At 34.5% G+C, this 72,089-nt stretch overlaps 1 protein-coding gene across 1 annotated transcript; it reads left to right on the plus strand.

The window, feature by feature from the left end:
* The first annotated feature begins 3,459 nt into the window (after window positions 1-3,459).
* On the plus strand, window positions 3,460-36,058 carry LOC147064309 (uncharacterized). Its single transcript, XM_085958561.1, has 3 exons — window positions 3,460-3,809; window positions 33,398-33,593; window positions 35,316-36,058. Exons 1-3 carry the CDS (start codon window positions 3,622-3,624, stop codon window positions 35,508-35,510), a joined length of 579 nt encoding a protein of 192 aa, XP_085814687.1. The 5' UTR covers window positions 3,460-3,621; the 3' UTR covers window positions 35,511-36,058.
* Window positions 36,059-72,089: the final 36,031 nt, after the last annotated feature.

Raw genomic sequence — 72,089 nt, forward strand, 5'->3', positions numbered from 1 at the left:
TTGGCCCCTTGAGTGCGGCTCTGCTACAGATGCTCTCTGCCATATTTGACATGGCTACAAAGAAGAAGCAAAGAAAATGGAAGAGGATAATCGTAAATGTAATGTTGAATAGACCGAGACTTTATTCAGCGTTTATTCAAAACTTAAATGGCTTACCGACCTTTATTTATGTGTCGGGAAAAATTGGCGCATTCAAATTTAGAGAGATATTACAACTAAAAACTCGTAATTTTGCGCTAAATATACCGTCGATGATGCAAGGAAGAAAGCAGCTGAGGAGAAGAGTCAAGAAAAATAAAGTTCTGTATTTAATTAGGTACTGAATAAAAACTTTCAACAATGTTAATATTGCAAGTTTTGTGGTTAGTAAAAAGATTTCCAAGAGAGGAAATGAATAGTAAATTGAGAAATCGATTTATTGATGAGAACCTGGAATCGTGCTTAAAATTAAATCAACAACATACGAACCTGACTTATCCAAACTTTACAAGGAGATGCAAGGCCATTATTCACATTGAGTTTGTCAGTCATTGTCATGATTCAATTATATGGATACCTGACTTACAATTTAATTTTTATAATAAATAAGATCATTATTACGTATGATATTCAGTTTTATTCAGTGTACCTACCTATAATTTAATTAGGACTTAAAACTTTAACTAAAGTTTATTAAGTAATTTAGCAGTGTACCTACTTACTACCTACGCATATAATTTCAGTTTAAGAAATTTGGCTCTCAAAAGAAATCTCAAACGTTGTACTGTTGATATTTGGCTCTATTGACTAATGAGTTTGCCGACTGGGCTAGGGTATTTGACGGGCCCCCTATCGGCACCCGTTCGGGTATATATTATATTTTATATTTACACGAATGTGTATAATATTGTTTCGGTGAATCGATAAAATACACAATCCACTAGCGAAATCATGGTTTATTTTACCAACGTAATAGGTGTGTATTTATGTCAATGTGTTTCTAATAAAAACAATTATAACCATAATAAATTCAAAGTTAAATTATTCGTGTATCATCGTTCAAGTATACCCTACCTAAAACTAATTTAAACAATACCCCTGTGTATTATCTCCGCGAACATAACCTCCATAGTTTTTGACACTTGCTCTGCCACGGACAATAACCCCCATATAGATTAAAGGCAGTGTGAAACACTACATTAACGTTTTTCAAATTGTGTTTTAGTTCAAATTGAGGGTACTTATACAGTGAATTATTGGCGATTTTCAATACATCTACTTTAATAATGGAGCTGTCGAGTATCGACACATAATAATCTGAAAATATATTGGACAATTATATATTTTAAAATGTTCATAGTCATGAAGTGTAATAGCGACTTTTTTTACTATTAAAGACAATTTATGATGTGTGTTTATCTCACTTATCTGGTCAACGCGACACGCCGGCCCCCCACAGCCCGGCCCCCCCGGCTAGAGCCCTGTCAACCCTCCCTAGCCACCACCTATACCACTCCAGAATTCGGGTAAACACCGAGAATTTCATTAGGGAACGTGTTTCTAAAAAAACCTGACATCAGTGTTTCGAAATTTTTGTGTTAGAAATTAAAATCTATGAAATTTTACTAAAAAGGGTGCTGGAGAATTACAAATCATTTTTTGCCGTGTTGTTTGTCTAAGACCAAGGTATAATTTATTGGCTTTCGATTTCAATGTGTAAAATCATTCTGATGATTTTCATATTTTGGGGGGGGTGCGCCACTGGTGTGATATCACTGTTTTACGGATATCTAGCAGTAACTTTAATTCAGGATCACCCCTGTGTTGTTGCCACTCGGGTGCCAACCCAAATTTACCGCCCATAATACTTTTTTAATGATAATTTGCCGCCCCATGAATCCCGCCGCCCGGGTATTCTGCACCCAAAAATCCCTCGCTTGGGGCGACTCTGCTTTTACTGCTATACGTCATTACTCATTAAGTCATTACGAAGCCATCGAACAAGATAGGTAGGTACCTAGGTATTCACTAATACGAGTACATTAGGTAATCGTACCTATGTAGGTAGGTACTAATTATAATTCACCGAAATTAATTGTTGTTAAGCATGAATGCATAATACATATTAGGTAGGTAACTATTTAGAATTTAGGCAATTATTATTGTATAGATAGGTACAATCATTATACCTATTAATGAACGTCAGCTATCGGAACAGAATCTAATCAGAAAATTACTGGCACCAGCCATACTGTACCTATCAGTTTATTACTCATTGATTCACTAAAATGTTAAAATTTCCTCGGTATCAAATACCTACCTACCTACTAGGAATTATCTATAAAACAAAGGACGGTGGCTATAATACCTGAAGTCATTGTTTTATTCTGTTACCCGCTATTTTAGTAAAGAAAATAGTAGATTAGGTAGGTACCTATGTACCTACATGTCCACACAAAAACAATACCTATGTACCTTAGTACCTACTATGGATTAGCGGTTACCTACTTGTTGCGTCTTCATTATTAATAAAATAATAATAAGAGACTAATAAATTATGAACTACATTCTACCTACTTGCTAATGTATATTAATAATTCAGTCATGGGTTTGTGTATCATGATCGAAGTACCTATTCTAATTTAAACAATATTATAGTAGGCATGGCCCCCACACCCTGAAGCGGGCCTCCAGGCCAGGATCTTTAGTAGCCCCCTAACTATCACTAATATTAAAGGCAGTATAGCGCTCTACACTCTACCTACAAAAACGTTTTCGAAATGGTGTTCGAGGTAAAATTAATAATAGTACCAACCTATTTAGTATATTTTTAGCGATTTTTAGTATTTTTTTATACGTACATCTACTTGAATTATTGAGTATCGACACACATCAAAAATTGCATCGCATAACTACCTAGATGTTTTAAAACCATAATCAACACTAACATTTTTCAAGTAAATTAGCACTGCAGGCGACCTTTTCACTATTAGGGTCAATTTGTGATGTGTGTTTATTTCACTTATCTGGTTGACCCACCACGCCGGGCCCCTCCTGAGCCCGGGCCCCCAGGCTAGACCCCTGTTAGCCCTCCCCCCCTTGTGGGGGCGGCCATGATAGTAGGTATGTAATAATATACAATTTGATTAGTAGAGAACACAAATTGAGAAGATTCTTCTGGAAGATTCACGCCAACTAATAAAATACCTACCAAGGTAAGTAGGTACCTACTAATTATTGTTTTGGAGCCAAAATTGTTTTTATTGCTTAGTAAATGAGAGGAGTAGATCATTCTGGACCAACAAATAATGATTCATTCGTAAGGAATGAAACATATTTTCTAATATAAGTATAAATACATTAATAAAATAATACATCCCTAACCTACCGCGACATCAATATGGCGTGGGTCGAAGCCCCCACATAAACGTTGGCCAATGTAAAAGCTATTTAAAAGTGTGCGCAAACTCTGTATAGAACGCCAGACAGCGGTGAGCTACACGAACACGATCGCGGTGTTGTATTTTATTTCTATTTCGTTAGTTCAGTTGGATATCTGACAGTGTCGAAGTGCCAGTTGTTGTGCATTCGCCGGCTTTCGTGAAATATTTTTACATTTTTTTTTGTGTTTGTGAATTAAACATGGCTGACGGTGGAATCAAAAGGAATGTCCCAATCAAATTGGGTGACTTTTCAGTTATCGATACGGAATTTTCGAGTATCAGAGAAAGGTTTGACGCTGAGATGAGAAAAATGGAGGACGAAATGAGCAAATTCCGCTCCGACCTTATGAACAGAGAGAGCAACAATTTCTTCAAAAGCACGACAAGGTAGGCGATACTTTCCACCTTAGACGATTAGTGGGCGTTTTGAGTTTTGTTTATTTGTGTGACGCATCGCCTTACTTGGTGTGATGTTATTCAAGAATATCTCTATAAAACAATGGGATGTGCCTTGATACATTTACAAGTTCCGCCGATGAAACGAAAGTCTATACATATTAGTATTTTCCCCACTTTAGTAGGTATTTCTTTTGGAAATGGACTTACTGTGTTTTGTGATAAGTTTCATTCATAACCACGGAACAGTTAGTTCCCTGTTCATAACCTATCTAGGTTGGTAGGTACTCATGTTTTTTTTTTTTTTTTAATTATTTTCGAAAGAAAATCATGAACATTCATTCCCCTCACGAAATAAAATTTTCGGTTTTTAGAATACCTAAGTACCTATATTTTATTTATCTACCTACATTGACTTGGAATAACAATCCTAATACAGGTACAAACAGATGAGTAAAATACAATCCATATTATATAATAATACACAATGCAGTTATAGGTACATAGTACTTACTTAATTAATGTTGTTGTATTGCTGTTTACTATTAGGTAGGTAGGTACCTACTTACTATCTAAATTTAATAACAACTTTGGCATAAAGTATAAAGCACGAGAATGTTCTTGGTAGGTATGTGTAAAAAAACCCAATGTAAGTACCCACTTCTTGACGTAGTCTACGACCTCTATGTGTTATTTATTTGGAAAACATTAATAATTAATAATACGCAAGTGCTCGAAAAACATTTAAAAAACCGGAGCTCGATAATTTTCTGAATAATGTCAATTTGTCGATGTCATGACTCTGACCCGTTCTTTCAAAGTCGCAAAGTATTGCACAAAAATAGCACAAAAGTTTATTATCACCGGTAGATTTATATTTTATATTGTTATTTGTTACATATATTATATTCAGAAATATATTTTCTTACCATACGCCAGACAAGATTCGTGGGGAAAAAATGTAAAGTAGGTAGGCACCTACTTAATCAAGTAAATTAATTAAATTATTGTTTCGATAATTCCCGAACCGGAACGCAATTATATTTTATACGAGGCGGAGCAATCGTCTCGTGAATTTCACGAACCGGAGATAAGCTCCGAGTCCATTTCGAGACCTGGGAATATGTATTCAATTATATAATTGATATGTATATAATTAATATGTACCTATCTGATTAAAATACTTAATAAGGTAGGTACCGAATCGATATAATATGTAATAATATTATTATTTTTTTGTATCCATGTGTAGGTACCTACTATTGTAATTTTGACATTGTCACTTATTAAGTATTATCTTATCACTTATCAGTAATATTATTATGCAGTTGATGTAAATACTTCATATTTACGTAACAGTAATGCGTTATAATTATTATAATGTAATGTCTACCTACATTATTCTAATTACTTGGGAGTAGTGTAGTAGATGATACTACAATAAATTTTAAATTGACCAGATAATAAGTAGAATATCTTTTAGAGAAGCTATCAATGATGCATACCAGTGTGCTAATTCGTACCGGTTTGTCCCACAGAAATTGTTTACGTTCTAGTTAACTACAATTTGTCAATTTGGACTGTTTCTGGCCCAATGCCACCACATGATTACGTCATGATCTGGTTGACAGATCAAGACCAACTGCATAACAAGATGTTCTGCCACTAATGCGCCTTTTGTCCTCTACGTCACGAAAATATTTAGGTAGGTATTATTTTAGAATTTTTATTGTTGTTAAAAACGCATATTACCGGAATTTGAATGGAAAGTAGGAGGATACAATGAATGTAATGAATAATAAGCATACTATCTCCATTTTATAATTAGTTATTGCTCAGGTGTTGAAGTTCGCCCGGTAAACACGACTGCTAGAATATGGATAGACCTAAGTGGCGGAGCACACTGCAAGAAGCCGTGCGATGCGCGCAAGTGGTTTTTATCACACGGCCACCGCCAGTATCCTTAGTCGCTAAGGCGTCGAGTCATTTAATGTTTTTTTAGCTCTTAGAAAAAATCAGCCGAGAATTTAAAAATAATCCGTTTAAAGCCAGACTTGTTGACTTGTAAGTCTTTTCGCCAACAATTTCATATTTAGGTACCAACCAAAACCTAAGGCAATTCCCCCTCCCTCCTAACTCTGTCGAATGTCGAATGTCGTAAAAGTCGGATGAAAACAAATGTAATAGGTATGATGCTATTGACTTTTCAAAACTTCTTCCGACTAGACTTCAAAGACTGCATTTCTTTTTGGCTTTTCAAAAAAAAAAATCGGACCATTCTATAATAATTATGATTACCTACCTACATGATTTTTTCGCGTGCTATAATATTATGTTCGTGACTGCTGACGTAGTGCACAAAGTTGTTAGAATCCAATTCTTTTTTTTTTAAATTATATATTTTATAGGTATGTGTAGGTTGTACTTAGGTAGACAGTTTTATTTTTCACCTATTTATATAAATCGAAAATGATGAATAGGTATGACGCAATGTTATTTAATTTATTGAGAGTGTAGCCACTTAATAGTTAGGTACTTGAGTGACAAGACAATATTCGTAATTAATGCCTACATATTAATAATAATATTATTATGCCATGACATCATCCAGCAGATTTGTATAGTTATTATTTATTATTATCAATTATCACGAACTATTATGATAATATTAATAATATTTAATTGAACCGGATCGCTCGATAATTTTCCAAAAATATTGAAAGTGTTGACCCGAAACTGTAGTATGTACATATTTCATTATTATTTTTAAAGTCGTAGGTAAATCAATGTTTGCTTTACAGAAACACATACACACAAACCGAAGCCAGTTCGCTAAATTATTATAAATTAAACAGCCTAAAAGAACCTTATTTAAAAAGGAAATTGGGGTTTACGGCATGTTATTTATATTTTTGTTTGAGTCCAAGTTTCTAATTAAGTTTTAAGAAGAAATAAGTGAATTTAAGAATGTAATACAAACCACGACGACAGACTCGAAGATTTGACGAACCGGAGCTGTGCTCCGCCCGCTTCCACACATTTCGACCCCTGCGGTGTTGCCAACCGTACTATAATTATAGTACAATACTATAATTTTGATTCGGTGAAAAATGTAAAATACTATAATTTTACGCCAAATATGCCAAAATACTATAATTTTAAGGGATTCAAGACGAAAAATATTCCTGTACTATATTTTTATTAGAAATACTAAAATTTTTACGCCTTTGTACTATAATCAGCATAGAAAAAGATGGCAACACTGCAGCCCTGCGACAATTTGTAAGGCTCGAATAATTTAATTAAATAACATGTTTTTAAAATAAAGAGACTACTACCTACCTACATACGTTTCACTTAGTATTGGAATTTAAAAATATGTACCTACCGTACAGATGGTTGCGTATCATAATACATATTGAAAACGATGCCTACGGTTTTGTTGTAAAGTGGTAACCCTAGAAGAGACACCTAAGATCGAAAGGTCATTTTAGTTTCATCGTAAATAATAATAAACTATCTGCCCGGAACTACTCCCCATGGGAGCAGATGTGGGGTGTGTTTAACTTTTCGCGCATCCCTTTGGAATACTCCGCGCCTCTCAGTTTGGAAATCGCTGATGTAGGTTATATCACTTCGATGTAGTAGCATAATATTATGCTGCTGTAGTGCATTTTAATTTCCATGGAACAGCTTCTTTAGCTTTCGCCCACTACATACCCATTTTTTTATATCAGCAATAGTTGTTATACCAGCTATCCAAACTGAAACTTGGATAAAATTGAATGAAAATATATCATAAGTAGGTAGACAGAGAAGATACACTTACTCAAGTTGTTCCGATAGGTTTTTAAATTCGTAGTAATCGGTAAATTAACATCTTAAAACTGACACGGTTAGGGAATAAACTGTCATACAAACGTAGATTGTGTGTAAGTGACGGTAAATGGGACATTTTAAAAATGCTTACTCTATCTTATCTTACTCTCTTACTTATTAATCTTAATTCTAATCTTACTCTAGTTAGTGGGTAACGTAAGAAGCGTCATTCGTTTGTTTGTTTTTTTAATCTTCAAAAATTAGTGAAAATCAAAATAGCTAATGCGTTTTGAATTTGGAATGGTTTCTTAAAAGGTTACATACATACCTACAAACTTATCTGGAGAATGAGATGGTGGAGCCACTGTCGAAAACTACCCAATCAAGACCAAAATCTGATAATTTGAATGACATTTTTCAATATGGCGTCGTATGATAGGTAGTTCGTAGTTCCATTTTTGGCCATTCTCCAGATAAGTTTGTAGGTCTGTAATACCTACACCGGAGAATTCCCCTTATGATAATGTTGCCGAGATATAATGGGCATAATAATATACCTATTCAAAATAAAATCATTCGTATGTATTTGGATAATAAAATAACTTTTGCAGGTATTACAAATTTAATGTGTGTTGACATAATAATGCACATTATGCTCAAGAAAATCGTGTGACGCGTCAGCGATTCCGTCACCCAAGGTCTTCCTCTTATTTCACATGCAATTTCGCTGTCATGTCATAAATTCCGCTGGCCATTTTATTCGGCGCGACCATATACGGAAACATGAACTAGCCTAGTGTATTGTACGTATACGATGTTGATAAATTATTATTCTTAATTCCAAGGGCTTCGGTGGTTATGGCCTTGTCAGTTTGTTGTCTGGCATGCTCTTATTTAGGTCATACTATACTACCCATATAGGTATTATCACTCCCCTCCATTTTTCGTATGTGAAAATTTCTCAACTGTCACTTTGTTTTGTTTTCTTTTTTTATCGTCTGGGTTCGGGATTTGGAGGTAGATAATTGACACACCGGAATTATGATGGAAAACGGCGAGTTTATTTAAACGTTTATTATACTATATGGTTACATTTTTTTATAATTTTATTCTACGGAGGGCGAAATGTACGCGTTCGCGATTTTGCTGCTTGTCGCGATCTGCCCGCCAAAAAAAAAAACCGTTGGACTCGCGAGCTGTGCACAATGCGACGTTGCCATACGTGTTTTTTTTGGACAATGTTGCCGGTCAGATATTATTTATTAGTGGTATTATACATTATTTAATTATTTTCGCAATCAGCCGTTATTATTTGTTGGCTTTGATACCGATTCGGGCGTCTCCAGGTACACAAAGACACACCCAAATGGGGACCATACGGGGGTGTCACAGTATGTAATACTTATGTACCTTAAACACACATAGGTAATTTATATTTCAATATCCAGTAACGCGGAGAACTCGGGAGTTGAAAAAGCAAACGTTTAATAAAAGCCACATTACTTATAGGTATACAATATACATGATCGAAGATCGATATAACAATATGAATCTGCAGTGCTGCGCCCCAACTGAGTTTGCGCCCGGGGCGGCCGCTTCTATTGCGCTCCCCTTACTCCGCCACTGTTAAAACTGAATAATTTATACCTGTCATGTCCAACTTTAAATAACCTCTGATTTACTTAATTGTACTTAATATAATAATTATTGTCAAAAAACAGGCAAAAGTATTTTATAATAATAGTTAAATCGTCCTAAAAATAATATATTATGTAGGTATTACAATTACCTACCTACCACGAATAAAAATAACATAATAAGGAAAACTGCAGTGCGGTTTAGTACCTAGTTCTGATACCGGTCGGTACTCGGTATTCGGTGTCTGGGGATATTATAAAAAATATACCTACTGAGATAGGAAGAGGAACCATACAATTTATTTAGTAAGTACATTTTTCTGATAAATTACATTTTAAAAGTTTTTTCATATTAATAAATACGTTGGTACCTACTTACTTACATAATATATTAAAAAAAACCATTAAAAAGAATAGTAAATAGGTATATTATTTTATATTCAAAGATAAACTTGCAACAAAAAACGAAGTAAAATACTCGTTTAGAGTAAGTTTCTTGTATCTGTCGAGTGTAATTTAGTATCCATAGTACCCAGTACCTACCTAATCTATATTTGAAAAAAAAATGGAAATGTGCACTTACTTATAATTTGAAATCTTTTTGAGTTTTTATCGAATCGACCTTCGGTATTCTAAACAATAACCAAAAGTTATATTGAAGACATTTATCGTTTTATTACAATTTGCGATACTGTACCTACCGTACCGGGCACCGGCCTATCGTGACTTATTCCGGTCCCCTCGGCTCTCGATTAGATGTCTCAAAACGTTCACTGCTCCGAAATCATCATTCATACAATATAATACACTACTGCCCCTACTTACTGCCTATGCCCTATATAATAATAATAATTATTAATAGATTACAAACGCATCATTAATCATTAATCATTATTAGGTATAGGTATTAAGTTGATAACGTAATACAAGATAAAACATTGAAACGCTATCGTAATTTCTAATGAATAAATAAATAGCTTATCCTTTGAGATTAGTATTTCCGATTTGATCGGACAAAAACAGTCGTTTCGCGAATCGTGAATCGTGAATCGAATCGCGACGTTGCTGTGCACTCTTCTACTCGAGTTACGTTCAGAAATACTCAACCGATTATAATTTACGAATATTACAATGATGCAAATTTGATTCAAGATGATAATTTATTTTATTGTTACGTTGCATGGCCCACAAGTGAACTTCGTATTACAGATCCGTTCAGCGACGATTTTATTTGACGCAGGAACAGTGTTGCCATTTTTTTCTATGCTTATTATAGTACGAAGGCGTAAAAATTATAGTATTTCTAAAAAATATATAGTACAGGAACATTTTTCGTCTTGAATCATTTAAAATTATAGTATTTTGGTATATTTGGCGTAAAATTATAGTATTTTACATTTTTCGCGGAATTAAAATTATAGTATTGTACTATAAGTAATTATAGTACGGTTGGCATCACTGCGCAGGAAGGTAATTGATTCGTCAGAAGATTTTTAAAAAGGGGCCTCGAAACATTTCAAACCAGTCATAATTGTTAAATTATATATATCTTAGAATATCATTTTAATGTGATCAGTTTGTGCAAACTCTAAACGCGCCACCGATTCCGTTTGAAGAGAAGGTTATATAAGTACTTGCTAATTCTATTATGAGTATTATGACATTAATTTGTTTGCCAATGGCCTCGATACTCCCTCGTCAATTATAATATGTAGACGGCCAATACCAATACATACTACTACTTAACCATGTTCGATCCTGACAGGATCATAATATGGGCCTCCACGGAGTGGAGTTTGTATTAACAGTTTTTTTTCCGAGAAATGGATGTTAGCCACTTGTAGGACATTATAAATCGACGCTTAAGCCGCTTATTCGGCCGTTGTGGGCCTCGATGGGAAATAAAATAAAGGCGTATTTTATGATTTATCTCAATCATATTATTATCAATAGGCGTACTTCCCATTATTGTATTAGATTTCTGATGATTTTACTTAATTATAGTTTCGGCCTTTGTTTCGTTGTATGTACTTACATATTCTGTTTTAAAAAACAATACACATAAACTACCTATTTATTTTATCCAACGAATATTCATAAGATTTGGGAATGGGACATTCTATATTATTTTTTGTGCCAAAGCACATTGGTGCGAATCCAGTCCGTTGGGCGCCGTATCTTTTCAAAAAAGTCTTTTGTATTAGGTACCTACCTATATATCTGAGGTACCTAGGTATATATCTGAGGTGTTTTCAAATTATGTATATTCAATAAAACACAATACCTAATAATTATGTATTTGTATTTAATTATTATAATATTGTTGTTATTTACCTCTGCACTAGACTCTACCAGCAAGATGACCAAACGATGAGGTCACGTATAGAAATAATCAACAGTTCTGTTCTAGAAGTCTGTGGAAACGTTGTGAATAGAATATTATTATTATTAGTATTTGTATTTGCTCGTACATTAATCGAATTCGAGTGGGTGGATTGGATGGATTATTTTCTCGTTCTCGCTACAATAGCCAAGCTCAAGCTCTACGAGTCGATTACTGCTGCAGCAATAATTAGGATTCTTTCAATTTATGTTCGATAATAACATTCATACCTATTCATAGAAAGGTAAGTTTCTGTAAGCAAATTAAGAACATACCGTTGTGACGTATTCGGCCATTTTCAGACTGTCAACGTTTACCTCAATATTCTATACAATATTGACAATAGTTACTTATTATAATTATGTTGATGGGTACAGTACAGTAGTTACAGTTTAAAAATCTCATATTTTTTTGAAAATAGACAGTGCTTGAAATAAAAAATTCTACGTACCGGAGCGCTTGATAATTTTCCGAAATATGAACATAGTTATCTAATTTTATATATTATATAAATACGTGTTAGATTTTTTATATGGTCTTAGCTAAGACGGTCAAATTAATTTTTCTACGAGATTGCGCTCGATACTTTTGCCGATTTCATGAACCGGAATGGCGCTCCGGTCCATTGCGAGCCATGAAAATAGGAGTGTACGACCTGTCTAGTTTCTGCAGTAAGGTAAAATTATTTTCATAATACTTCCCTAACCGGAACGCTATTTTTAGACGGAGATGGTAGCCCGAGGATTTCATCTGCGCCCGGATGCATTTCGAGCTCTGCCTCTTATATTTATTTTTTCTGCGAAGCAATTAAAACAAAATGTTGACGTGACGTAGTCGATTTACGTATTGTATTGTGACTAAAAATCTATTCATCGATCATAAATTACTTGGATACTGTGCCCACACGCCGGTGACGAAGCGATTCCGATTTACCATACCACATTTGAAGGTAGGTAGGTACCTACTACAACAATTTGGTCTCCGTCTCCATATAAAGAGTTTCTAGTGTACAAGGCAGTGTTGTAATTTCTGCTGCTTATGCAAAATACACAGTTTCACGCCTACCTTTTTATGTACCTACGTATGTATTATTCTGTATGCACGATTATATTATGGACAAGCTTCGCCGACAGAGACAATTAGTGCGTATTAATCATCATTGTTGACGCTGACTTCACTCCCAATGATAAAAATGACTCTTTCCTTCCGTCTCCATCAGCAATCAGCATGGAAATAAGTTTGCTTCACAACAGAAGCAGTGCCGTTATCTTTTTTTTTATATATAAACATTGCATCGTATCGTATTAATAAAATAAATTCGTGCCGTCATGGAAACACGGGATGGGATAGGTATTTACGTAGAAACATGGGAATGAGTTATGAAATGTTTATTAATAATATGGAATCAGTAGTATTTTTTTTTTATATCCAGTAAATTATTTTGTTGAATACCATAATAATACCTACATCTAACTAAATTTAACGTACATATTTGGGTCCTACCTCACAGAATTATAACAAATTTACTTTCGGCGTGTAGAGCTGAAGTCATACAGACTGTATTTAACTACAGGTGAAAATACAAGGAAGAAGCAGTCTATTTTTATAATAGCATCACGATGAATGTATAAACAATGTTGTGGGTACTTAAGTAAAATACGACAGTTCTGTAGTTATTTATCGAAGATCTTAACTCTATACAAAAATAATATTATAATGAAATACCAAGGTCGTCTATAATAAATAATCTGAAATGCTCTTAGGTGCCTACTTTTAAGAAGCGGTACCTACCTATAGGATTATTTATAGCAGTTTCGAAACATTTTTGGTAGGTACCTACCTATGTACTTATACTTCATAAAGACAACCTTTGATTAATCTATTTTTAAATATTACCACTCTCCTGTGATTCCGTGGAAATGAGAAAACTTTACCTGTGGGTCTATTCTATACTTACCGACCGTAAAGTGATAAAGTGATAAATATTATCAAAGTTAGGGTAGGAGCTTTGTATCACAGAGGTATTAACACGTATTGCAACAATTACAACCAACTTATTGTAATTGTTACAATAAGTGCTAGTCCTTGATACAAACCTACCCTAAGTTTGATAATATTTATCAATTTATCACTTTAGCGGTCGATAAGTATAGAATAGACCCACTGCGGTGCTGAACGACCGGGGTAATTCAGAATTTAAACATTTCTTTTGCATGTTATCCATTTAAGTTAACCACACAGAAACGGTAAAATGTAGTAGGTAATCAATTTATCTATATTTTCATAGTACCTCTCTATAGTGCGACATTTTGAGTCTGCTTAAAGGCGGCACTCTGCCTAGCAGTGGCGAAGGATGACTTTTGGAAAGAGGTAAGCTTTGGAGATCAGAGAAAAAGAGCACACTTGTCAGGTAACTTACGGGAAATAAGAAGATAATACTTACGATATTACTACTGATGAATAGGTGCACACTAATGACAACGACACACTGGTCATAGGTTTCACCGCTGAATTTGTCAAATTATTTAAATCACTTATGGCAGTAGAATTCCACGCATACTTTTCTTTACCAAACAATACGCATCGCCAACAAAAAAGTTTGTTTAATGTATATCTGCCAGTTAAAAACAAATATTTACCATATAAATTGTTGTGAAAATGTCTAATATAAGTTTTTTTGCTGTATTCAAATCTAAATGAACCCTTGGAAGGTCAAGCTTTGATAATTTTTAATTTTTGAAGAAACGTCAATCTCGGGAATGATTTTTTTAAAATGCAATCGTTCGCACATTTTCTATCGGGACACTATACAATTTAATAAATACTTATATATTTAAAGCACTGGCGAATGATTTCGGTACACTATGAGATAATTTATCCACATTCAAAACACAGTAACACACTGAATTTTGTATTATAAAGTAAACCTTTATCACCGCTTTGAAATGTCAAAATGACATGAACTGTGAATAGCATGTTATGTTTGTCTATGACTGAAGTAACCTAAATAATAATCGCGAGTTAATACAATATTTATTTTTAATAACAATTTATAAATTATATGTGATCGAACACAATAGTTATTATTTTTTTTAATCATCCTTATTATTTATTATTTGCTTTAAAAGATAAGCATAGACAATAAACAAATCAACATAGCGCATAAGCTTGTCCTGTTTACGCTTCCGAGTCGGGAACAAAAACGCAGACATGCATGAAGTTGGAAACTGAATTGCGGTAGAAAATTCGGCTTGGATTATCGTTGAAATAATTCTAAAAATAGCACTCACGTTGTGACGTTCCGTCATTTATTTTTGATTCGAAACTTGACTAAATTAAACGCTCTACTTATAAATAACGACGATAGATGACAATCAATATTTTTATTATAACCTACAATATAGATATTTATTTATTTAAATTAAATACTTGAAAATAGAAGGTAAGCTTTAAATAATCGCTTAGTATGGAGCCTTCGCCAATGCTGCCTAGGTATCCTATATCCCTGCCTATTGTTTTAAATGTCTCCTTTGTAACTCATTTATCTTTCTGGACCTTAATATTTTAACTCAGCAGCAGCCCTCATTATTGTCTAAACACTCTAAACTAAGGGGGAGTTCCATGACGAATTTCTTACTTTGCCATTATACCTATACCTATCGAGTAAGTTTTCAGCAGAGTGAAAAAATCTACGACAATGAGATTTTCTATAGTTTACCAAGTTAGCACACTTTTCTGAGATCTATTTACGCTAGAGAAAATAAATGTCGACGCAAACAAACTCACATGAGTACGTCATTGCCGACTCAAGTAGAAAGCCGATACATTTACAACGACTGGTCTTACTTTTCCGCCCCTCCCGTTGTTGTTTATGGATGACATGTCAATATTCTATAGAGTGCTCATACTGATGCGTCTGTCGAATTCACACAGGGAATGGTTTGATTTGGATAGATGAGTTACATGATAAATAATACACTAGCATTAACACACCTAGAAATGTAATGCATAGCTCAATCCTACATATTTTTTGGAAATCGATATTACCACCGGTTTTTGTGTGAAGGACTATTCTGACTTTGACAGATGATGAATAACAGGAATGTATATTATTTATAAATAACACTGATAGTTAATATATTTGATTTGAGATTTTTTTATAATTCATTTTGAAACGAGAAAGGGCGAATCAATATGTCAAGTAATATGGGATCTGATTTTGACAGCTGAAAAGTGGACCACTCGTTGCTTGTGCAAAAAGTTATGATCAGGCTTTATTAATCTACAGATGGCGGTGGTATCATAAACCCGCCCTACTTTGGCATCCCCTTCTCGCCGTCTAGCATATTTATAGCTTATTAAGAAGATTTTGAAGGGAATTCTAAATAATGTTACCATGTCACCGTTACCTGCGATGAACTCCAATGTTGCACGAATGAGTTACATGATGTATATTCGTGATGGTTGCTAATTTTGAACGTGCCATTCCTCTCGATAATACGTAATGACAAAATCAGTTACCAGACCTACAAACTTATCTGAAGAGTTTATGGGGGAGCCACAGTCGAAAACTACCCAATCAAGACTTGAAAACTGGACAGAACCTGACATTATAATGACGTTTTCAATGGGCGTCCATAGTGGTAGTTCGTAGTTCCATTTTTGACCGTTCTTTAGATGAGTTTGTAGAACTGTGTTGCTAAAAGATGGAGGTTGTTCCCGAAGCGTGAAATTAAAATTAATACGATCCATTGTTCAGTTTTCGAGTGCCGGTGCTAATATCAGCTATTATCTCCACTCGATACTACAGCTACACTTTACACCAGGGGAGCCAAACCCAAATCATTTAGTGGGCCAAAAATAATATTACTGAGCTTAGGTGAGCCACACATTATAAAAAATAAAACAAAAAACTTATTCAAAATATTTTATTACCTTATAATGTGATACTCATTTCTGTATATTGTTTGACATCTTTTTCACATTGACTGGTAACATAGCCGACGCGCATCGCAGTTGATTTTTGTGTGTTTTCATCGAGCAACCTGAAACACTTCGTTTGTACTACATTTAATTTCGAAAAGAACGATTTGCAGCGATATGTAGTCCCAAATGCTGCTGTAATGCACATTGCCAGTCGTTTTAATTTTGAAAATTTATCTTCAAGGATATACTCCTGATAAAACTCAAACTTATTACCTTCGAACATGCACTTTAACTATATGCTTGATCGCAGTTCTATTAGTTCCATTTGTAAATTTGGAGGCGCTGATTCAAGCTGAAAACTTCAATTGGGTCGCGGGTTTGGCATGCCTGCCTACACCACTCTACCGCCTGCAGCTTTGAACTAAATAAAAAACGAACTCCAAGATCAGTCGTAGCTGCAAAAATGTCGCCAACGGATTATATTCAATTCAATGATTATCAACCGAGTAGGTAGCTAATTTCATCGCAAGAGTACGCAAAATATTGGGATCCAACCGGACACGGGGCTCAAACATTTAAATTTAAGTAATCATATTATTAAATTCTTTAAATACCTACCTACCTCAACGTTATCATATTAAAACTTGTATTCATTTCATACGGTCACGTCCCTGAGCAGAGTGAGAATGTCGTCCCCTTCCATTTTTAGTTTCAAATTAGTTTCCGACTTATTACCAATTCTATTATTTCTTATTTATTTTTCTTATAGACAAATACACAAAAAATCTTTAAATTTACGTATACACAATATACTGAGAATTAGAACATTTCCACGAAATCTTCCCTCAAACAGTGGTAGTTGGTAGTTTTAGGTAGACTCAGTACAAATTTATAAGACTGTTTTTTGTAGCTTTTTGTGCTCAATAATAATAGTTTAAACTAAAAGATTAAGTATATAAAATAAAATTTAATTAAAATAACTGATAATCCTAACTATTTATATAGGCCAATGGGTAGCCATATAAAATAATTCTATCTGATAACAAATATTATGTTGGTGTTAGATCGTCTTAAATATTAAATTCACCTCTACCTACGAGTACCTACCCACTTGGTCGTTTGCGGCGTAGACAGATTCGTAGGCGCCCTTTTGAAAATGTTGCCTGTGTGATAAACATTAAATGATATGTATTGCCTAGTGGGTTTTACAAATACAATGCAATAATAGTTATATTGTCAGGATTTTTTATGATTTGTTTGGATTGTTTTTAATCTGAGATGTCCGTCGTCCGTCTGCAATTGTCTGAAATTGTTGGAAAATGAAAACCGCCACTGCTCTCAAAAGACGTAGTGTAATATTTTTATTCGTTCCCTCATTCGCCGCTCTTTATTATCTGCCTACCCCCATGGGACGTTACCGGTATCGAAGCTGAAAAAATATTATATTTCAACGTTTTATGTAGGCCGTAGAGATAGTAATTAGTCAGTGGGTCAGTAGTCACTCGGTAAATATTTAAATTATTGTGTTACTATGAACTTCCGGACAATATTATCACTTGTAATTACGTAAATTAATTTGAATTCTATGTGTGCTCAATCGTATCAGCGAAGCGCCATTTTCCAACGAAATTGTCAGTTTTCCGTTATTTATCCAACATGTACCTATCAATAACATCGCCACAGCCTCTGTGATCAAATTCCATAAATATGAATTAACCCTGACCTGTTTACTTTCCTTTGTGTACAAATATCGCCCACGCTCCCCTTTTAGTATGTCAAGTAAAGCTATTCAGAGACTAGGTACCTACCTACCTACAATATATTTTTATTATGTTATCGATCGCAGCGAGTATGTACTTCTCAGTGCTCGTATAATACCTAGCGCTAGCTAGTAGCTAGTTGGTGTTGGTACGCGCAGTATCCTCTGCGATATAGATGGACCGTATCATGGAAACCAGTTGAGTTTACGAATAATTTAACGATTTTATCGATTCCTTTTATTATTATGACGTTATGCTGGTTATGCACTCTTTAGGTATATGCGGCCCTCGTAGTTCAGTGCGAAAGGCGCTGGCCTTTTTTCGGGGGTCCCAGTTCGATTCGGTGAGGTCACAATAATAAAATTATATACTTATATGTTATAGGTATTACGTTAAACACTACATCAGGCCATGAGCATCAATGATAGTAGTGTAATGAAACGGTAGTGTATTTAATAATAGAACAGAAACAATCTCTAAAAAACATAATTTTGAAAATTTTCAAAAATACACGAAAAAAAGTCTAGAAAAGGGGTAAGTATACTTAGGTAATCATTCGGGAAAGGTTTCCGTTAAAGGAACGTAGATTGTTAAAGGTAACTGAAAAAAATCATAAAACAGTAATATTTACTGGACTCGAATTTGAATTTTATTCAATTTTCAGCATTTTGTGACCGTAAAATATACATACATACATATTTATCTTTTTTAACTAGGTACTTAGATATTTCACTAAGAAAACATATGCATTAAAATAGACATTTTACTAAAAGAAAGTAATGCCAAACCGCAAATCGAACGTGCACTTTAAAATTCTACGGCCTCATTAGTTGGCCTTCTTATCCATGAACATAGACAGATAATATTATACTCGAAGGCGTAGTCTTAAGAAGTATCACTCGTTTCATATAGTGAACAGACAGTACACAAATCTCAAGGACAAATCATGTCAAACTACATAAACATGCGCGCACCGCCCGGTCACTCGCAGTGTGATTTGGCCCTACTACGTATTGGAGGCCAATATAAATTATTAAAACGTGTCTAAGTAATAAAAATATATATATTTTTTAAACAATAGCTTTCTTGTTTCTTATTTCCACGAATAAATAATTTATTCTAAAATAATTTCTCACTTCTGGGTCACAAAATTCTCGGATTTTCGGTAGAAAGTAAAAAGTCAGTAGGTCGCCCACTTTTCGTATTCTTGCAAATTATGCTTTCCAAGTGTCTAACTAAATACTAAAGCCTTCCTGTGAATGCTCTACTTATTCGCAACACTAATGAAATGGTTTGACATGGCAGGTCAGATTTCAGCCTAGATTGCACGAGCGAATTACCAAAGAATGTCTTATTATTTACCTCGAAAAATATGCATTTTTATGCGTGATTCGCATGATGATTGATTGGTTTTATTGAAGAACTCACGACAATTTTCGGTGGGTTATAAAAAAAAATTAAAACCTCAATAAAAAAAAATTGACCACTAATATCGCCTGGCAACATCGACATTATATATCTTTGTGACCACTAGAACCTATTCCAATTGTCAGAATGCGTTCCGCATATTATGTATACGAAAAGTCTATGGGATCCTGCACTAACATGGATTTACTACTTATGTTACATTCATTTTTAAATTCATTTGTTTTTCATGCGATGAATGTGCTTGTTTATTAGCACAATCAATTTCAATAGCAGTCAATCCAAATTCATCATCGTTCATTGACAAATGGATTCTATCGTAGGCCCCACATCCTGAAGCGGGCCCACCTACCTATGCTGAGGTTAAGAGCAGAATTAGTGCTCTAATGTAGTGTTTTCTAAATTATACACGGGGGTTAGCATTTAAGTACCTATATCAATCATCATATAGGCATCACATCAAATTACAACGCACAACCACATAATAATATGTATTTGAATTATTTAACAGCCCTGAAACAAAGCAGGCGACTTTTTTTACTATTAAGGCTATACCTCAGTTGAGGCATGGTCTAAAAAGATCGTGGCTAGGCGATGCGCGGATTACGGGTCGCGGGTGCAAATGAAGCATGCCGAACGAAATATAATTTGTCATATAAATCCAACATGCGTCCATTTAATGTTCTGTTTATTGTTCTATTAGTAACAATAATAATACATTCATTGACATGTTTTCTTTTTCAAGTAAATGGGTAACGTTTTAGTCATCTTTACACGATTTAAGAATAAATACCCCCGTCGCCAGCAAGAAACCAATTGACGTATTCACACCTCGACGTTCGCTCTCAGAATGCCACCAGCGAGTCGAAAATTTCGTCGCGACTATTGTTGAAAATTATTTTCCGTTTCACTGATGTATCGTCTTAATAATATAATGTGAAAAGTGTATTAGCAAACTAACCAAGAACTCAGTAAATAGATTTTTATTTGTAGAAACATGGCGAACTTATTTTTTTTGATTTCCAAAATTCCAATTTTTTATGAATGCCTTCACTTTGTCTTTTTAAATAATCAGTGAATGCGTTAGTGGTCCTTGCATTGATTTATTTCAACCAAATAGACAAGTTTAACAACAAAATTATCATTCCCAAAGAAATCTGCCTCAAATTTCAACATTATGATTTGACCCTTTTATTTCATTTTTTCACGAGATAGATAGCCAGCGCGCTTCACAATTAATAGTAAGTATAGAAGTGAGGTAGGTATTATAAAATTAGTCCATATTTTCAGACAGGTTTGCAAACAACCTTTTATAGGAATGTTTTTTTTTATTTAGTTTATGTTTATACTAGCATTTGCAAACTGCAAACCTGTAGTAAACTTTTCGCGCCTCCCTTTGCAAGACTCCACCCCCCAGTTTGGAAATCGCTGCCGTAGGTAGTCCCATCGGAATTGGAATTGAGTCGTGGACATATAAAAAGCGTGTATGTATATTCAGTTGTCATATGATTTTAATGAGATTTTGAAGGGGAAGCATTGACCATTTGTATTATTAATTCTTTAACCGGCAAGTTGCGTTAGAGGAAGCGATGTAGTTCGATGTATCACAGTTTGCACAGTCGGATAATAAATGTAACGAGTAGGTACCAAAAAAAAAGACCAAAACTTGTAATAATTTTCGAGACAAATTGAAAATTAATGTTTTTTTTTGTTATGGTAAACGGGTAAAGGCAATAATTAGTGTTGATGTAACAACAACACCCCACCCCATAAGCAAAAGGACAGGTATTTGCCAGTCACATTGTGAGATAATGATACATTCGTGTTTTTTAGACTTTTCTTAAGAAAATTTTCAATAATTTGGATGTACCTACCTACTTATCATTTGGTGTCTGGTATAAGCAAAAATCAGTATATTTTCAATCGATGCTGTCTTTTTGCTTATGAATCTCTTTATACTGTTTTCTTGTTTAGAATAACTACCATTTTTGCGAAAAAATGAAAAACAATAGGTAGCAATAGCACGTGAAATAATGACGTAATAATATGATGTATTAAATTCGAATTAATCGTAGTTTCTTAGCAATATTTTTGTGCCGGGCAGTTGACAATTGGAGTGCCATCATAAATGGTTTTAGTGGAGTATATGAATATACTTTAGGCTACTTTACTGTTGTATTTCCGGTCAAACGAATGAAAAAATGCAACGCGAAGGTGGCGCCTGATTAAGAAAGATGTGTCCGGCAACATCTCCATAAAATTCATTAATGGAAAATAGATTGCCATAGGATTATTAATGTGTCAGTGATACCTGGATGTGACAATTGAATCAATAGGCGGTGTTTTAAAATGGTACATGATAATATCGATACCTTTCGGAGGCGATAAATAACTTATTTAATGTATGCCTAAGAAATTGAATAGGTATATTATTAATTATCTCAATATGCATCTAATCAGGGGCGCGCCAACAACAGTGGTGCGAAACATCCGGGCGGCAGGGTTCGGGGGGCGGCAAAAGTTCAAAAAAACATTTTTAATGATATTATTAAAAACATAAAATTAACTTTAAGATGAATATATCGATGTCAGATGCTTTATATTATAATTCAGGATATTGTATTATTTGATGGGTAAAATATGTCATAATATTTGTTATAGGTACTTACATATATTTTGATGATACTTAGTTTTTCAATTTAATAATTGTTTCAATTTTTCTTCGACTTGAGTAGGCATGTCTTATACATATTACCACTAAACATATTTTTATTTGGGAGGGGGCGGCAATTTAGGGCAGGCACCCACCCTTGTCGCGTCCCTGCCTCTAATTATCACAGTATTTCACAGTGGCAAATTAAAATGCCAGTGATCTATATATAACTATTAATCAATTACCTGTATGTAATACATACCGAGTAAATACTTACGTTGTTTTTTTGTGACACATACTTATTTATTATGAATTATGATGATGATTCGTTGTTTTCTTTTTTACGTTCAAGTCATTTCGGATAGTTACAAATCCAATTAATTGAATAAAGGTGACGCAATTAATTTGATTTATGTACAAAATAAAAATTATATTTTTTTGCAATAACACTATACGTATAATATTTGAGATATTGTACCTATGTATGTAGGTACCTTTCAATATTCTTGTTACCTTTTTCATACGAATTGAATTAAATTATTCCATAATCAAATTTGCTAGGTAGAATACCTAAACATTTTATTAGTTGGTACCGCAGACCGTTGATCAAAAAGTGAAAACACATCGTCCACATCGACATTGATTCTGACATTTCAATTCCACATGTTAATATGCCAGTAAAAATTGCCAATCCTATTGGTATTACGGTCACATTTTATTAGGTGAGGAAATGAGTGTTCATGACAGTAATAAAATAATCGTTACTAATAACGCCATTATAAGGTGCTTTGAAGCTACGAGTACTAACAAATAACTGATTTTTTTCTTTGTAGAAATCGAGATGTAGGTACCTGTAACCTGTACAGTGTACACTAGTGTACCTACACCCTACAGCTACACCTATTATGACATTAATAACTAACAAACAATCTAACATTGCTGCGTTAATCTTTGCATGTCTTACAATTATGAATCAATGTCTGCCGGAGGAACAAAATCTGGGAGTAAATCTACCACAACTAGGTAAGAATGATTTTGGCTTCATTTCGTGGGAGTGAACGAGTAGAACTTGTCGATTAATATTAAATATTATTATTCCATAACTTGTTATTAGGCTTAATCCTGTTTGATTTAAACAAATATAATAACTTAAATGTTAAATGAATACTTACTTTGGATAATAACAATATTTTTCATTATTTTATAATAATAATTCGCTGTAATAATTATTAAGTAAGGTATGTGTGTTTTTATGCTGTTGGAGAAATGAGAGTAGAAATAACTGAAATATAAATAATTAGATACAATGTAGGTTATCAGTTATATAAGTAAAGTTATCAGTTATTATAAGTTATCAGTTATCACAGCATGGTCTCTTCTTAGTCTTTTTATTTCGCTTATTCGCACGTTTTTGCATGTCTACCTAGGTAACAGTACGTACTTTTATGTCAAACTTGTTTATTTGTATACCTATTATCATGTTATGTCTTACTTCGTTATCTTATCACTTATCATTATGTGGGTGCAGCTGATTTCCTACCTTATAAAACTTGCTTCCGAGTTCCAACAATCGATCGAATGTATCTCTCCCTCCCTACCTAGTAGGTATTAAGTATAAATAAATTATCTACATATTATTATTATATCATTATGTGATCACACTGATCACTGATCACTGATCAGAATAATCGTATTGTATTATGTATATTTATTTTGTTTTCTGTGATCGTCAAGTTGTTTTGAATTAAATTTTGTATTTTATTGTGATTTTTATTTTTTCTTACCTATACGAAAACAAACTGTTTAATGGGCTTATTAAGACGGTACTTCAGTGAAACGGCAAAAGTTTTCAACTATAGGTGCGACGAAATTTTGGACTCGCTGGCAATCGGAGAGCGAAAGTCGAGCTGTGAACACGTCAATTTATTTCGTGATGGCGACGGAGGTATTAATTCATAAATCGTGTAAAGATGACTAAAAAACATTACCCATTTACTTGAAAAAGAAAACATGTCAATGAATTTATTATTATTGTTACTAATAGAACATTAAATGGACGCATGTTGGATTTATTATATGATATTTCGTTCGGCACGCGTCATTTGCACAATCCGCGCATCGCCTAGGCACGATATTTTTAGACCATGCCTCAACTGAGGTATAGCCTTAATCAGAATTTAAATGTACTGTGGTCTTGTGTGTCCCGGATACTTAATGTTTTATTAGCCCCACCGGGTAGGTATAACATACATACTAACGTACCTAATAATTTAATCAAGTTAACAGAATAAAATGTTATTAATGTCAAAAATGTCCAATTTGAAGGTGTCGGAATCACTTGTGTCAATATTTTATCTAAACATGGTTGGCGAGAATAAAAAACACCTGCATGGAGATGGAGCCCACAATATGTACCTATGTATTAATAATTAAAGTTATGCAGTGGCGTAGCCTCGAGAGCACTGTTGCCGGACAAGGTTCCCTAAATCTCACTCTCATTGTTATTTATCAACTGTCTATTTTATAATATTAAGAAAGCTAAAAAGAGCTCACATTGATTTTGGACCGAACAAAATTGGACAAAATGGGAAGAACGGAAGATGATTCAATATCTTTGGTCGGTATCGACCCAATTATTATTGTTGAACAAAATTGAGCTTTTACGAGTCCACTGAAGAGAAGAAAGCGACAGCTTTCTCTTTACTTCCGATTGAAATCGTCGGACTTCGGACCCGTGGGCCATCGGTTTTTCACGCCTTACATCGTCGATATTCTTTTGTTATTGTGCATAACCGCCTCCGTCCTATGCATTATCTATTGTAGGCACCTACCCAACTTATCGACTTATTTGAGGTGCATGGTGCATGTAGGTATAATCCTAATTTTCGTATTATCAATATCTTCTCCAAAAATGTAGATATTCCCGTACGTACCAGTGGACAGCTTATTTACAATTCTGCAGTTTTTTCATATTAATTAATTGTCAGAGATTTTCTTGACAATAAAGGATTGAGTATCTTGTTGGATGATTCATGATTCGATAGTAAGTTCTTATTATGTACTTAAATTCCATATAGGTAGGTACTTAGTTATGTAAATTATTAATCTACTCTTGATTAGTTAATCTATAATGCAATTTCGTGCAATCGTAGTATAATTATTATTAGGCATGTTGCAATTTACATTTTAGAATAATGTGTGAGCACTAACGCAGTGCTAAATATAGGAATAGTGTCAGAATGTCTGGAATGTGACGATGATTGTGCAACTTACTAAAATATACTCAGACTTATTTGCATGTTTCATTGGCCGGATGGGCGGGAATTATATCCTACATTTAAAAAATAAATAATAATTACAGGATAAAAAGAACTTTTTATATACTTACCTACGTTTTAAAATTTTCTGTTCAATTATTATGCTCAAACTTGTACTTGATATGAAGTAAATAAAAAACAAACAAATATAGAATACTGAAATGTCATTTTGATTTCCATAGTAACGCACGTAGGTATATATTAATAATTTAGTTGCTAGGACAACCCACTTAGCAACCAATAATAGTGGATTGGATTACAGATTTCTCCCGAAATAACTTTTCATACAAAACAGAATTAACTGTAAATGAATTCAATTCTGCTTAAAGATGGCTAAAAGTATTAAAAGAATGCATTGGCATCGTGTTCTTATATAGGTAAGTATTCTAAAAGTTTCAAATGTCTAGCTAGTCGGGAAGTTAGTTAAAAATCGATTGCAAGATTTGTACCGGACAAATAAGAATTCGAACTAATAAAAACGTTGTAATAATAAAATAGTACTGCATTCGCAAAATGGAAATGATCCAAATAGATGTCAATCTCGGATTACTACCTATACGAGAATCGCTCACAATACTTTATCAATATTGAACTTTTTTGGTAACATGCCACAAGTTAGGTAGGTATTAAAAATTAACGCGACTTGAATTGAAATTGAAATTGTAAATTGCATAATTCAAACTTTGTTTTACTTATGTCCAATCGCGTTCCAATAATTCGTCACACATAATTATTGACGTTTACGTTTACCTTCTTACTGGGGTCCAAAATAATCACGCTGTTTCTGGTCGAATATAATTATTTATGTAGAACTTCGGTACCTACCTACCTAAATATGGTTTATATTTTGATATGGAGTTCCTGGATGACTGTCGGTTCGTTCTGTGCTCTGTCTACATACAAAGCATTCGGCGTCAATACATACAATAATCTACATACCACGTTTCGAAGACATCAATTTATATTATTAATATTATTATATTATATTGCCCTCGGTGTCCATGACTCGGCTCATCCGACAAAAATATGAAGAACATTCATTGTATGCAGAAACATGCATAAATCAGTTATCAATCTTATCATAAACAATATAATAGGTAGGTACCTATATTGTGTCTGTTGTGAATAAGTAGTCCATATGCCATATTTTCGGTAACCGGACAAAACAGAACACGAATAAACAGAACACGAATAAACAGAACATGAAAAAACAGAACAGTCGGGGGAAAAATAAAACATTCATTTTTGTCGTATCTATTTGATGATCTCTAAACAATGATACATAATATTGTACAAAAAACAGACGCGATGGCGTCTCATTCGGTAGGGCTTCATTATTGTGCCATTGCCTGAACGATTTTCCCAGTGTTGGTTGGCGTGAGACATAAAGAAAGACTGCATTTACTAAATAAAAAGTAAAAGGTTGGGAAAAGTCGCTAGGTTCACGGACATTTTTGTATAAGGTCAAGTGAGATGTGTGTTTGCTAATTTGCTTGCTTTATGAGCTATTTTCTGATGTGTGTCATTCATTTCACCTAATTTGCATATTACTTTACCCTATTATCACATTCGTCTAATCTAATATCATGTCTCTGCCATTTTTTGATGGAGGCCCATTACAATGATTATGTTATGTTTTATGTTGTTCGGTGAACACGAGGCTCGAAGTGGAAATTTTCAGAAACCGGTGCGTGAACTATCTGAAAAAATATTTTCATTCATTGATCCTGATTCAAGAATTTTAGCTTTTATTTGGCGCCCTTCCGTGTTTCCACTCACCCTTTTTTAGCGAGGTTTAAAAATATTATGAGCCGAGCTTGAAAATCTTGATTCTTAACATATTGCAACTTCAGATGCGGGTTCGAATCCATTGTTTGGTAGAAAAATGCATAGGTATTGTTTTTCAATGTGTGTTTAATTCAGTGACCTTGCGTCATCACTCATCAATCATCATTTAAATAAGGCATCGACAACTTTTCGTTGTTCTGAGGCCAAGCTACACACATTTCGGCAGGTTCATGTTAAAATTAATACCTATTTGTTGAGTGGTGGTGGCACTAGTTGGGTCGGTCTCAACTAAACGTGGCTTCACTGACGTTGAGTTGAGACCCAAGGGCCAAGGCGATAGACAATAATATTAATTAAATAAATTAAAATTAAAACAAGTTGCTAATTCTTAGTTTATTTATTACATTGATTTTTACATTTTTTACCCGTTCCGTGTACATATTAATATTATATTAGCATGATCATAAATATAATTAGTAATTACGAACAACACAATAAGTAAGTAAATAAAGCAAACATGCTATTATTAGAAATTTCAATTCGAGGATTGACCTTCTTAAGATTACGAGATATTGGAATCATCGGCGATTTTATTTAATAATAACGACGATTAATGACGCAATCGATTCGTTGGAAGATTTAAAAGGGGCCTCAAAACTGTTTTACAGCTAATAATTAGCTTGAACTTGTTCAACATGTCAATGTGACGGAGAACTACAGGTTGCACACCTCTAGAAATGTCCGAGAATGTGCTCCGAAAGGGAAGAGATCCTCGAGTTGGTCCAGCCAGCTGTTGGGCCCGTCGGGCCGTCCGACCTGATCGCCACAAAAGCCATCTTTAATGGTTTTAAATAGATTACGGCGTATGAGTCATGAATCATGCACATAATAATTTATTTATAGGTAATGGGTATTATATATTATCTGAGAAGAAATACATAGATAGGTACCTACACCTACCTAATATTTTCCAGCGATCTTTTTGATTAAAGTAACTGACTGAACAACATCCCAAATTTAATATTACATCATTCATCACGTAGTAGGTACCATTTTTAGCCATTCGTGTTTTAAGTGTAAAACACTCGAAAGTAATTTTGTTCGCGATTCAATTATAGCGGAAGGAAGGAGTTGATGTTTTCACATTCCTACTCTTGCCTGCTATATTTAGAACTTTTACATCACTATTAGGTACCTAGGTGGCACTGCCCATTTCAGTAGTTTTGCATCAGGTTACTTGTTGCGATGTCTGATTTAATTGTTAATCGATTAGGATAATAATTCATAAAATTTATTGTTCCCAACTTAATCTATGTTTTCAATATTCAAAATTGAAGCGCAATACGCGTTTATCGATATTTTTGTTATAAATATAATAGGTAGTATGAATTGATAACAAGCTAGGTACCTACGCATTTTTTATAACAGAATTTATTTTAAATTGAGGCCCTAAAATCGTGAGACCCCAAGGAAAACTGCCCCTTCAGCCCCACCTGATTTCGCCTAAATATCACATTGCCCAGCTGTATCCATCCCCCTCCCCTGTCCATCTCATTTGGAGACATTTATTTTTATTTTAAATAGTTGAAGAGATTAATCCATTTTTTTGTAGGTTGGTTAATATGAATATCCCTACATATTATTCACTCAAGCTGTAGGCGGGAAGCCTACTTATTTTGGGCAGGCAGCAGTGTTGCCAACCGTACTATAATTATAGTATTTGTACTATAATTTTCGTCTACATACTATGTACGATATAAACAGGTATAGTATGCCCAAAATACTATTTGGAAAAATCGGATAAAAAGTAGGCAATAGATGAAAAATAACGCTAAAGTAACCCGGGAGAACTAAAAACAAGCCATTTTGTCTAAAAAAACGAGACGTTAATTATTATGCGTGGAATTTTTTGAAAATGCAGAAAAGTATTGGGTCATTCAACACGTACCTACTATTTTGGAGGCTCTGTGCTATAATACTTCCTCTTTGAAAATATGGCAACACTGGCAGTTCGAACTGGTCGAATCGGCAGTTCATACTGCCCACATTTTATATTGATTCCTTGAATTTACCCACATTCTTGAGTGTGTAAGTAACGTATTTACGATGTTGTCCTCGCTTGTCTACGTCTATGTCCACTATGTCCATGTCCATTTAAGGATGGAAAAGTGGATTACATATTATTATTATAAAAAAGTGTATGGGCTGCTCTCCCACACGAGGAGATTTTGAAATAATTAGCATACGTTTTAGGTTGACCCTTGAAAGTTGACATTGACACATCGCTACCTTAGTATTGGTTTGTGACACAGACCACTTTTATCAAAAAAAACTTTTTTACGTAAAACGATCATTGAGTATTGTTATGTTACATATCCAGTGACAGAAGACCGAAAAATATTGAAATAAACTAGTTTTAAGTATATTTTTGTTCCAAATCCATAAAAATAATACAAAAGATTGCATTGGTTTGTTCCATATCCGGATATAGAACAAACCAATAGTATTAATTCGCTACGCTATATTATAAGTTGTATTGGTTTGTTCCATATCCTTTTCGACCAATGGCATTGCGCATTTTATCTGGAAGAATGTGGACAAAGAACAAAACAATACGTAATTTAGTCAGTTTATTTAGTCATAGTTACTCGTACATTTAGTTACGTCATGCATAACGTTTGACTGGCTTTAATTTGTTTGTGATTCGTCTTGTGTTATTATAAATAGATGTTTTAAAGTAAATAATGGATTTTTCTCCATCTCCCCGTAGATTTTCTGATAACATTTGATTTGGAAAATGTTTTTTTATCTTCCAAAGGCAAACGTATAATTTTTTTTTATAAGTCTAAACTACAGCTTATTGCAATATAAATAAAACTGTATACGATTGTATTTGGCACGAATTCCTGAATGGCAGATCTGGAAATATTTTGGAAATACTGCCAAAAGTTTTCTGAACCTGGGCATGGAACATTACAAGAGGTAGATACTGCTCATAGCATAATTGAACGTTTCCTAAGAAATTGGGAGGCTTATTCTCCATTTTTATTGATTCGGTAGGTACTAAGGTATTGAAAATTTCATCCAAAAAAAAGTTTTTTTTTAAGTTTTACAAATGTTAGAGGCTGATTTTTTCGACTACCTCCCAAGCCATTGCAGCCTCTTATGCTTTTACCAATATTCAATTCATAAAATAAAGCATTTAAAATACGAAAAACAATCTCTTCTGTCAAATGTGAAATGGAAGATGGATTTCAATGATGACTATGACTTCATTGAAATTAATTTCATTTGTCATAATATAATTATCCCTCCCAGTAGCTCTAGAAAAAAAATGGGTTCCTCTTCCTAAGCAAAATAGTAATTGCAATATTTTACCTCAAATTCCTATTTTAAAAAAATATGTTCCAACAGGAAACAAGAAAATCGTTGACATTAATTAGTCACAAAATGATAAGGATTTCTTCAAAGCATTATATGCATTGTATGCAATAAAATTTTTTTTTTTTTTCTGGAAACGTTCAATTGCTTTATGTCCCTTCATATTTCTTATTTTTTCGATGATGTTGTATTATAATTTACAGTATGTCCTTTTTCAATCACTTACCAAGATTAAGTACTTATTTTAATATTCTTATTGTAACAATTTTTCTTATCGCAATTAATAATAAATATAATGACCTATAATGTGTCTATTATTATTGACGAAAACACAGTAACAATGAAATATTACGCGCGTTGTAACACAAAAATAGGAAAAAATATTATCTTGGTTTGTTCCATATCCATAATTTGTTCCATATCCACAAAAACGAAAAACATTTTGCATTTTGTGGATATGGAACATAACAAAAACGTAAAATAAAGCATTACGGTGTATAAATGCCATGTAAAATCACTATTTATAAGACATATAGCTGAATATAATAATATCCCAACAGAAAGTTTGTTTCTAAACCAAACGCAATCGTAGTAGTAAGCATGTGTACATGTAGTGCTCGTTTCCCGCTGATTATTGAAGTTATTTGAATTGGTCTGTGTCACAAACCAATAGTAGGCTAGCGACATGCAATAGATATGCATGCAGTCCACAAAAAACATATACTTGGGTAGGCAGGTACTGCCTATTATATGTACCTACTTACTAACCTAATACTGGTTATCCACTGTGTGACTATACCGATGTTTTTCAAACTGATGCAGGCTCCCGTGGTGAGTATGCGAAAGATTTGTATAGTTATTTGACGGAGACATAAAAGTTTTCATTAAACTCTCGACTGTCAGTTTTGAAACAATAAATAAGTTTGGTGATCAACACTGATCTCAACTCTGTGTTTTCTTAAGGCTATACCTCAGTTGAGGCACAGTCTAAAAAGAGTGGCTAGGCGATGGGCGGATTGCGGGTCGCAGGTGCAAATGACGCATGCCGAACGAAATATTATTTGTCATATAAATCCAACATGCGTCCATTTAATGTTCTGTTTATTGCTCTATTAGTAACAATAATAATATATTCATTGACATGTTTTCTTTTTCAAGTAAATGGGTAACGTTTTTAGTCATCTTTAGACGATTTAAGAATTAATACCCCCGTCGCCAACACGAAACAAATTGACGTATTCACACCCCGACGTTCGCTCTCAGAATGCCAGCGAGTCCAAAATTTCGTCGCGCCAATTGTTGAAAAATATTTGCCGTTTCACTGATGTTATCGCCTTAACATTTCATGAAATTTTACAGTTTCGTGTCACGCCCTGACTAATAGTGGGCCTTGAGAAAGAGAGGCTTTGAGAAAATCACAAACATATTGTGATTTGTGACCTCACCGGAATTGAACCCAGAGCTCTGAAGAGCGGTGCTTTATGCACTGCTATAAGAGCCGAAAATGAGAAAATCATACAATGTTGATTATGCTTGTGCTATGTGCTTGTGCTGCTTATTTACGATTTTATTTTGTAGTTCTTTCGTAGCAGATTTATTTACTAACATGTCCATGTTCTCAGTTGTACTACAGTGTAATTATAGCTGATATGATAAGCAACCATTTTTTACTATCGATTCCTAAAATTACCTTTGGCCAGCATTAATATGTCGAGAGACTTGAAGAAATTAATTATTACTCGATCATCGACAGAATGAATGGAAGTAAAAACCGCAACTCATTGCAATTATTCGAGTGTATTTAATTTGATTTTGAAAAAAATACCATTAAATTTGCCCACTCATTAATAGGCAGAGTAAAACGCAATAAAATAAACAAGTAGCCAAGTAGGTACTTACCTATATTATTGTAGATTTAAATTGAGAAATGATCTCGCTCAGCACCAATAAAATTCATAATGGCAAATACTATTAAATATTGATGAATGATGATGATGACTTGTAGCTTCCTGTTCATTAATGTTAATGACATCCATAAAAATGGTCAGACACATTACAAAATAAAATGAATCCAGCAGGTGTTGAGAGCCCATTCTTTTTACAGGTGCTGGGAAAATCAAAGTGTCTTTTAATTTTTGATTGTGAATGCCTATGGTTTTTTTTGAAAGTGACAAAATCCAAAACGTCAATAGCATTGTAAATTGATCATGAACAGTGGTATAATTAATTTTGAATAAAATATCTGGAATACAAACTTAAGTTTGACTAAATATCTCAGAATAAATATCTCAAGACTCAAGGTCAATTTGTAACATTATTTGTCAATATTTTTCGCACTTTTTTATCTTCATATTCTAATAGCACAGTCTGTAGTCTGTGGTATGACCAAATATATAAACTTATAGGTCGTGGCAACAGACAGAAGTTGAATTTGAATTATAATTATTTTCATACAAGATAAACTAACGATAATATGATATTGTGTTCCAGTTCGACAACATCGAGTAACACATCCCAGCACGGCGACAATAGACAACTGGCGACGGAACCCAACCAATGGATGGACAACATTAACTCTCCGCTCATCCAGGACGAAGGAGACGGCAAATCGCTTAAACTGAGATTCGACGTCAGCAAATATGCCCCTGAAGAAATCGTAGTCAAAACAGTCGACAACAAATTATTGGTAATTTATTATATCATTCACCGCTCTGATTCGAATATCAAGTCCAACATACAGTATAAACCCGAGGGGGGCCGAGAGCGAGAGTGTGGTAGATCAGCTCGCCTACGCTTTCTATTTCTCACAGATGCGCGCTCCTCTGGCTGTTCTTTGTGCCTACCAGCAGAAGCGCTGAGCAGATTAGTTCCTCAAACGGCCGGACATCTATTCATAAATCCCTCACTGTAACTTTGATAATAATATATCGATGCGCCTTTTGTTTATTAGTAATCAAAGGACGCAAACTGTAACTTGGCAGTGCATTTCGAGCAATAAGTTCTGCAAACGACGGAAATTAATTCATAGTTGTGAGACTGTAACTTAGCCGATTTATACAGGAGCCTTTGACGTCTGCAGCCCCGCTTTGACTAGTACAATACTTTTTTTAATCAGAATTTAAATTCGAATACCATAGTGTTAATCTTCTGTTTTGATATATTTACTTATTTACATTGCACAGTCACAGTTGCACTGATGCACTGACCCACTGACCCACTGACCCCACTCCTCTTTGTATGAGATGTCATTTTTTGAAAAGGCACCGTTGACAATTGAATCACCCTGGCCTTGCCGACTTTATGATCAATTGTTACGATGACGACCGCTTTACGAAATGTGCTGTATGTAACGTTGCATCGGTGGTGTGATGTAAACTCGTGAATTATGTTCGACGCTAATAATAAATTAAATTTTAATGTAAGACGTAAAGCTTTGCACCATTAGGCAGGCTGCCAAGGAAGTTTATCACTATAAATATTTATCTCAACGGACGCAGCTGAAGATATAAATAGTTCACACATTTCTCGATAGCTCCGGCGCGACTTGCGCAAATATTTCATTTCACTCTAAAGCTCACTCTGTAAATACTTTTTTGTCTAGCGGTAGCGGTTCATATCAATCATCATTCTCAGCTTTCGAAGCAAGGCTAATGAGAGAATCTCGATTTCAAGTTATTATTTCTGGTAGATGCGCTAGTTTACCTATATATGTCTTGAATTATGTATCTTTATTGAAATATTTCAATTTGGGATAGTATTCCATGGTGAATTTTTTATTATTCGGATACCGCCTTGCAAGGTATTCCACGTACTCGGTGGATGTATTTAATTTAGGTAATGGTATCTTTTTTTTGTCAAATGTTGTACACATACTACTCATATACCTAATTAAATCAATTTTATTATTAAATTACACTTTGTGTTTAGTGTTTGCACTGCTTAAACCGGGAGATAATTATAATCTTCTGTCCTATTATTAGTCGCATTTAATTTGAGTTCACCAGATGACCGACTCGGCAACCGCTATCAAACCAGAAAGCCCTATTTGGAACAAATTCTTCCAAAGTTAACATTGCGAACAACTCTATGACATATTACCGCTGCCCTCAGCGGCCATTCATAATCATAATAAACAAAATGTTTACATATCTTTTAAAGATAGGTGGCTATAGAGTGGATGTTGAAAATGTTATCTAGTAAATAAATCAAATGAAATAAATAATAGCTTGGAAATAATTTTTTTTAGTGTTTTGATTCAGAAGACCTAAAAAACGAGTCGAAAGGGAATTTTTTGCTGCCATCCAGCATTACAAATATAAAAAAAAAACAGCACTAACCATAAAAAAGTTCACCATCCCCGCCCGTCGGTAGTTAAATGAAATCACAATTTTGTGTTATTTATTTTCAGGTACACGCAAAACACGAAGAAAATTCAGACTCAAAAACAGTGTACAGGGAATACAACAGGGAATTCATGCTGCCCAAGGGAACCAACCCGGAAGCCATCAAGTCTTCCCTTTCCAAGGACGGCGTTCTCACCGTGGTCGCTCCGCTGCCCGCCCTCGCCATCACCGAACAGAACATCCCCATAAAGCAAAACTAATTCTCAATCGACTCTTTGCATTGTCTACTAAAATTGTTAACTCGCAACATTCAACCGAATAGAGAATTATTTTCATATAAAACTAATTTAAATTGAACCGACATTCATATCATAAAGGAGGCCCACGCCCAAATTCTGGTTGCAGTTTCTTCAATTTTTTTACCTGAATAATGACAATTTTAGTTAAAACTATTTAATATGCACTAGTTTTGCGAGGGCGATGCGATGTAATGAACGCTTTCACTGTCGGTCGATTATCTTTTAGGAGTCAGAAATCTCAACGACCATTTCAAATCGTCCCCTAAATAATAACCTCCGTCACGGACTCAAATATTTTTCACCGCTTTTTATAAAAGATTCGAGATATTAATTTAAATTATTTATGCGTATATTTATATAATATAATAAAATTAATGTACTAATGTTTTATAATTTAGAAAAGGGAATTGAAGAATCGAAGAAATTTAAGTTTCATTTTACACATAGATATTTTATAAAATTTATTTAATTGTAAAATCAATAAAATGTGTATAATGTAGAGGTCGAAATGTTGTTTTCTTTATTTTTTTCTACCTTAATTTTGTTCCCTATTCTCTATCAATCAGTGTTGTCAATTGCCATTGAAAAAATATGTCTGATAGGATAAGAAAATAAGCTAGTTTACAGAAAAAAAGGTTAGATTCTCTTGAAAAATGTCTAGAAACTAGCACCTCAAAAAATAACAATAAATATATTGAAAGAGAATTAATTGTTTCGTATCTAATAAATTCCTTCAAATAAATTTAGCGGCCCTAGTAGTCCAGTGCATAAGACACTGGCCTTTCGTCTAGGAGCCCCGAATTCAACTCGGTGAAGTCGTAACATATTTATGTGATTTCCTCAAAACCTGGGTGTTTCTCTTCTTTTCTAAATATTCACAATGGCTGAACGGTGTACGCGTCGGCTTATAATGTCGTGGGTCCCAGGCTCGAATCCCGGGTCTGGCGAATACACAATGTTTTTCAATTTGCGTTTGAAGTTGTATCTAATAAGTATCCCTGGGGACCTTTTTGCTTTAGTTCAGAGCTATTTTAGTAACAGGGAGATAATCTAAGACTCCGGTTTCACATTGATTCGCAGGAGGACCACCATGGGGTGCCCCCGGGGTTTTCTGTCCTGGGTCCCCTATTGTGGAACATTCTGTTTGACGATATTCCGTTGCTGCCACTGCCGCCTGGATGCACGATGGACGCGTTGGGTAGTGACATGACCCGGCTCACGGCTAGCTCAATAATGCTACCGGGCCGTCACTGAGGAGACTAGTGATGAACTAAGGGAGGTGGATCTCCTTTGTAGTATCACAACTTTTGAATTCCCGAATAAAACTCTCAGCTGGTGTGGTGCCGAATTTATTCAGGTACTAGGGTTCACGGTCACACAATAAGGTTAACTGTCATTGTTCCCGTAATTAAATCTCATTAAAGTATCAGTAAACTATTTATTTGTTCACTATAGGATCTCTGTGAAATCTTTCACAAATTCCCAAAAAGTCACACCTAATTCAGAGAATGTATACGCAGATATTCTTTGGATATTTTTAATTCATGAAATATTTTCCCATAAGAAAGAAAATATAAATTATTCTTTGGTCACACAGTATTAGGTTTATAAAAGAATAGAATTATTTTATTGTTGTTTATAAAGTTTATTTATGTTCACAGTGTATTTACAAATATTTATTTGTGTTTACAGACTTGTTTACAAAAGGTTTGCTTAATGTTTACAAATTTATTTACTAAAATTTGTTTTTATGTTTATGAATTTGTTTACTAAAATTTATTTTATGATTATGTTTACTTAATAAAGTTTCAAAAATTTATTTTATAATCCCGAAAAGATTTGTAAAATTTATTATTACAGACTGAGTTTATTAATTTGTTTTTATAAAACAAATCCGATCGCGTAATTTATCTCGATTACGTCACCTCGTATGATGAGTAATAAAAAATAAAATTAATCCGCGAGCGCGTCACTATCGACAGATACGTAGTATTCGTGCTACGTTTTAGCGGCCGACGTCACTACCGATAGATACGTGTTATTCGCGCTACGTTTTGCCCGTCGAAGGGGACTTACTGGTACGTATGAATCGCGAATGTACTGAGAACCGTGTCCCACAAGCTCGCAGAGAGGTCTGCTGCTTACTGAAGATCGCCGGTGAAGAGTGTAGAAACTAATAATTTTACGGGAAAAGTGGTCGCCTTTTATACCCTTCGGATAGAGGTTTAACAGGAAACAGTCCGTAAGGGATAGCAGATGTATATCTTTCTCTCACGGGATAAATTTACATATATCTCCCGTTCCTGGCAACTTTCTAATAGAGATATCTTCTAATTAAATCGGGTTAAAATTACTCTACCTTATTTTCACAAAATAAAGTTTCAATAGGGGTGTTTCAAGCACCCTCTAGAACAAGTCCCTTAAATACGCGGTGGCGATGACGTAAGCAAAGTAGTTGATTTTATATGATTTTTCGTGTCCAAACGAAGGGGAAAGTTTCTAGCTTTCCATCGAGGTATCGGAATAAGTATTCGGGTACTAAATAAGGGAATGGCAGTCTTTAAATTTAAAATGTCAAAACGAAAGGTTGACACCCACGTACTAGTCCTTTCCACCACTCTTGGCCTTTTTAGGCCAATAGAATTTTACTAAGTTTTAATAAAACTATTTGGAGCCGCAGAAAACGTTTCATTCGATATTTACCTTTCGGACGAACATTATTACGTGAAAATACTATAATATTATACTTAACATTTCAACTTAAATATATAAATGCTTAATCCTAACAAGATGTTATTTACAAGCGACTACAAATTTATTTAGTCTTTAATAGTGGCTTTTCCATAGTAATCTAAACGTAACCTTGAATCTATTTTTACCTCGCGAGCCAGCACAGCTGGGCCGTAAATTCTAGTCGGACAGAATTCAGTTAAGGTTCAAGGTCACGCGTCAATTTGTATTTTTAGTCGCAGTATTTGATTCTTTTATTTATCCAAGACGCGATTAAAATTTATTATTGTTTATGGGTAGAAACCCATCTATACCAGAATCTTAAGTTTTCCAATTGTTACTTTTACAATATTCATTATAGTTAGCGAGTTATAGCATTAACAAAATCTATAATTATAATTACGCGTCTATAAATATAGGTACGCGTTTACAGTATTTTTATAACGGTAGTTAGCTTCTATCTTGTATTGATAAAATTAGTATTAAAATTCTTTATTCACAATTATACAGTATATAAATTTATAAATATTCAATTTTCTTTTTCAATTTTCATACACTTCCATTATTGCTATAAAAGTTATTGAAGCATGTACTTGCTAAATTTTACGTAAACAATCTCTCCCATAACTTATTTTCTAAGTTTAATGGAGATTTCCCGGAAATTATTTCCAAATGAGATCGCGCCCAAATCTACGCGACGTGTCATCTCGAGGCCTGTGGTCACAGCGTTCCAATTACACTGGAGCACTCTTGATTTTCGGAGGCGAAAATTTTTTACGTAAAATTTTATTACATTTACAAAGAAAAGGTAAACAACATACATTTTACTTCCTAATACTAAACGATTACGCTAGTGGTTACCTGTTCATAGTCTTTTTGACCATTTCTTCTCTGCTTCTTCCATAGTTTAGGACCATGGGACTTATATATTCTGTTTGTACCTTGTCGTGAGGTTGTCGCACGGCTATTTGAGAAGTAGAATTGACTACAAGGCTAGATTTGTATAGTTATGTCGTTAAACCATACTCTGTCATAAACACTAACTGAAGGTCGGCGTTTTTGTTCGTGTCAAATGCCCACCCTTAATAAAGACATAACTGTATATGTCTAGTCTCAATTCACCATTGCCACACCTCAGGACTCAGTAATATGCAAAGCGATAAAGCAACAGTAAAGCATATTCAAAATAAAATACACAAAATCTGCGCATGCACACAAAGTTTTTCTTTTACTTTTTTATAATTAATATTCGCCCAGATTCAGGTCTTAAAATTCTAATTAATAAAAGAAAATTATACATTGTAATAATTCTGAAGTTAAAAATTTTATTTTGAGGACGGTGAGTGCTGTATGGGACGACTACTGCTTTTCCTGCCGAGGGACAACCGCAAGGAAGAGGGCTCACGGAGACGCTCCCTTTACGACCCATGGACAGAAGTAGAGTTCGACTTCCCGTCGCGAATCACGTTCCCGCTTACTAGATAACACGGCATAGTACCATGATATGCCAGGGAGACTCCCCTGACAATACCTTTAACATTAAATTACATAGGGTCATTTAAACCTATTCAATCTAACGCTCAATACTCCTAGCTATATATTACATTCTACAAGAATTTGAAATCAATCCCAATCAAGAGAATTATTTTTCGCAGCTCCGAATACTAATAAGGACTTAGCGTGAAAGTTACGAACTTCCCCACGCCTAAATTAGCAACGCTCTCTTCATTTCGCAGCTCCGAATACTAATAAGGACTTAGCGTGAAAGTTACGAACTTCCCCACGCCTAGATTAGCAACACGTCTTCATTTCGCGGCTCCGAATACTATTAGGGGCTTAGCGTGGAAGTCAAGGACTTCCCCATGCCCTAATTAGCAACACTTTCTTCGTTTCGCTCTCCCCGAAGACTTATTTCTTTCTCGCTTCGAGAAAAGACTTGTTTCTCGCTTCGATCAGAGACTTATTTCTTTATCGCTCCTCTCGAAGTCTTGCTGTTTGCTTCGATAATAGACTTATTTCTTTATCGCTCCTCTCGAAGACTTGTTGTTTGCTTCGATAATAGACTTATTTCTTTATCGCTCCTCTCGAAGACTTGTTGTTTGCTTCGATAATAGACTTATTTCTTTATCGCTCCTCTCGAAGACTTGTTGTTTGCTTCGATAATAGACTTATTTCTTTATCGCTCCTCTCGAAGACTTGTTGTTTGCTTCGATAATAGACTTATTTCTTTATCGCTCCTCTCGAAGACTTGTTGTTTGCTTCGATAATAGACTTATTTCTTTATCGCTCCTCTCGAAGACTTGTTTGTTTCGCAGCTCCGAATACTAATAAGGACTTAGCGTGAAAGTCACGGACTTCCCCACGCCTTAATTAGCAACACGTTTTTCGTTTCGCTCTCCCCGAAGACTTATTTCTTTCTCGCTTCGAGAAAAGACTTGTTTTTCGCTTCGATCAGAGACTTATTTCTTTATCGCTCCTCTCGAAGTCTTATCGCTCGCTTCGATAATAGACTTATTTCTTTATCGCTCCTCTCGAAGACTTATAGCTCGGTTTAGTTAGAGACTTAGCTTACAGGCGATGGCGGTAGCGATCGCTTTGAGCGACGCTTACCTGATCGGCCTATACGCTGATACTGACGTTTGGGGGGCGCATTCCGGATGGGGGCGTCTCGTAAGACAGCGTCCAACGCATCCCGCCACTCGCCAAAGGTAGTACCTTGATCTTTGCTCCAGGGCGTTGGGAAGTCGGTCCTCGCAGGGCGCCGCCCTCCCAATCGTCCCATCCTCCTAGATTCTCTCTTGGGGGGCGCTATCTTGATGGGGGCGTCCCGTAGGACTGCGTCCAACGCATCCAGCCTCTCGCCAAGGGTCATCTCTTCATTAGATATTGTCGAGTCAACAATTCTCTCCACTTCAGCTCCTCCGTTGCTAAGTTCGGAATCTGTTCCTGAACTCGCCAGTAGTTCTTCCCGCGCACATTCCTGCGCATCCATACGACGTTCTGACAGGGCGTGCACTCCCTCGTCTCTGTCGTTGGTAGCTTCGGAAAGCGGCGTAGGTGATACCACCGGGTCGTCTGCTCTTTCATTAGCCAGATTCTTCTCAAACTATTGCGCACCGCAGCTCCGAATACTAGTAAAGGACTTAGCGTGGAAGCCATGCGCTTCCCCACGCCTTAACTAGCAACACTCTCTTCGCTATAATTTAAAATATATCACACTTATCACCGATATGTATATCACGCTTATCATACTCATATATATCAATTTAACACTAGTATTTAAAACACTTTTAACACTAACATTTTTATCAAGTATAATATTTAAATCTTTATGAGGTAAACTATTTTTATTACGTGCAATTGCAGTAGTTGGCAATTTCTCTTCACCCGACGCATCCAACGTACTACCTACAATTGTCCACGTACTTCTGACTACGCTATTTGGACGGTCTGCAGTCGTTACAGATGGTAGTGTCTTTTGACACGCCGCAAAGTTCTGTCCCCGACTACACCTGTCCCTAGGATCTAAAATATTTACAGAACCGAGAAAATCCATAGATATTTTGCTTTGTTGGTCATGGGCCGCCGTAGCTGAGTCCCATAACTCTTGTTCTCCGTTATTGAGTATATCACCGCCTTTGAGACGATGATCATACACAACAACTCTTTCGTCACTATATCTAGCTTTATCTATGTATATTAAGTTCATATTTCTTAGTTCAAACTTAACACTATCAAAATTAATCTTATTAAGCCTATACAATTTATTTTTAACATTCTTAATACTAAAGGACTTACATTTACTTGATTTTTGCTTAAGATAACGATTATAGTCATCTAATGCTATGAGCTCTTCTTCATTAAGTTTATTTCGCCTTAATTTACCGAAGGTATTAATGTTTTGTAGTCGACGATTAGTTCGACTCTTCCTAATAATATTCTTAACGTCAGCCTCGTGGGGTCTGTTCGCTAATTTAAAAGGTGAGTCCCTTCCTAAAGTTTCGTTGCTCGATTGCAACGACGATCGACTATCTAAACTACATACATCGCTATTAATATCAAGTAAACTGCCAGCTTCGGCTTTAGTATAGTTAGTACTATTAATATTTTTACACAAATGGTTAGCGGAAGCACAATAATTCGTTAAATTATTTGTTACAAGAGATCTGTCGTCAGTATCGACGAGACTACAGTTACTTACGTTTGCCGATGTTCTCAGCACACCAAGAGCGCCACTGCTTACGCCTTCGCCGCATCCACTGCTAGCTGTCTTTAACTGCTTATCTTGATAACCTTCTTCCTTGCCGCCAACATTTATTTCATAACTCCCTAATTCTAATTTATCTAAAAACTTTTTATATTCTATTTCGCCGCCGGTAAAAGAATTATTAGCTCGCGAAGTCTCAACATTGGACAACGTCTTACCGCTATTCTTTTTATTAAAATTTTCTACTATTTTACTAGCAGAATTCTTAATATCGCGTTTGCGATATTTCTCCGGTCTTACGCTGCTATCCTTTACAAGAGGAACTGTACAAAGATTAACTTGGTTACTGGGGCCAGCTTCGACCTCACAGTGAACCTTAGGGTTAAATGATTTCACCGGAAGGGTGTCCTTCAGTTCACTTTCACAGTTAACCCTATTCGCCAGAAGAGCGTCTATGTCACTAGCTAGAACTCGGCTGAACGGCGTTCGAGGAACGTTCGTGTCACCTTCTTGAGTCTTCTCTTCGGCGGTCCGCCAGTGTTCGTCGTCTTGGAGCCATCGACGATCAACCCGGTCTGCGAGCCGTCTTCATGGCTCCTTTCTGGTCTGCTGAGCTGCTTGCCTGTCTGGGCAATCCTTGTTTTCATGGAAGCCAGGACAATGTTGACAACGCCTTTGTCTGGCACTGCCTCACTCTTCAACGCGAGGACGTGGGCGGTACGCAGGTCTTTCTGAATCGTTTTGCTGGTCTGATTGCCGTGGAGGCCTTTTATCAACAGCCTCCGTGGTCTTATCAGATTTCGCGTTAGTCTCTTGTACCGAACGCGGCTTCTCGCGCCAAGTATTTTGCTGAGCGGGTCTCCTTTCATTGTTCGCCTTGGTGGCATTTGCTGGAGATGGCACGGAAGCCAATGCCGATTTCAATGGTCGAAGTGTATGAGCTACTTCAAGCAGCTCGTCCATCGTCTTCCATTTCTCTTGATTAACCCTTATCTGATCGCTCACGGTGAGTAGGTCATAAAAGGTCGAAGCCAGGGTTTCCGACTTCATCTCCGGAAGGAGTACCTCGGCTAATTCCATCTTCTTCAAGAGGAAACCATAAGCTCCCTCTTGAGGTCCTTGCTCTTTATGTTCGAGCTCCGTTCGTTGAGCACGACGTCTTGAAGGCGATTCGAAGTGCTCTTTCAGGTCGTTACTAAACGACCGCCAACTGTCCGATGTGTCAATATTCTTGGCCCAAGTCTTGGCCTCTCCTCTGAGCTGACGCATAGCCAACTCTGTCCAATTCTCAGCTGGGTACTTCACAGCTTCGCAATATTCTTTGCAGCGTCGGAGAAAAAGCTCAACGCTCTGCTTTGGGCTACCCTCATAGGTGGAATGGAGTTCCGGCTTAACATGGCACGGAGTACACACGGCTGGTTCTGGTGGTGCCATTTTTTGTTTGGGATCCGACGTGCTTACTTGCAAAAATGAATCCTCTTCGGGGAATACTTGCGCGTTTTGCAAGCCTTCTTCCAATATAAATTCTTCTTCTACACTCGGACCCGGAACAGGGTTCGGCATAATTTCTTCGAATTCCTCCGTCCCCTGGAGTTGGAAGAAGCGGACCTTCGACCGTAAATTCATATAAAAATTCAGCTATCGATTGCGCCAATTTTCAGCTTCCTACGACCACCCGTTCGTCCGCAATCGACGTTTAAAGTATTTTGAGGGCATGCGCTGCTTGTCGCTGATAACCCTGAAGGCTTGCAGCTCCTGTTACAAGCGTCCAATCTTCTCCGTTTAAAATCTTATATTGTAATAGGTACAGGCCTTCATGTACCTATACCCATGACGTCACGGTAATTATGATAATTATCGAGATTTTAATGTACAAAGTAGTATAAATTTATTTTTTTCAAAAAATTTTTTCTTTGTCTGGGTTCTTGTACCTATACTTGTATGGTACTCAACTTTAATTTAGAAAAAAGCTTAAAAATTCACACGAAATTTTTATTGTGCATTTTATTCTTAATTCTATTATTTCTGTTACGGTGAGTAACACAATTTATTTTTATACTTTCTTTGTGGTTTAAAAGGGTCAGAGAGATCCTTTGGATAGTCTCATCGACATACTTTTGCTTAATGTCGGTATCTGACTCTAATAAATTACCAAAAGTATTTATTTTATTTATTCTCTCCTTTTCCAAGTATATCAAGAAAAGTATTCTATATATAGTTGCCTTTACGTATATATTCTTCTCCAAATTATATTTTTCAAAAGTATTCATCACTGGTTCCTCGTTAATGCGAGTTACACTTTATTTCATTGTACTCACATTTATAAAGTTGAGGTAGATCGCTCTTGTAGCTCCGGTATAAGGTTCTTAAAACCTCTCAGGTAACCACAATTGATTGATACATTTCACAATATATTGTTTTTTAAAATCTTTTAGTAGATCTTAGTTGTAGGATCGTTCAGGTTTTCGCAACCTGAAGATGCCGCACGCATTTGGGCGCCATAATGACATGACCCGGCTCACGGCTAGCTCAATAATGCTACCGGGCCGTCACTGAGGAGACTAGTGATGAACTAAGGGAGGTGGATCTCCTTTGTAGTATCACAACTTTTGAATTCCCGAATAAAACTCTCAGCTGGTGTGGTGCCGAATTTATTCAGGTACTAGGGTTCACGGTCACACAATAAGGTTAACTGTCATTGTTCCCGTAATTAAATCTCATTAAAGTATCAGTAAACTATTTATTTGTTCACTATAGGATCTCTGTGAAATCTTTCACAAATTCCCAAAAAGTCACACCTAATTCAGAGAATGTATACGCAGATATTCTTTGGATATTTTTAATTCATGAAATATTTTCCCATAAGAAAGAAAATATAAATTATTCTTTGGTCACACAGTATTAGGTTTATAAAAGAATAGAATTATTTTATTGTTGTTTATAAAGTTTATTTATGTTCACAGTGTATTTACAAATATTTATTTGTGTTTACAGACTTGTTTACAAAAGGTTTGCTTAATGTTTACAAATTTATTTACTAAAATTTGTTTTTATGTTTATGAATTTGTTTACTAAAATTTATTTTATGATTATGTTTACTTAATAAAGTTTCAAAAATTTATTTTATAATCCCGAAAAGATTTGTAAAATTTATTATTACAGACTGAGTTTATTAATTTGTTTTTATAAAACAAATCCGATCGCGTAATTTATCTCGATTACGTCACCTCGTATGATGAGTAATAAAAAATAAAATTAATCCGCGAGCGCGTCACTATCGACAGATACGTAGTATTCGTGCTACGTTTTAGCGGCCGACGTCACTACCGACAGATACGTGTTATTCGCGCTACGTTTTGCCCGTCGAAGGGGACTTACTGGTACGTATGAATCGCGAATGTACTGAGAACCGTGTCCCACAAGCTCGCAGAGAGGTCTGCTGCTTACTGAAGATCGCCGGTGAAGAGTGTAGAAACTAATAATTTTACAGGAAAAGTGGTCGCCTTTTATACCCTTCGGATAGAGGTTTAACAGGAAACAGTCCGTAAGGGATAGCAGATGTATATCTTTCTCTCACGGGATAAATTTACATATATCTCCCGTTCCTGGCAACTTTCTAATAGAGATATCTTCTAATTAAATCGGGTTAAAATTACTCTACCTTATTTTCACAAAATAAAGTTTCAATAGGGGTGTTTCAAGCACCCTCTAGAACAAGTCCCTTAAATACGCGGTGGCGATGACGTAAGCAAAGTAGTTGATTTTATATGATTTTTCGTGTCCAAACGAAGGGGAAAGTTTCTAGCTTTCCATCGAGGTATCGGAATAAGTATTCGGGTACTAAATAAGGGAATGGCAGTCTTTAAATTTAAAATGTCAAAACGAAAGGTTGACACCCACGTACTAGTCCTTTCCACCACTCTTGGCCTTTTTAGGCCAATAGAATTTTACTAAGTTTTAATAAAACTATTTGGAGCCGCAGAAAACGTTTCATTCGATATTTACCTTTCGGACGAACATTATTACGTGAAAATACTATAATATTATACTTAACATTTCAACTTAAATATATAAATGCTTAATCCTAACAAGATGTTATTTACAAGCGACTACAAATTTATTTAGTCTTTAATAGTGGCTTTTCCATAGTAATCTAAACGTAACCTTGAATCTATTTTTACCTCGCGAGCCAGCACAGCTCGGCCGTAAATTCTAGTCGGACAGAATTCAGTTAAGGTTCAAGGTCACGCGTCAATTTGTATTTTTAGTCGCAGTATTTGATTCTTTTATTTATCCAAGACGCGATTAAAATTTATTATTGTTTATGGGTAGAAACCCATCTATACCAGAATCTTAAGTTTTTCCAATTGTTACTTTTACAATATTCATTATAGTTAGCGAGTTATAGCATTAACAAAATCTATAATTATAATTACGCGTCTATAAATATAGGTACGCGTTTACAGTATTTTTATAACGGTAGTTAGCTTCTATCTTGTATTGATAAAATTAGTATTAAAATTCTTTATTCACAATTATACAGTATATAAATTTATAAATATTCAATTTTCTTTTTCAATTTTTATACACTTCCATTATTGCTATAAAAGTTATTGAAGCATGTACTTGCTAAATTTTACGTAAACAATCTCTCCCATAACTTATTTTCTAAGTTTAATGGAGATTTCCCGGAAATTATTTCCAAATGAGATCGCGCCCAAATCTACGCGACGTGTCATCTCGAGGCCTGTGGTCACAGCGTTCCAATTACACTGGAGCACTCTTGATTTTCGGAGGCGAAAATTTTTTACGTAAAATTTTATTACATTTACAAAGAAAAGGTAAACAACATACATTTTACTTCCTAATACTAAACGATTACGCTAGTGGTTACCTGTTCATAGTCTTTTTGACCATTTCTTCTCTGCTTCTTCCATAGTTTAGGACCATGGGACTTATATATTCTGTTTGTACCTTGTCGTGAGGTTGTCGCACGGCTATTTGAGAAGTAGAATTGACTACAAGGCTAGATTTGTATAGTTATGTCGTTAAACCATACTCTGTCATAAACACTAACTGAAGGTCGGCATTTTTGTTCGTGTCAGTAGAATACTCGAAGGGCAAATGAACAGCTGGTATTCGCTCCTAGTAAAACTGAAGCTCTCCTTCTGAAAGTAGGTTCCAGGGTTAATATTCGCAGAAGGACACCCACAATTTGAATAGGTCCAACCACAGTTTCTCGGAGAGAATTAAGTACCTTGGCGTAATTCCTGACGATAAGTTGTCTTTATCGAACACCCCAAGACGGCCGCTTCGAAGGTTAACATAGCTTGTCAGAAGATGGCTAGAATGGCGGGAGAAAATTAGGGACTTAGTGCTAGGACCCTTAAGATGGCATAATATTTATGGGGATTGCCGGTTACGCCTCCAGCGTATGGCAGAGCTAGAATAAAATCTTTATCCAAAGTAAGAACTGACTGACTGACTGACTGACAAAAGCCTGCAAGACGATATCATCAGACACGCTTCCTGTCCTGGCAGGGGTGCTGCCCCTCAATCTGCACATCCAAGTACAAGGATCGATCACCCTCCTGAGAGGGATCAACACCACCATTGAGGGCGTCCATCTGACACCTCCACCGAGATCTGAAGACATACCTTACAGACATACTGTCAGCACGTTAGTCTACATTTACAGTGTTTCCCAAACTTTTGACATCTGTGTACCCCTTCTATAATTTTCGTAAAACACTGAGTACCCCTTGTCAAAAAAAAAATGCATATACTTAGATACTTTAATAAGAATCAAAATATATTTATTTTTTCCCTTTTTAGTACATAAACAAAATAATATTAAACGAAAAATAAAATTCATTCATAATAAAATATGTATACTTAAATAAAATTAATAAAAGTTATATTATAAATAAGATAAAAGATAACAAGATAAAAACAACTTATAGACCACGTTTTTAAATTTTCTGTTGAATCATATAAACTTGACAATTCTATGTATTAATAAAAACTTTTGATTGTACTTGATAGAAATACTGAATAAATATTATAGAATATTGAAATGTCATTTTGACGTTTCATATTGATTTCCATAGTAACGCACGTATATATTAATAATTTAGTTGCTAAAACCCCCTTAGCAAACAACAATAATAATTTTCTATATAAAACAGAATTAACTGAAAATCAGCGCTCGGAATGGAGCGGAACGCCCCGGAGCGCCGTTCCTGTTCGTGAGATTTCCAAGGATGGCGTTCCTGTTCGTTAAAACCTCGAAAATGGCGTACCGGTTCGTAAAATATCCGACGGACAGCGAGTCGTCTAGTAAAATCCTCAAGCGTCACACTTAATATTATTACGTTCCGGGTTAGATTTAAAATTTACGAAAATGAATTGATAGGTACAAAGGTAGAAAAACATAAATATTTTTTTTTATTAAAAAATAATTTTACTGGTAAAAAGAACCACTGAATTTTCTATGACCCATGCATAATGTACTTAAGTTTTTTTGAAATAGTGATAGAGTAAGTGTAAGACAACGTATTTGAGAACTAACCTTTTTCAATACAATACTGTTTTCAACGAATTTGGCCTTGAATGCACCAATAGACAGACCTTTGCTTCAATGGTGATAAAACAATAAAATTGTATACAAAGAAATGCACTGGGGCTAAGTAAGATTTATTGCATTGTCGCACGTATGGGACAATAATGTATTTTGAAGAAAAAAAAGGTTTTTATGATTGTAAGGAAAGGTTGGAAGCTATTTTATATTGGAATGTAGATTTACTATAGTATTAATTTATAAAACGAGACACTTATTTTTTTGCAAGTTCATACATATTATTTTAATACAGTTAAGGTTAAGGTACATGCCTAAATATAGTGAGTTAATAACGTAATAGTTATAATGCACACTGCAACTTTTAAATTTTTAAATGAAACACATTAAATACATATATTATCTTTACTGTATAAATGACTTAATTAATTTGTTAAATATTGCACAAAAATAACATAGTAAAGATAGTGTGAATAAAACTACGTGCCCTACCTAAGTATCTACCGAGATAGGTATACTATATCTGTCCTACCGAGGGTTGAAATTCTTGAGCACGTTTATGATCAATACGGCAGTGGTAGGCAATTGTTTTTTGTAATGAAACTTAAAATTTTGTATCGAGACAACCATAATTGACCGAATTGTCCATTTACGAGGGTGGGTCAATAATTCCTTAGAAAAAAGCATTAAAACAGTTTTTATTTTTGTATTTTTTTTTATTTCTCAACATAATCTCCTTGGAGCTCAATACACTTGGTTAGACGTTTCTCAATTTTTTTTAAACCGTCAGAAAAATAAGTTTTCGGAAGGTCCTCAAAATAAGCATTTGTCCGATCGATGACTTCTTCATTTGAAAAAAAACGTTGTCCACTTAGCCATTTTTTTAAGTTTGGGAAAAGGAAAAAGTCACTGGGGGCTAAATCTGGCGAATACGGTGGGTGGTCGACCAATTCGAACTTCAATTCTTCAATTTTAGCCATTGATCGTAAACATGTGTGAACACGGGCATTGTCCTGATGAAAGAGGATTTTTTTCCTGTGTAAATGAGGCCGTTTTTCTTCAATTTTGTTTTTTAGCTGGTCCAATAAAGATGCATAATAATCCCCTGTTATTGTTTTTCCTTTTTCCAAATAGTCAACGAAAATAATTTCACGTGCATCCCAAAATACAGTAGCCATAACCTTACCAGCTGATTTTACGGTTTTCGCCTTCTTTGGACATGGTTTGCCTTCGCAATCCACTGCTTTGACTGTTCTTTCGTCTCGGGAGTATAGTGGTGTATCCATGTTTCATCTACAGTCAGAAAGCGACGAAAAAATTCATCCGGATTGCGTTGCATGAGTGACAACAGGGCTTTAGAGGCCACCACCCTATTGCGTTTATTGTCGACTGTGAGCAAACGCGGCACCCATCTTGCAGAAATATTTTTCATGCCCAATTTGTCATGTAAAATAGAAATGACGCTACCTTTTGAGATCCCTGTAACCTCAATTATCTCACTCAACTTTAATCTTCGGTCACTTAACACCATATCGTGGATTTTATTGATCATTTGTGTAGTCACCTCTACAGGACGTCCTGAGCGTGGTTCATCCTTTGTTGATGTACGACCACGTTTAAATTCATTTAACCAGTTATAAATAGTTGCAAGTGAAGGAGCAGATATGCCGTGAACTAAATCCAACTCATTTTTTATTTCCTTTGCTGTTAACCCTTTTATATTAAAATGTTTAATAACAGCTCTAAACTCAATTTTCTCCATTTTCCATTTTTCCATTTTTCCATTTTCCACAAGCATTTTTTTTTTAAATGTACGAGAAACACACAACAACCCGACCAATCTGATTGAAACTTCGCAGCATACTGAATCGGTAGTGCATGAAAACAAACCGCTTACAGTACTAGTCGCGCCACCTGTCGGCTTTTCTAAGGACTTATTGACCCACCCTCGTATCATATTATTATGTTAGCGAAATTTACATGGGTTTGACGCGTTCATAGTTTTTGTATTTCATAATGCAATCGGGGTTGTTCATTGGTCGTTTATCAATATTAAGTTGTATGCAGCCAATGATAAGCGTTTTCATCAGAGGAAGCGACAAAATTAGACTCCTTATTTTTCCAAATTTAATCATTTTAAGTTGTGTTTTTTTTGTTTCCCATTACCTAACCCCCATGCTTTGCTGCTCTAAACTAATTTATTTTTTATATTTCTTACATTATTGATGAATTGATGAAGTTCAGCGGAAATACTTTGCAGTAAAAAACTAAGTAGGTACCGAGAAAGATGGAATAAAATAAGGGAGGCCTTCATCCAGCACTGGATCGACCAAGGCTGATGGGTTGGGTTCTAAATAATTATTATTGCATACATGAAAAAACCTAACTATTGCAGCTGCTTTGCTTTTAAATTTCCGAAAAACTTGTGCTCTGACATTGTTTAAAAACTCTTTGTAGGTACTTAATAGCTTAAATTGTTGTTTAATAATTTAATTTAATAGGGAGTTAAATATTTCATATTAAATAGTAAATACAGTCATGCTTTTCCCTGTGACCAGAACATACGTATTTGCTGTTTTACCTACCTACTCAACGTTACGGAATCGCCAGATAATAATTATTTATCCTAATCTATTATAATATTTTACATTGAGTGACAAAAAAAATAAATATCATTTCCTCATATATTTTTATTGTTTTAATTTTATATGGATATTTTTCGGGTTGAATGAACTGTGTTTTTGATGGTTAAACTAATATAATAATACATTTAATAACTTAAATCAAATAATTCCATAATTAATATAGATACATATTCGTGAACATCGTATGCATGTTAAAATTTTTTGTATTGTTTAAGGCAGTGCTCCGCAACCGGTGTGCCGTGGCACACTTGTGTGCCGCGAGACGATGCTAGGTGTGCCGCGGTGCAATAGCCAAATTTTCGTACATGGCTAATAATATATTTGAGCATCTGCATGAACTTAATAAAACAATGCAAGGTCAGAATGAAAATATATTGACGTGCTCTGATAAATTAGAAGAAGTCAAAAATAAAATGGAACTTTGGCAGAAGGAGTTAAGACAAGGATCTTTACAAATGTTCCAAAGGAACTACCAAACCACCATTGAAAACAAGCAATTAATTTGGATCCGTCTCAAAAACATTTAACTTTGCTGCAAAAGAAATTTCATCAGTACTTTCATACAATAAATACGACAGAATACAAAACCCTTCTGCAACCAATGCCGAAAATACTATAGAAGTGCTTATCCTATAAATTCGAGAAGAATTTGTTGAATTGATAAACGACGGGACGCTAAAACTGTAGTTCGCCGATGTTCCATTGGCTATTTTCTGGATTTCGGTTAATAAAAAATATCCTCGGATTTCCGACAAGACTATCGCAGTTCAGCTCCCATTTTCGAGTCAAAAAAGTCGCCTGCGGCGGAATTTTACTACGCTTAGTAAGTATTAATATTTTAAAACATGTGATTGTAGGACACAATTTATTATTATTGTATTAATACTCGACAAATAATTATTCCTAACCCGACAACTGACCATAATTATATTAATAGAATATAACCATACAAAAAATCGCTAAACATAAAATCAATACCATTAATTTTACCTCGAATACTATTTGAAAAAACGCTATTTTAGAGTATCACACTGTCTTTAACCTTAGCGATAGGTAGGGGGGCCCACCAAAGATCTTGGGATGGGGTCCCCCTTCAGGATGTGGAGTCCATGTTTTGGTGTATAAATTGTTTTACGTGTGGTAAGCCGCGGAATTCTGGGAAGACCTTTGGTGTGCCATGGGTTGGAAAAGGTTGCGGAGCACTGGTTTAAGGTACAATATGAAATAAAAATATTTAAATAAATCAATCAGAATCCAATGAGATAAATATATGAAAAATTTCCCTGTATATAACAATTTCTATAACATTGGAAACCTATTAGAATAAATTATCCTACATGTCCACATGATCTAAATATTTTTTTTCTAATAATATGTACCTACACTTCTGAGGTTGTTTAATATGATTCATATTTAATAAAGAATGCTACATTTGTAAATCTTGCGTATTACATACTTTTTTAATTAATTTATTAAAAACCATGCCCTTGCTTTTTCGTATACGATGGATTTTAATTTGATTAAAAAATAGTTTACCATAATCAAAATATTTCGAATTTACGAAAAATCAGTGGTTTGAAAAAAGCGGCATTTATTTTGTTTAATCCGAAGTATCTTCACTCATATTTCTATCCACTCTTAGATGATGAAAAAAGTACATCATGTAAAACTAAAAGATATTTTTATGTTACAGATATTATTATATCTAATATCACACATTTTTGGAAAATTGTCGAGCGTTCCTGTTCGTGAAATTTTCCATTTCGAGCACTACTGAAAATGAATTCAATTCTGTTTAAAAATGGCTAAAAGTATTAAAAGAATGCATTGTCGTCGTGTTCTGACATATTCTAAAAGTTTCAAATGTCTAGCTAGTCGGGAAGTTAGTTAAAAATCTTCAACCATCCAATACAAATCTTGGACAAACAAGAAAAAAAAAGTACTGGACACAAGAAAAAATCTGTACCAGACAAACAAGAATACGAATTAATAAATTCATGGTAATAACATTCATTATAATCAATGAGAAGAATGAAATTGTTAAAGTTGAGACAGATCACCATAATTTGGTTCCCTGGTTGTTAATTTTAATCTGAGATGCAGTTCCATATCCAAAAGTCTGTTCCTTTTTTTACAAATTTAATGCTGAAAAAGCAACTTCACATAGATATGAAGTTGGAAAAGGCATGGCGTATTTCAGGGCTTTCTCTGCTAAAACTGTGTACACATGTTGCATTTTTGCAACCAGAATGATGTTAAAGTACCTACACTATTTCCGTCAAGAATCCGTCTGAAGCTGATTCCAACAATTGCTCTTCTTCCGCATGCGATAAACATTATAGTATGGATATTGTATTGATGTCATATTAATGCTTATTGCACCAGATGCAGCCAAAGCCCGGTGTAGCGCGTACCCCCACCAAACTCTTCCCGTACCCCAGGGGGTACGCATACCACACTTTAGGAAACACTGGCTACAAGATACCACTCTATACATGGCAGTCCAGGTGGTCGGCACCCACCAAGGGATGACAAACGTGTCTGGTTTTTCTAGATGTGTCCTGCAGGCTTCAGATGTGACAACTAATACCAACACATTGGGTAATCCTCCAGTTCCTGACCGGATATGGTGACTTTGCAGCCAAGCTTCACGGTTTTCATTTGATAGGGTATGGGCCAGAATGCACATGCAGGCACGACCATCAAGACGCTGAACACATCCTCAGGGACTGCCCGCTGATGGGATCCGACTGAGCGGAACTGTTTGCCAGGGTCCGTCCACACACGGGCCTGATTGGCCACACCGACTTGATATCAACCGAGGCAAACTTTAAGGCATTTGAAAAATTTGCTGTGTCATAATATGGAGGACGGAATTATTCCGATCCCTCCTTAGATTTATCACTTTCAACTCCTGACTGAGTTTCAGTACACGGGTACAGAGGACACTTCATGTCATTAAAGATAAGTGACGGCAGAGCAAGTCAAGATTCTTTATATGTTCTAAAACTCTTTCTTTAAGCATTGAGATGCTTGGTTGCTACATCAGTCCCGTGCAGCATCGCTTCGGGACAAGGAAGTGTGGCACTAAATTCTATTCATTCTGGCACGTTTATAGCGTTATGGAAGGCGGCCGTGCACAAACCACGTCTGCATATACATGGCGGGTGGAGATAGGGTAATTCAAATCATGGACCTAATAGGTTGAGCATCTGGCTAACAAAAGCCTGTTAATTCAAACCTCCACCCGTGGAGGCTCATATGATGGTATTAGGATTGGACATAGTCTCACTAAACTACTGTCATTGGGCCTCATGGTTTGTTGTTGTGTTGAAAAGATTATATATACAGTATAACCTCGTTTTTACGTGCCCGGAATTCACGTTTTCCCGGAAATTGCGTGTAATTTTTTCAGTCCCGATGTATTTCAGTATATTTAATACCCGCATTTACGTTTTTCTTTCCCGCGATTTACGTCGGAAATATTCAAAATATGCGAGTTACGCGCGCTTGACAATGATTGGGTCGTGACATTCGAACGGCGTAAGGTGTTTGGAGGGAAAACTCCGTGTCTTTAGAACGGCGCACGGTGATTGGTCGGCGAGCGACGCTGTGATTGGCCGGTTTTGGAGGTTCATCGAGGGTTTAAAAACCTACTTTACAAGCTTTGCTGATATTCAAGATGACACTTTTAAATGTTTATAAATAGTCTTGAAAGAGAATTACATAAGAAAAAAACAAAAATGCAACAAACTAATATACATGATTTTTTTAATAAAAAATAAAAAAAAATTCAATAAAATATTTTATTGAATGTTGTTTTTTAATAAAACGTTATTTTTTTAGAAACATAAAATTTAAATGTTCTTTTTTTCAATACCCCCCTTTTACACTTTCCCTCCAATTAGGTTTTTATTTTCAGTCCCTTAAAAAACGTAAAATAGGGGTTATACAGGGCAAAGTGTGTTATGGAAAGGTAAATACCAGTGGCGAAGGGTGACTTTTGGAGAGAGGTAGGCTTTGGAGATCTGATAAAAATAACACACTTGTCAGGTATACTTACGAGAAATAAGAAGATAATACGATATTACTACTAATGAATAGGTACACACTAATAACAACGACACACTAATTTAATGAAACTTCAAAAACTTACTGAAAACATAAAATTAAGCGATCAGTTTAAATAAAGTAAGTATTTTTTCAAAACATTTATACACATCAAAAATCATTAGATAAAAGTTCTTTTTATTTTTAAAAACAGTCTATATTTACATATTAATATTCGATTAAACACCATAGAAATTATTTTTTAAATTATCTAATTATTAATTATTTGTGTAGTTTTAAGCTCTGCGATCGGAGCTTACCTTAGTTCATACAATTCGATAGACTGGGCGGGGCTACGTGACGTAAAGTTCATATGAAAAAAATTGAGAATTATTTGAAACATATTACATACGTCAAGACAGATGGCGCACTGTGGTATATTTTTTAAAACCTTTGCAGATTGTTTTTAATTATCTGTGTAATACATTCCTACACATACGGCATCTCTCGTTGGCAAAATAAATTATTTTATAGAATATATCGCATCGTGAGTGTAAAACCATAGCAACTGCAAATTTTTCAATTTGGAGATTTAAATGCAAAACAACTGCAAAAGTCATGAACTTGATAATGTAAAAGTGAAGTCACTGCAAACTAATAATTTTCATTATTTGGGTTTTACAATACAAAGATTTACTTACATTGTTAATGTAAAACCATAGTATCTGCATATGATTCGGTTTTACATTATCTATGACTAATTGTGAAACCCGAGCATCAGACGCATTCTTTTGTATATAGGCTTTTTTTCAACCAAACAAGGACCTATGTGACTTTTGTGAAAAATATAAAAATTGCAGCAGCGAAGAGAAAAATATAATTTAAGTTAAATATGAAATTCATCAAAAAAATAAACAATTATCGAGAACACAGAAGGTGAAAGACGCTGAAGAGGCAGTAGCCAACAATAAAATAGTATGTTGCTATGATCTGCAGGCCGTATTATCGACACCAAATGCCCAAATATCAGTGCTATTGATACCGCCTAAACCATGGCATCCTCAGAGGATCCAAGGCCATGAGGCCTGAATCATCATTGGGCTGATTCATGCAAACATGAACAGATCGACTGCGAGGCAAATTTCTAGCCCGTAAGCTTAGATGTATGAAAATTTATAGTCACCCTTTTGCAAGTTCTACAAAATTTAATGAAATCATTCTAGCCCTTAATGTATGTAAAATCCTGCATTTTCTTTATACCTACATTAATTCTAGAAGCAAGCAAAGTAAAACCTAGCGTCATTATAAATTTTACACTTAGTCAATTTAAAAAATACTTAGAAGCAAGCTGTAATTTTAAAGCCAATCAATAGCAAACGATTTTGTAGTTACCTATATAACTTAAAACAATTGTCAGCACAATATTTTAGATGCCAAAAATAGTAATTATTAAAACCTATCATTTTTAATATTATTACCTACATTTCATCCAATTTTGACCAATATTGGAAGCAAAGTTCCCAGCCATACAATGTACCTAATACCTAGAATATCTGATTTGAGAATATTTTGAAAAAAAAATGTATTTGTATACCTAGTTCAAATATTTCAAAATATGTAGCTAACAAGCAAAGAAATGCAGAAGGTAATAATAATTCCAAGAAATTCACAGCCCCTTTCCAAAGCATGTACCTAGAAAAGGTCTGAAATATGAGACCTGAGGTACCTACTTACAAGCCAGGTACATATGCCAGAGGCTGTTTTTGTCATTTTTCAGAGATAGAATAATTGTGAATTGTTTGTTGTGTATTATTACTACCTACTCCGCCCTACCAGCCCCTAATAGGGTCATTCGGTTTTTGGTCTCTCAGGACGCCGGCCGCGGCCGTCGGCGTCTCCCGCCAATTTAAATTAATTTATTTTTTTAAAAATATTTTTTGTTATATATTTTGTACGCTGTACTTTACTGTAACTATATTCCAAACAATAAAACGCCGTTTTCGCCAATAATTCCGCGTTGTCAATCAACATAAGCATGTCCCCGAAAGAAGCCAGCAGACGATATCACCGTGACATTACATCATCATCAGGGGGGGTCCAGCGCTCTTCCTACACCCCCCCCCCCCTTTCGGAGGTGACACTATATTATAAAAGAAAGCTTTCAACCTATAATTTTACCATCTTCGACATTAATAATAAAAATGGTTAATGTCGCATGAAGGAACTGCAAACAAAGGGGTTAATGAAATTTAGTCTTGTGTTTTAAAATTTTTGGAAGACCAATCAATTGGAAGGAAGTCATTTTTTATTTGGATAATTGTGCCGGACAGAATAAAAATAAATTTATTACAGAAATGTATTTATACGCCGTCCAGAATTTCAATATCCCAAAAATCACACAACTATTTGGTCGTAGGACACACCCAGAACGAGGGTGACTCTATGCACTCTTGCATAGAGAAACAAAAAAAAGTCTTAATAAAGTCAGGTCCAATTTATACACCAATACCAATACAGTGGATTCCAGTGATTCAAATGGCTAATAAAAATAAGCCTTACAAAGTGTCAGAAATTAGCACTGATGAGATTTTTGATTTTCACAAGTTAGCAAATGAAATGGGCAATAATTTTCAACTCAACGAAAATAGTGAAAAGGTTAGTTGGGGAGACATTCGCGTTATTGAAGTGAGGAAAAGCAATCCTTATTGCCTGTTCTATAAAAATAAGTATGAACAAGAAGTGTTTGATGTAAATCAGTACAACCTCAACTACACAAAGCATTTATAAAACCACCTCAGATCTCCGAAGCAAAAATAAATGACTTGATTTCCCTATCTTCATCAAAATTGATACCAGAAATACACCACAATTTTTATAAAAAACTTTCATCTACACATTTAAATACAGATTCAGATAATAATTGACGTTGATATAATTAATTATAAAAACATTACAATTATTTCTTTTATTTTGTTAACTGTCAATTATTCATAATGGAACTGCATTGTATTGTTGTTTAATTTAATAAAACACATTTTTTTTGTAGTACTTATTCCACTTTTAATCAATAAATTAGGACCGGTTTCGTCCGCCTCAGAGGGACATTTTCAATTGAATACATTTTTTTTAAAACAATATTTATCAAACAAAATGCAAAGCGACAGAAATATAATGTTTTTAAAAAAATGTGTTCAGTTGAAAATGTCCCTCTGAAGCGGACGAAACCGGTCCTAATTTATTGATTAAAAGTGGAATAATTACTACAAAAAAAAATGCGTTTTATTAAACAACAATTACAATTATTGTAATTTGCTATTTTTATTTTGGTTTCTATTTTAATAAATTAAAGTTAGTAAGCTTAAAATATCAAAATATTATAGGTAAATATCATTAATTTTCATCTTCTGACAAGAGACTTTTTACTGTATCTTTTAATTTGTCTATGATGAATACAGTTTCTATTATTGTTAGGTGATTTTTTTGTAGTTGTTTATTTATCGAACTACGCGGCAAAAAATCCTTTCACATAAAATTGACCCTTTTATAATATAATCACTTTGAAGCTTTTCACTTAACTCTTTATGGTTTACGCCCAAAGACATTTAAGACAACTAATTTCATAATTTTATAAATAAATTTTTGAAATATTCTGTAAAGCGCTGGTGGCCGTAGCAAAATCCACTGGTGGCCACACATGAGAACCGCTGCTCTAGAGTCTAGACCAGTCTTTCTCAAAGTGGGTGATAACGCCCCTTGTGGGCGCTAGAGGCTTTTAGGGGGGCAGTAGAAGGCTCAAATAAAATTATGGGGCGTTAAGGAAATCTAGAGGGGCGACGGCAGACAAATTCTATCTATTAAAATCCGACGGAATCTAGACACGACACCACTTGAGATGCGATTTACTAGAACCTCTCAACTGTACCCTGCCTTATGGTCGGTTGTTCAATTATTTCTGATAGCATTCCCACTGTCGTATTTGTGTGAACGTGGATTTAGTGCTGTAGCAACGTTGCTAACTAAAAAGAGAAATCGGCTGCAAGTTACTGAACGCGGCGACTCATGGCTGCTTTAAATGAATTCGAGCCTCGTCGACATGCATCAGATTCATCCTTCACATTAGATAAGTTTTAAATTCAAAATCTTCTTTAATGCTAATAAAAATACTTCTAAATATGATTAAGTATGAGTTTTATTTCCTCTCATTGAAACAGTCTTTGATCTCAGAAATAGGATATGGGTCACACCCTATCTATCCTATCCATATAATAATGCATGTTTAAAAATTATATTTGCAATAACTGCTTTTAAGATACGCAACAGATGGTAATGTAAAAAGGTAAGTTAAACAATATGGGGGGCACTAGATTTTTGTTTAATCTCAAAGTGGGCGGTGTTCGAAATATGTTTGAGAACCTGTGGTCTAGACAGTATCCTGTAAACTTTGACGAAGTTAGGATTTCGTTATTGGTGCAATATGTCAAGATATCGTATTTAATAAATTTATGTTCACAAGAAATATCAGAAAAGCATTAGTATAGTAGGTAATATCTCGATAAAAAACGTGTACCTACTGCTTTCTATTTTACGAATAAGGTCATAATACATGCTGTTACCTACATTCTTTTATGGGGATCTAATTAGACAGCATTCGCAAAACATATTGGTTTATCTGCGGAATAGATCCGTATTTACTGTAGGTATGTATGTATATGTCAGATCTGGCATGGCGGGAGGCGCGAGAGTTGGCGATGGACCGAGAGAAGTGGCGCGAACTTGTACGTGTCCTATGCTCCAATCCTGGCGTGTGACAGGGTGAAAGAAGAAAAATGTATATGTAGGTATTTTTAGTTAAAAAGCTAGTCAATTAGTATTAGGTATGTCTGAATGATGTGAACATATAACATAATAAAAAACAAATACCTAGTACAAAACAAATTATTTCGGACTCACATAGGTACCAATTGAAAAACTACTCAGTAATATTATGTCTTTGTAAAAATATATTAATATATAATCATCAGCCAGTTTCAATCCACTGCTGGACAAAGGCTTCCACAGGCTCTCTCCAACTCTTTTCGGTTAATTAGGTAGGTACTCTTAAATTTAGATAGGTACCAAAAGTATTTGAAAATATATTTTTCAATAGAAAACAAATGCCTAGTAGAAAACGATACATTTTTATTAAATATTACTAGGTATGACTAGAAAACAAATTATTTTGCATTTAAAAAGATAACTTTATTATCCTTAAACTTCAAAATATTATTGTATTATAAGTAGAAAATTATATATTTTGGTTAAATAGTCTTGCACATAATAATATCACGTAGGTGTACTAATATACCATAAAAGCTAATTAGCATTATTAGGGGAAGGACATTACTTGTCGAAAAATATTTCTACATAGTCAAATAGTATTATCATATTCTGCAATATTTTTAATGTCTTTCTGGACTTATTACAAAATAATGGACAGCATAATATGTTGTACCTTTGGACATACAGGACAATATACTCTAGTCATCATATTATTTTCACTCAAAATTTAAAGGCATAGGTACATTGACTGAAAATTGATTTATAGTTGATCAGATTAACCTACCATCCGAGGTCAAGGCAATTTTGAAAAAATGTCTGTCCTACATGAACTACAACAGAATGTTTTTTTTTTTATTTTTTTAAATCTTATTAAATAAATCTGTTGGTTGAGATCTGTTTTAAATACTTGAATTCAATATAATCATCATTTTTTATTTGATTGTTGTCACCTTCCATAACATCATATCTGTCCGGTGGTTTTCAAAGTTGACTCAAAGGTTTCCTCTTCTTCAAAAATTGCATCCTCTGATGACATTTTAAGATTTAAGTCAAGATCACTTTGAGATTCTGTACTATACTCCGCTAAAACTCAAGAAACCTTTTTATTTAAAGAGGTTGTTTTATTGTTTGCTCCAGTAATCATTTTGTCTGTGAGAATCGTTGTTTTTCCGCTTTTCTTTAAAATGAGGTCATGCATCATAAAAATAATCACCAAGCTCGGTGAGTTTTTATGACTTTTAGGCTTCCACCACATAGGCAGGTGCCTTGCTTGGTGGCATATCCTAGTGAACGAACGCATTTCTATAGCAATGGCCACACTGCACGCTTTGCGCCTCGCTACGTGATTATGAGCATAGATAAGATACTTATGAGTCTCGCGGCGAACAAACGTGTTGGTTATTTTTATTGTGTCACCTAGTGCAGCGGTCCCCAACCGGTGGTCCGTGAGAGAACCTAACCCGATTGTTTGACCTACGCCAAGAAGTCAAGTTATTCTTTCAGCAGCGAGATAATTCAAAGTTCCAAGATCTCTTATCTGATGACGATTGGCTGGAGAAGCTTGCATACCTGGCATAAACGAGTTGAACGCGTCCTTGCAAGGACTGCACACGGACGTGTTCACATTGCGAGGCAAAATTGATGCATTTCAAAGGAATATATTGCTGTGGCAAACGTGGTTGGCTGAAGAAGAATTGCAAATGTTCCCTAATTTTGATGATTATGTGAAACAGGAAGATGTCAACCGACAGGTAATAATTCTTTCTGTCGTTATTATCCAAAAGAAGATGATCCCAGATACTGAAATACGTTTTTTTACATTTGTTACATTTGTTACATTTACGGCGAAAATCGACAATTGTAATTTGGACATATTTAAAAGAAAAAGAAAGCCTAATTATTGATCTATCATCCGATGATGGTCTCAAAAGTAAATTCCACTCATCTGTATTATTTTTGAAATCTTATTTTCAGCTTTCTGTTAAAAATGAGTACCGAGTGTTGAGTGAAAAGGGCTTAAAAAATTTATTCCATTTACGACTACATATTTGTGTGAAAAGACATTCTCATCAGTTACGGAAATTAAAACCAAGTACCTACTGCAGTCGGCTTGAAATACAAACGGCTCTCCGTGTTGCAGTAACGTCATTGGAACCACGAATCTAACAGTTTGTTTCAAACAAGCAGCAACAAAGGTGACACTCATTATCTTTCTGTTACCTGTAATTAATCTTTTATGCACCTCTATGTCGACGTAGAATTCATATTCATTTAATAATTGTATTGATTCTTTTTTAATAAATTAAATTTAGGATGTTTTTTTTTGACCATTTGTGCTAGCACTAGACGCTCAGAATTAAAATATAATTTTCTATTTTTTTTATGTTATATAGTATTTTTAAGCGCTCCATCTTCTTGCTAGTCAGTACGGCTACCACATTTTAATACAATACACACCACCATCTTTTCTACTGAAATAACTAAAAATATTTACCACTAACTTTAAATTTAACACAAAAAATAGCAATTTCAGCAACACGCGCTCGCAGTTTATCGACACATGCACTCAGCCAAACTAAGATTTTGCGGCGACACCACAAAAAATATCTTACACATCTGTAAACGTTTTATCTTACTCTAGTGCATGTCGCGGACATCATAAGAGTGCCGAATACTTTCTCACTAGTACTTAAGATTAATTTTTGTTCAGGCCTTGGTAATAACTCATTTAATGGATTAATAAAATTCAAATACCAGTTGATTTGAATACAGGAAAAAAATAATTATAATACAAAATCAGTGATATTAACTATTTTTTAGTCTTTTCTTTCTTTCGTGAACTGATTGCCCATCAGTTGGAGCATTTGGCCACCAAATAGGATAGAAATCATTGTGACCTAACTGTCTTGCCGTTTCTTATTCTTTTAGTATTTTTAGCATATTTGGCATAAAATTGTAGTATTACTTATTTTGTTACATTTTTTACGGAATCAAAATAATAGTATTGGTTGGAAACACTACAGCAGTTAACGCGTTAGTTTATAATGTCGTTGGTCCCGCGTTCGAAAATTCACGTGTTGTTTTTCAATGTGTGTATTAATGAGTATGGATCTAATAATAGGTTAAGCAAGTGGCTATCCTCCATTTTTCGTTAAAACAAAAAACTCTTAATACAATCCCTACTTTGTGGAGATCCAAATTATGGTCCTCTTAGAATTGATGAAGGTGATATTATATAATGTAATTGACATAATATCAGGCGGAAATTCAACAAAAAAGGTCTAGCCAACCAAAGCTAAAGATTAGTGAATTTGCCTCTATCAAAATGAGACTATATTATTATTATGTGAATAAGTTAAAAGCAAAAGGGCTTCTCTCCATCATTTACAAATCGACGGCCCCAGGAAAAACCGGTGTAAGTCTAAAATCATAAATGTTCAGGAGAGCGAAAAAACTAAAATATTTACGCTATTAAATTCATCATATAAAATGAGTAAGTTTTTTCTTATCTTATTTAAGTAAATCAGATAGAGCATTTTATGGTCTATATTCCTATCAAAATTTAATGGTGATTAATTAATTAATAGCTGAGATAATGTCCAAAAATCGTTTTTATTTGGAATAATATTACGCACTTTATATTTCGACTCGATTCAACATGCTTTTGCGCGGACGAAATAGATTACTGACTCCGCATAATACATTCATATTCTGAGATAGAAACCTTGTTTTACGTCGCATTTTTCTTACTCTATACGATTTTATTAATTACAACTATAGTTATAACGCTCTTTTACGGAAAAATTGATATTGCGCAACATTTAACTCGAAATAGTACAGCGTGCCTATAAAATCTTAACAAGGGATATAGGGACATATTGATATATATATTTTTTTATACGGAGTTTTTATAATTTAAATGTATTTAAGTATGACTTTTTATGTTTTTTTGCAAATTATTATTGATATTTTTATAAATAATCAGAATATGTACATTACGAAATAATAAACATTCAGGAAAAATGTTTATAATGGAATAATAAAGAAGTTGTGATGAAATTAGTACATAACACTACTTACTACACCATCAATAAAATATCTATTTTTTATGCCTACTTCGTAACAAAATTTTCATTAAAAATATAGAATAGATAGAAAAAAACAATATAATGTTAATGGTCATGTATATCGCTAGAACAATTTTAATTTAATTAATATTCAATGCAATTATCGAAACCAGAGAGATAATATATTTCATTAAATAAATCATTGTAAGTTCGTTAATAGTTTACATAAAGGATATACTGAGTGAATTAAATTAGTAATTATCACTTTAGAACACACATAATTATTATTGTTCAATACAAAAATACAAAGATATTAAATAACTAGTGGAATATAATATTATAACAATTTTGCACAAATGTACCTACCAAAGCATCGAAATGTTGGAAAAAATATAACTAGGTTTATTAGTTTCAAAAATTTTACTACTAATAAACCTAAGGAAAGTGTTATTTATAACCTAATAATTATTATTTAAAGACAGCTGAATTCACTTTCGTTATCAAATAAGATCGCATTATTAAACTGTTCATCAGCAGAAGTTAAATTCATATAAAATTTATACTAGGCTTGTATTACATACACATTCTATAATCACGATTAGGTAATTACCTATCTAAAATAACATTGATACAACATTTTGTAGTTCTTATGTAACAAGAGTGATAACTTTTTCAGTACCTACCTTCTATTCTCTTTTTTCAATTCAATTTTTGCAACATAATATCTTTCTGTAATTGATCTTGTAAAATTGTAATTATAAGCTTATAAATACTTTCTAACGTTTATTGTTGATATGAGTTTAATTACTGATTAGTAAACATAGATGGATTATATTTAATTGTCAACATAAAACATGAAACATCAGTATAAGTACGTCTTAATTGAACTCAGTTATGTTAATTAATGCGAGGTGTCATGATTGCATTAATATAATTGGAAAGTTAAAATAAGTATGTAGCTCCCCAACATTGTAATATTTAGTTTAAAATTTAAATAATCGTAGTACGAATCTGCATTTTTCTAAACGGTTGGCTTTCAAGTACTATTTTCTTTAAATGATACATTATGTTATCTAATCCAATCGATTACGTAGAGATTTTTTATTTATCAACAAAACATCGTTTAATATCCGTTGTCATTCATATCACTTTATTTAACTTATTTTGATCGATCTACAAATTGTATAACTCCGACCGATTTAACTTAGATAAAATAATAATTACTATTTTTGCTAGTTTTCATATTTTAAAACAATCATATTCAATAAATTAATACGAGGTATGTATATGAGAGTAGGTACTAGATTTAAAAACCAATTGATATTTTGTTCGATAGTATAGGTACCTACCGGATACCAAATTTAATCTCATCTTATATACATTACTTACCTAGATTCTAGACAACAATAAATGCTTCATAAACTGACTATTATCATACACGGTTTTCGGTAAAATTCTATTGAAAATAATAGATAAAATAAGTTTTCAAAAAACCCGGCCTAATCTCTCTTTTAGGTGACCGATGCAATAATAATTTATAATCCACAGAGCTCGTTTTCGAGAAATATTCAATGTACAAAGTAATAATAATATATACTTACCCTTTTATATTATTGCAAAAATACTTTTAACACTAGGACGTATTTTTTTTATTTTTAGGTAATAAAAATGATTTTTTTCACTTTCTTAAGTCATAAATATTATTCCGAAATTAGTAATAATTTAACTAAAAGAATAATAAAATAAACTCTCTTGTATTTGCTAGCTAGGTAAGTCCTTCTTTTTAAATAATAAAATATTTTGTAATTTAAACATGAAAATACGGCCTAGTTGTTATTATCGATGTACAAGACTAATTTAATCAAAATGTGTCATGCTGTACCGAAAATAAAATAATGTTTTGAAGTTAAAACATAATATTATAGGTATAAGCATCGGCCTATAACATCGTGGGTTCCGAGTTCGAACCATGAGTCTGAAAAATAGATACAAATTGTTTTTCAATTTGTGCTCGGAGTCAGAGTATGTACCTAATAGGTTGAGCAAGAGTGGCTGACATCCATTTCTTGTTCTCCAATCTGTGGGGGGCCTCATTAGGATCGGACACGATCGGATATTTTAGGTGAGTACATTTTTAATTGCAAAACAATTTGTTTTCTAGTGATAGGTAATAATATTTAATTAAAATATTTCGTTTTCTGCTGGGTATTTATTTAAATTAAGTTTATTTTTAATTAATTAATTACATACTTTTTTACTCATCTAAATAATTGAAACAGTGCATTATTATAATGATATATCCATATCGTTTTCTATTGGATATTTGTTTAATATCAAATAATATAATAATTTCAAACTTAAACATTACCTACAACATTGTTTTTTGGGTATCTAAGTAGAAGAGTAATTAACCGAAAATAGTCGAAGAAAGCTTGTGGAGGTCTTTATTTTGCGGTGGATTGAAATTGGCTGATGAATCAAAATTAATATTTAAACATTATTACTGTGTCCTAGTATAGTATAAGTACCTACCTATATTAGTACAAAATAATTCTTTTCTATTTTGTTTGTTTTATATTCAATAATATAATATTTTGATAATAAAACACTAGTACTAGTGACTAGTGAGTAGCTTTTTAACTAAAAATGCATTTACCTACTGCAAATTAAAATATTTTCCGAAGATAAACCAATATATTTTTCGAAACTAATGTGATACGTCAATATAAACCATGCCGTATATTAGGATCTCCGTTAAAGACTGTTATAGCAAGTATAACAACCTTCTTATTCGTAAAATAAAACTCAGTACACTTTTTTTATTGATATATGACTATACTCCTCGGATGGATATTTATGTGAACACAAATTATTTGGTCGATGCGATATGTAGATATAGAGCACCATTGTCGAAAACCTAACTTTGTCAATTTTTATGCTAGAGACCTGAAATTTTTACAGGACATCACAAAAAATATGATATTATAAAAAGCTAATAAAACTTAATACGCTATTTTCAGACTTATAATGGTTTTTCTAGGGCACGTCGAAATTGAGATATGCGCATAAAAATATTGATACAATTTTGTGGGGATTTTAGTTACCTATATTAGTATAGTAAGTTCGGTGGATGTATGTGGCTGCGAAGAACTAGGAACTAAGGTGAGTGGAGGGAACTACGGGGAGGCCTTAATCCATCCAGCATGGATTGACCCCGGCTGTTGATGATTAATATGGTGTACTGAGCTACTTTGACTATTGTTTAAATTAAAAATAATAAAGTTATTTAGTTTGCCTAGGATTGTCTTTTAATACCTAGTTATTCGTATTATTACAACCCGCAGCGTTTAGTATTGCACGTGACATTTGCAACTGTATTGCAGGTATTGAGTTTTATTGTCTATTTTCTAACAAGAAAAAGGAAAAATAATCATCAAGAATGGGTGAAAAATAAAATAAAGGCGTACAATTCTCGTCAACAGTTCTTTGATGATAAATCTGGGAAAAAAAGAGAGTTGAAGGCACCACAATGTAAGTGCCCTATTGAGATGTCCGGGGTTCCAGCGGCTAGCTCAGGCATTGATCGAACCCCGGATTCACAAAAAAAAGAACGATATATTTATGTTTGTTAGGTTAAATAAAACACTAAGTCTTTCTTGTGCGGGTCTTAGCGTTATATATTTTAATATTTAGTTGGACAACGTTATTTTGTAGTCTTTTACATATTTTGTTTGTTACAATCAGTTTCGCAGGTCCGTACACGGTTTACAAAGGACGCTTACTAACTTTTTTTTCTCTTTTTAAATTCCCCGTACCCACGCCGACCAGCAAAAAGGACTCTCGTGATTGGCCAAATTTTATCGCGTGATCCTTTTGATTTGACGAATCACGAGGACCACCTCGGCGCAGGCGCGCGGAGATTTTAACATTGCCGGCAAAATTTATTAGATTTAAATATTTTTATTTAGTCTTAAAATTATCTCTTTCATCCATCATAATTTATACTTTTTAAATCAAATTAAATTTATCTTAATTACACCTCCGCCCAGTATATGATTTTCACACACCGGACGAAGGCCTTTACTTATGAACAATAAAAAAATTACGTAGTTGAGCAAGGAATCAGATTAGATGTTTTATGAAGCCATTTCTAGAGGTCAGGGTTACGTTTCGACTTATGACTACTAAATGATTATTTTACACCGGGAGAAGCCCGCCTGTAACAGGGGTGTATCACTATACTGAAATTCAAATGGTATATCAAGAATACTGGAGCACTGCTGACACAACAAACATAAGATATTGGATATTAAATTACACGGTTAAAATCGATGTAGATCGCCATAGAAAGGCAGAAAGGAATAAAAGGTAGTCTGCACATTTATTAATTTACCAAAGGAGAAAATAAAATTCAGGTCTGTCGAAACTATTTCACCAAAACTTTAATCGATATCAGAACAAATGATAAAGACTGTTTTTGATAAGGTACATAATGGGGTTATTGCACCAGATCAGTGTGGAATGAAAATGACCAAGAAACCCCAATCCGGTGCCATGAATCAACTGATTAGAGAGCACATCGAAAGCATACCTGTTGTTGAGTCTCATTACTGGAGGTCAACGCATTGATTACAAAAAGATTGTATCTTCCAGCTGTTTTATCTATTAATAAATAATTGTACGACGATTACAAAAAGTTTTGTGAAGAAAAAGGCGTACAGCCAGAGAAACCGAGCATTTATCGGATTTCTTCAATAGAAACTACAACTATGGTTTCCATCTTCCTAAAAAAGATCAATGCGATAGATGCACAACTTTCACAAACATGAATGAAAGTAATGCAAAAGTAAAAGTAACAGCAAAAACCGAACAAGATACACACTTGCCCAGAAAAGATACTGCTCGAAAACACAAGCAAGAGGATCACTCTGCAGCATGGTGTTTCGATGTAGAAAAGGTGCTGTTAACATCAAACCTCAAAGTGGGCAAACTGTACTGCAAATGAAAACTACAAGTAATTAATTTCACATTTAACTTAAAAGACAAGGAAGTTGTTTGTGATACGTGGAGCCAAGTTGATGGCAAGAAGGGATCAGTAGAGACGGCGAGTTGCATGTACAAGTTTTTTAGCAATTGGCCGACTACAACCAAATAAATTGTTTTATACTCTGACACAGCAGCTGGACGAAATCGTAATCAAAATATGGCAATTTCCTGTCTTTGGTGTCTCAAAAAAATATCTTACATGGAAGTAATCAATCAAAAGTTCATGGAGTCAGGCCATTCCGAAATTGAATGTGATTCAGTACAATCCGCCATCGAGAGAGCTTCTTGAGAGACCCCATCTACGTGTCGGCAGGGTGGTATGCTGCGGTACGCTTAGCAGGATGAAACGGAGCCCCTTATAAAGTTGAAGAAATGGAGTGGGCAGAATTTTTAAATTTGTCTTCAGTCACAGAAAAAGTTTTTAAAAATAGGATGGAACTAAGATAACTGGTTGAATCTAAAGTGGATTCAGTATAAAAATGCAGAGCCAAGACACATCTTTGTCAAGGAAAGTATAATGATGAATTTAAAAGTATTAACCTATACGGAAACTGCCGTAAGTAAGTCTTTAAAACAACCTGCATCTGGTACAGTGTACCAGATGCAGAGATCAATCCTGAGAAATTATATGAATCAGCGTTGCCGATATCAGACCAAAAAGAGTCTCTGTGAATCACGGGTCATACGATTTTCATAAAAAATTAAAAATAATACATTTTGACCAAATGGTTGATGATCATTAATGTCAACATTTCTAACCTGCATGTCAATTTTATGTCCATAATTAATTTTGTTTTTCGTGAAATAAACGGTTTCCTAAATGTTTAATTGTTTTAATATTACTTAAGCCTCAATTACATTGAGCTTCTTTACGAGCTGTTTATTGGCGAATTTACAATCTGCCTGTAAAGTCGCCCAGTGTAATTATCGAATAAGCTAATAAGCAGGTTGTAAACACTCTACCGAGAAAAGTTGAAAGCCGGTCAACTTTACACGCTACACGCCGGTGTGTGGGCCTACTGCGTCTGCGCACTAGAGCGCAGTACCAACCTCCCGGTAAAAAAACGAACTACGTTCCATCAAAATAGTCGCTGGCTTGTGGCTTCTCAGCGAATGTAAAGTTTTGTGTGTAATCATCAAATCGCAGTAGCTGAATCGCCCGCTTTTAAATTCGCCAATAAACAGCTCGTAAAGAAGCTCAATGTAATTGAGGCTTTAATATTAAAAAACACAATAATACAGCCTGCTGCAGAATTGGTCTTGTTTAGAAGTTAAAATTATCGCAAAAAGTGTAAACTATCACTCTGTACTCTCCTAAATGCATAGGATTATATTGAATTTAACACGTTGATCGCCATGGGGGTCACCGGTGACCGGCAAAGAAGACCTACCTTAGAGTTGTTCTACAGTGCCGGCGGGCACGCGCGCAGTGAATTTTTCGATATGCGGTGACCGGCATGGCCCTTCTGTATATTACTGCCACTTGGCCTGAAAATATGTCTTCCCAGTCACAAAATATAGACTCACTAATGTAAAGAATGTACATAATGAAAAAAAAAGTTTTCCTTTTAAATAGTAAATGTGTTTTTATTGATAAAAATTAAATAGATTATAAAAATGTAAGTTATAAAAATTATGTAAATAATAAAAAAATAGAATTACAAAAATGATTATAATGTATGTATACGTATATTTCCAGTTTATGTGTATCCAGGTATTATACTACCCAATTTGAAAACTTTTATTCCGTATTTGTTCCTTTTCTGTTTATTATACTACGAGGGTGGGTCAATAAGTCCTTAGAAAAGCCGACAGGTGGCGCGACTAGTACTGTAAGCGGTTTGTTTTCATGCACTACCGATTCAGTATGCTGCGAAGTTTCAATCAGATTGGTCGGGTTGTTGTGTGTTTCTCGTACATTTAAAAAAAAAATGCTTGTGGAAAATGGAAAAATGGAAAATGGAGAAAATTGAGTTTAGAGCTGTTATTAAACATTTTAATATAAAAGGGTTAACAGCAAAGGAAATAAAAAATGAGTTGGATTTAGTTCACGGCATATCTGCTCCTTCACTTGCAACTATTTATAACTGGTTAAATGAATTTAAACGTGGTCGTACATCAACAAAGGATGAACCACGCTCAGGACGTCCTGTAGAGGTGACTACACAAATGATCAATAAAATCCACGATATGGTGTTAAGTGACCGAAGATTAAAGTTGAGTGAGATAATTGAGGTTACAGGGATCTCAAAAGGTAGCGTCATTTCTATTTTACATGACAAATTGGGCATGAAAAATATTTCTGCAAGATGGGTGCCGCGTTTGCTCACAGTCGACAATAAACGCAATAGGGTGGTGGCCTCTAAAGCCCTGTTGTCACTCATGCAACGCAATCCGGAT

Source organism: Rhyacophila brunnea, unplaced genomic scaffold, assembly GCF_057557595.1.
Source record: "Rhyacophila brunnea isolate RB1 unplaced genomic scaffold, BYU_Rbru_1.0 scaffold_8, whole genome shotgun sequence".
NCBI classification, from domain to species: domain Eukaryota; kingdom Metazoa; phylum Arthropoda; class Insecta; order Trichoptera; family Rhyacophilidae; genus Rhyacophila; species Rhyacophila brunnea.

Coding starts and splice junctions, on each gene's coding strand:
- LOC147064309 (XM_085958561.1), top strand. CDS start 3,622: ATGGCTGACGGTGGAATCAAAAGGAATGTCCCAATCAAATTGGGTGAC. Junction 3,810..33,397: donor TTCTTCAAAAGCACGACAAG/GTAGGCGATACT, acceptor ATTGTGTTCCAG/TTCGACAACATCGAGTAACA. Junction 33,594..35,315: donor CAGTCGACAACAAATTATTG/GTAATTTATTAT, acceptor ATTTATTTTCAG/GTACACGCAAAACACGAAGA.